Source organism: Hesperophylax consimilis, chromosome 14, assembly GCF_061612785.1.
Source record: "Hesperophylax consimilis isolate HC1 chromosome 14, BYU_Hcon_1.0, whole genome shotgun sequence".
Lineage (NCBI taxonomy): Eukaryota > Metazoa > Arthropoda > Insecta > Trichoptera > Limnephilidae > Hesperophylax > Hesperophylax consimilis.
This window is the reverse complement of record NC_142849.1, coordinates 26,188,020-26,246,431: the sequence shown is the minus strand read 5'-3', so window position 1 is coordinate 26,246,431 and position 58,412 is coordinate 26,188,020. Positions and strand designations below refer to the sequence as shown.

Here is a 58,412-nt window from a genome sequence, read left to right as displayed (position 1 = left end):
TAACGTGTTTAATTCCAGCAGGTATAATTTAAGAATTTCCGTGGCTGTGTTGGCATCGTGTCTGGCTCACGACAAAAGCAACATTTTCCGCTTACAGAAATGGCAGTAAACGTTTTTGTTTAATATCGTCGGGTTATTCGTAACCCGATAATGTTTGTCTTTCTTTTAAAAAAAAATGTAATTCTCTCAAAGTACACGTCTCCGTATGTAACTCTAGCAGGAATTCACGCCGGTGTATTTTCGCCGTGTAACCTTCGATTATTACAAACTAACTACACATGACAATTTTTAAAAGTTCTTTATATTATTTATCTAATTCTAATAATCTACAAGGAGAAAACTTACTGATTTGAAATATTATTAATTTATGAAAAAACTAAATGTCAAATTATTCGTTTTCCTGTTAAAATGGGACTCGATGCCTATGACAAATGATTTAACAAACTATCAGTAAAACACGAATATGTTTTGAGGAAGTCGGAACACGTGTTTTGAGAATAATAATTGTTTCGCATATCGTCCATTATATTTATTCGGACAAGGAACACGTATTCAGATATCTTCTGAATGACTAATATTTTATTGGTATTTAATTGTTGTCACATTTCGTACATTTTCTGATAAAAAATACTACTCTGTGCACTTAACGACTATTACGATAAACACTATAACTTATTAAAATAAAAAATTAAATAATTAATTTTAAATAATAAATACATAGATAATTATTAATGAGTTAAAATCCAGTAAATTTTGAATAATGTAATCAACCAATCAAATTTAAATAACGTTTTAATACGTAATTAAAATAAATACGTTGCATCGAGCAGTTCCATTTTTTATTGTAGTAAGTATTGCAGAACCCTTTTGCTATGAAATGAAACAAAATTAATTCTAAAAATCTTTGTATCTCGGTCTTCCATCTTCGTCTTCATCAACCACTTAATCGATGAAATAGTAAAAGTATGACCGCCACGCGATCGCATTTCCACAATTGATTGTTTGGTACGTACTACATTAAAAAATAATTTTCCAACGGAAGTTTCGCCAAAATAATACGCTTTTAACGACATCGAAAATCGTGAAAGCAGAGTCGGATTTTTCTTTAGAGTAGGTATAACAAAATGATCACAGACTCAACAGAATTCAGAGCCAAACTTAAAACTCATTTTTTTAGACAGTCATACCAAAAAAAAGAATCCTTTCACCTCAGTTCGCGACATTCTAAATAACTAAATGTCAGTTTCTTAAGGTAATTTTATAAAACTTCGGCAGTCCTAAAGAGTCCTTAATTCTCCAGTTGCTTGAAAAAAATATCAACTATTCAGTGGAATTAATCCTCTAATAAACGTATAATCAATAGCAATGAAGGGTAAAATAGCAAATTTAAAAACAATGTCGAGTGTTTTTTACTGTTCTTGCAAAGTCGTAAACTTTTTTAATAAAAAGTGTGTTAATCTGATGTGACTTGCCAGGTAAGTGTGTTTTTCTGTATCTGTTTGTAAATAATAAAATTAGATAGAACCTGCAAATTCATAATAAGTTGTACAGCGCCCTTGAGGTGATCAATTATGCAATTATTATTATTATTTTCAGATATAAATGTCAAAATAGGTACATACCTTTCTACTCGTGGTAGTAAAGCACAATGAAGTTTTCACTCACCCAAAAGTCAAAATTGGACTAGATATAAAAATAATTTTATCTTGGTTAAACCCCGAGGAGTTAACAATAATTTTATCCTGGTTACACCAAGAGGGGTTAAAAATAATTGTATCTTGGTTACACTATAATCCAAATGAAAATTGATCGTATAGGTCATAGGATGATGTTGCACCGCTTGGCTACTAGCTGTACATCATTAGTTGTAAGTCACTGGCTATAAGTACCGTATGTACCTAGTAATTAGTCACTAGTAATTAGTTTTACTTATAAGTTTTAGTTTGTAAGTAACTAGTTATAAGTCTTAAGTATACCTAAGTCACTAGTTTTAAGTCTCAGTAGAACTTTGCTATCTATAAATCTTAGTTGCGAGTAACTAGTTATAAATCTTAGCTGTAAGTAAAAAGTTAACTTGTAATAACCCAAAATTACATACATCTATTTGTCAGAAAAACTATCGATCCGAAGATACAAAATTATATAATGCTTTTCAAAATTACATAAAATTTACCATGGAGATAAACAAGTTTAAGAACAATATCGAAATATGGCTTAGTACTAAATATGAAGAGTAGGAAATCAACAAACATAGTCAACTAAAATGAAAATGAGGAGATCAACAAACATAAACATAAAGATAATGAAATCAACAAACATGAAGATGAGGAAATCATGATGTAAAGGCGGGTCTCCAGCGACAATATTACCAAAAACATTGAACAAAATGTTTGTGCAAACATTGAACCAAATGATTATACAAACATTAAACTACAAGTTTGTGCAAACATTGAACCAAATTTTTGTACAAACATGAAAATCGGGAAATGACCACATTTTTTTCCGTGGCCGTTGGAAAACAAAAACTTTGTGGCCCCTACCCAACGTTTTTGATTTTGTCTGATAATTTGAAAACATTTGATGGCTGGAGACCCGACACAACACCAACACAACAACCTAAATTCCGTCTCGGAACAGGAATCACTAGTGAGGAGGACTGCGAATAAACTACTATATTTGTTATTTAAACAATCAATAATAAAAAAAAATGTATATTGTACATAAACTTATATACACAGATATCGAAAGTTGTAAAATGAAAAAATGCGAGTACAAAGAAAATAACAATAATATTTTTCTTACATTCTCAAAAGGGATGATTGACATCCACGCGATACCAATTACTGCCCAATTATTGCGTATTACAACTCATTAAATCATAAACCAATTATTTGACATTCAAATTAGAAGTGGTTTGAGTGACCTACTCATACTCATGCGTGAGCTGATGGCTATCATAAAAGAAGACGTAAGACAAAAATCATTTCGGGGTTGACCTATCAAATCAAATTCAATCAGTCGATAAAATCAAAGGTTGTAATATAATTTAAGGGTAGGTCTGAATGTTTGAAATGAAAAATACAAACTTAAAAGATGCCTTTAATGGTAGAGAGATGACTTATAATTAGGTTTTTTAGAGTGTTGAATAGCTCGTAAGATAAATAGATATTGATAACCTATTCTTCTATGCTATGGTTTATATGTGCCTGAAAACTTCAGCCGCAGTTGTCACCACGACTTGTCCGAGATACCATGTTGCAAAACAGATTTTTTATAGAATGAAAATTCTAAAACAGTATCGGTCTTACTAATAAAAATCCCTTCGCAACCTTTAAACTGTATTTTTGTTACACATTGTACAAAGACGTGCACTTTTTATCTCGAATTATTACTAATAAAAAATGTCACGAGACATTGCTTTTTTCACGCATGCGCTACGTCAGTTTCCCCGCGAATGACTGTGTTGATTTGTCACGTGTGATTAAAATCATGTTTTTAATAATAATTGATACTATAATGACCAATTAACTATTATATTAGCACAATTCATTATATTTACTATTATTTGTGCTATTTTTCGTCAGTTTTAATACATTAAAAATGTCATATTGTGATTAATATAGTGTCGTCGTATCTGAAAAGGGGAGGTTATTTACTACTAATTTTTATTCAATTCAAAAATGTAATAAAACTTCCACGAAAGTGATGTTTTTAATAACATAAATGCCTTATGCATGTGTAGGTAAATACAAATTAAAAAACAACAACAACAAGATTGATGACAAAATGGATCAAAAATTTCTGATGTTTTTGTTATTCTTTGTGAAATATTATTACATATTTTAATATTTTTTATTGTGTGGGCGAGATATAAAGTAAAGAGAAAGTTATCTTGCCAAATCCTTAAATAAAAGGATTCTTTTCTTTGAATTTTAAATTCTCTGAAAACTTTTGGATGTTTTGATTAAAATGTTTGTGGCAAGCTTTTTCCATGCTAGAAATTAAAATATGGCAATTTTTGAACATTAATGTATAATTTTATCTAATCTCCAAAATATTATTTGTTTTTAAGACATCTTTAAAATGAAAAAAATTATAGAACATTAAAAATACTTTTTAAAAATTCCAAAATTCGATGAGAAATTAATATAATTTCAAGTTTATATGACAGATAAACAACCTCCTTTGATTTAATAAGCAATGTACATATTTTCCATTAGATATTTTACGTTTCAAATGAGTAAGGTTTTAATAAGTCAATGAATACAATTTTCAACTTTTTTTAAAAGTAAAATCGTTTTAATTACTTCTTCCCAATTGTTGATAATGTTTAAATAAGAAATCATCTTCTAAATGTTGTGTAGTAAAATATTTTAAATAAAATAAAAAAATATTAAAACACTTGTCAGTAGAGTAAAAACTACCCTGTATTTCATTAATATTTAATCTGGGAAATGTTTTTCTGGAATGACATCTGTCTGAAAAAGCAGAAAAAAATGATTCTGTGTCACCAAAAATCTACAAAAACGCGACCTTGCTATTTTACTATCTGGCATTTCTAGTTAAATCAAACTATATTTAGTTCACAACCTTATTTATTTCACTAACTACGGAGCTTTGAGAAATCAATGTATTTGTCAGGAAGTAAGACAATACGCTTTATTATTAGTTTAATATTTTTCAATTGTTCCAAAAGGAAATGGTTTCGTAACATTGTGGTGAAATCTACTGAAATATAAAATAAATTCCTGGGATAAAAGAATTGATAAAAACTAGATTTGACTAATATTAGGGCTGGGACTACTAATATTGATTATACCTATTTACTAGTAGTTTAGTTAACAGTTCGTAGACTTCGCGTTCAAAAAAATACGTTTTTGATTATCTTATTTAATTAATCAAAACCAAAATCTCCTCTACCTACTTAATTATGAACCTTATAATTTATTTAAAATGTTTTTTAATTTCAAATAAGGAATTATAGAATTTTTTCAACGAAACGTATTGACAATACTTTTTCAAACTTTCTTTAGGCAGGTAGGTACCAGGTACCATGATATTGAAAAAAGGCTAATAAGAAAGTCCAAATAAACTTTCACGATTTCAAATTTGAAAAAATAATATTTACTGAACCATTAAAATGGCCACCATCTTGAAACGGAAACGGAACGTACCAACATTTTTTTTAGAGAGTCAAAATGCGTAAGAAAAGAACTACGCTACGCTCCTTCAATTAATGCTGCATAAAACACGTAGGAAAATTTTGCATATTTTAATGCCGTTTTCCACAAAACACTGTTGCTCTCCATTTAATTTCTAGTTAAAGTTAAAATGATAAAATTTAATGAATACTGTAATTTTGTTTTAATGAGCCCATATCATTCAACAAAGAAATTTCTGAAGTATTCCATTCGAGACCAAAGAGTACATCTAGCATTTTCTTTACCAATGATCGAGATCTAAAAAATTCCTTAGGCCACTATGCGCTCGATTGGTTCTAGCATTTGCCCGCACAAGTTACCTCAAATAATTGGACTATAAGTTCTTATTCCATTGAGTGAGACCATTTTTGCCAATAGATTGGCCGTATACGTAAAGTGGGGTTTATTGAAGTACGTTTTCGAAGACTATGAATTTGTAATGTCGGTGTAATTATATGTATAAAGACATCATCTCTATTTGGAAACGAAAATAAATTATTTTTTAGCGAAAACGCTATTTTTTTATCAAAGAATCATATGACAAAACCAATTGTACGTATACATATTTATATAATGTAATGAAAAGTTGTAGGTATAAATATTTATTTGATGTTATGAAAAAGTGTAGGTATAGACATTTATATAATGTAATGAATAAGTGGAGGTATACATATTTATATAATGTCATGAAAAAGTGTAGGTATACATATTTATATAATGTCATGAAAAAGTGTAGGTATACATATTTATATAATGTCATGAAAAAGTGTAGGTAAACAAATTTATAAAATATTTTGAATAAATGTAGGTATACATATTTATATAATATACCTACCCGGATTTACCATGGCGAATGTTAATTATATCTTTTTATTATAAAGTAAATAAAACTATGCAAAAAAATTTCATTAAATAAATCATCAACTAATTGAATGAAATTAATTAAATAATTATCTCTGTTTAAAAACTACTATGGTAAAAAAAGTATATTGCAAATTGAGACATGTTTTTTATAAAATTCTTTTCCATATTCAACCGCAAGAAAAAATTCACCAAAAAATCTGCAAACATCAAACCGAAAAAAATTTCAGGAGCCTTTTCACTATGAGGCTTTTGGGGCTATATTCTGTGAGATTGAATGAACGTGAAAATATTAAAAGGTTATTTTTAAAAATAAACACTACTATTTATTTGTTTTAGATATGGGCAAAGTTACATGTAAGTATAAATGAAAAAATATACTATTTAATTTTTAAATTAAACTTTAAGGGCGACTTGCACCAACTATCGCAAATTTTATCTTAAATTGTATTTAACTAAACGTATTTAAGACCCTAAATACATTTAACTTAAATGCGTTTAGTTGCGTCCTGCACCACGCAGTTCGGTGGCAATTTTAGTTAAACGTGTTTAACGCGTCGGTAAAACAGTTACCGCGTGGTTACCGCCATTTACGCGTAAATAAAACAGCTACGATGTTTCATTTTACTTGAAGTGTCAAAATATTTTGTGATTGTGTGTGTGGTTTAATAGTGTGTTCATTTATTTTATGAAGAAAAAGTTAAAGCAAATAGACATAATGATGAAATAATACAAAAAGAGCTTCTGTTGTTGGAATTAAAAATAAAACAATTATCCGAGTAATTTTGTTTTTTTTTATTTCTTTTACATATTATATTATTTTAAAGTATTATAAGAATGCTGTAGGTATGATTAGAAGTTTACAACCTTGCAAAGTACTCCTCGATAAGGAGTGTTAGCTCCAAGTGACGAGCACCTCGCTGATGTTTTATTGGTGTTGAATTTTAACTGAGGTTCAATTTCTTGCACTAATAATGATGTCATTTCTTTACTGAGGCGAAATATTCTTTGAAACTTCTTGGCACTGAGTGTTTCAAATAAATTTGTTCTCTTGTTTACTTTTCTGACTATATTATAATTTATTTAAGTTATTTATAATTTCAATAACATAATTTCTTCATGATCGTCAGAATACAAATCCCAAATGTTCATTGTGAATACAAATTAAAATGAGATAGATTTTAAACACAATCAGAAATCGAAGAGATAACCTAAATATTTTTGACAGTACTGCTTTACGAGTAGGGCTAAACACGTTTAACTCAGTTAAATAGCCGCTTTTGGGTATTTAACTTTGACAGTTCTTTAAACGCATTTAACGAATTAAATTTTGTGGTGCAAGACGCCAAGTCGACTTAAATCAAATAATGTGTTTAAAATTATATTTAAATCAAATTTAACTTATGGTGCAAGCCGCCCTAAGGATATTTAGTAAAAATAAATATAGGGTGTACAAATGACAAAATTTGCATTTTCCCTCAACTAGAATATCTCAATTTATTTTAAATATACGTAAATTGTTTTTAATTCTTATTCCCTAGACATTCAAACTTGCAAATAAACGAGTAATGAATTTAATTCCGAATTATGCAAAATCCTCTTATATATCTGAAAGAGAATTATGAAGACAAAAAAATTCATTATTGTTGTAATAGAAACCGTTGTACAACTGGCATTAAAAATAAGGCATTGTAGAAAGCTTATTAAGGGTAATTTACTAGATTAAGATAGGTAACGCGTACCCTCACCAAATGTTAAGGTATCCTAGCAGATTTTCGTTTCGGAGATTACAGAACTAATGGCATCGAGATAAACGGGTTAAATAAAATGGGGCCACAAGACTTGAATTTGGATGAGCTAATTTTAAAAAGATGTATTATTTTGATATGGGTTCAAATACGCGGACAAACACCTCATAGTAATTTTGGGTCCAGATTTTATTATGTGTCAATTAATAGCTTTAAGAGGAAGCTACAAGCCAAATATTTATATATTCTTGGTATACCTTTTATTGTAGGTAATAGGCATTAAAATCGCTTGACAAACGGAGTCTAGAAACGTTCGATTTCAAGCGCAAAACTGGTTTTTATTTATTTTGTAATTTTAAATAATTATATAATTTTTTATAACTGTAAATAATTTTATATGAAAGCAAAAAAATAATCAAGTGAAACTGTCACAGATAATCTTAGCTATTATACTGTAATTTTTTAAAGTTGTTTCCTTTAGTGTTCGTACATTTTCGCAAATTTTTTTATTAGTTTACATTTATATTTTATATTTAGTTATTTATTTTTTACTGAAGCGAAACGATGGGAAAACCTTTAATTTATCTAAATCATATTTTCGATATTTATAATGTACACCAATTTGCTATAAAGATTAATTAAAATAGTGATTTAGCATTGAGCTTCGCCTTAAAATCTCGACCCCTAAAAATGCAAAAATACATGACGAGCTTTTGAAAAAACATATATATATTTATATATATATACATATATTTTTTTTTTAAATATTGATCGTTTCCCCAAAAAGAAACACGGAGAAGAATTTTTTTAATAAATTATCGCTACACCATGTCCCTATATTTATAAACATAAATATTTATATAAAGAAGACTGTCATGTGGGCGGGCGGCATGGAATTAATTTTATACATGTCTAGAAATTTATTCCGAGATTGATGAAATTTTGCACACTTAACCTTTAAAATAAGACAATGGTCTCTGTCTACATAAGGTTTCGATAAACCACCCCAATCTCCCTTAACTCAACACAGTGACAATTGAACACACCTTTAAAAAGTGATATAAAGTCATTAGAAACGATGAAAAAAAATAATTTAAATCTAACCTAACCTAACCTAACATACTTAACCCAGTTAATAAAGTTTTTGTTTCATCATTTTCTATGACTTTATATAAATTTTTAAAGATGTGATGAATTTTCATCTTGATGATTTATCCGGTCACCATTTTGTCGATAGATCCTCGCTGCTTGTTGACGCAAATATATGCATCTCCAGCTAACATAGGTTCCTGCATTCCTCGACCCAATTACCTATTACCCAATTACCTGTCCGTGTCTGACAGTGTGGAGTACATTTCTCGGTAACATTGCCAAAATTTATTGTACCAACAAGTATATTGAGAAAGCCTGTGACGTGACATGTTACGTGCTAAATCAATGAGTATAATATCAAATCTATTACGGAAATTTGTGCAGCGATTACCACCCGCGTCGTCCCTGATGGCCGTTATATCGATAGGCAACAAGACTTGTATCATAAAACCTGGGGGCCTACTCTCTGTATCTTTCGGGTTCACAAACCATTAAGTTAGTGGTTTTACCTTTCCTTGCCGGTGCTGCCAACTGAGTGAACATCTTCTCTAATTAATAAAATATCTCTCTAAATATACTAAACACAGAGTTCAAATTTTAGGTTTTCCTCTGCAGTACATTTATGTATAACAAAAAGTAATTACAATATATTTAATATTTACCGAGTGTATAGCACAGGAGAATCCCGTAAGGGAGGGGTTAATACGCGTTTGCAGCAGGAAAGTTTCGAAAGATACAGAGAAGGTAAGTTCAGAATCCCTTCCCAATTCTAACTGTTAACCAGCTATACCAAACAGTTGTGACAATTTGTAATGCTGTAATTATTGATTACAGTCCACTTTATGCATTATACAAATTGATTCCCATATAATATTTACGACTCCTACTATTGCTACTATTTTTAGATCAATCCCAGATGAGATAGCTTGGAATTATAATTCCAGCAGAACGAACGCCGATCAAAATTTTACAGGGAATTTCAGACGAAAGACATCCATTTATTTGCGCCAGACACAGCTGAGTATGGCAAATTCGTATTCGAGGGACTGAGCCCGCGTTGGACAAACAAAGGTTCTCCAACGAAACTTGGAAAAGGTTTAAACATTATTTTGAGATATTATTTTGTTCAAGAAATTATAATTTATTTTTTTGGAATAACTTAACCTCAAATTGTAATTTGTCATTTTAAATACATGTAGGATTACAAAAGATTTTTAAAATATTTATGCTGAGGGATCAGTAGGATTAATAGGCCCTTTTAGGAGTCCTACCGAGCCGAACCCTCTGATATGAAAATATCTGGAGTCGGAGAATTATTTTCCCATTTGATCTCTGGTGAGTTGACGTGTTGTTCTTGTATTGTTTTGAATTTATTTTGCTTACATAATGCACTTGCATAATGTGGATTGACTAGATGATCATTTGTGGAAAATTGTGTGGAAGGGATTAGTCCGGGTTAAATCTTCCTATGTGGAAGATTTAACCCGGACATAAAGTCGGAAAATCGAAGACAATATTAGCGATTCTCAAACGAAAATTTGAAACAGAAAAATCAGACGGATTAACGAAGTTGGAAGAGCGGCACCACGGCAATTATTTTATTTTTTCTAATTTTTCTGTTTCAAAATTTCGTTTGTTAATCGCTATAATCTTCTAAAAAATTCAAAAGATGTTGCATATCAAAATAAAAATTTATCTTTATTTGTGTGGGTACATTTATCAAAAACACTATCTAGATTCCATTTAGTTCGAGTTCAATCAAGCAATCATACATAAAGATAGCAGCCAATAAAAATATGGGTTAAATATGACCAAAGGAAATAGGGACGGATTAGCGCAGTTGGTAGTGTGGCACCACGACGAGGTGAAGGTCTTGGGTTCAAGTCCCATATGTGTCTTTCTTTATTCTAATTTTTCGGTTTTAAAATGTCGTTTGCGACTCGCTATAATCTTCTAGAAAATTCAATAGATGTCGCATTTCGAAATAAAAACTAGGGTACATTTATCGAAGACACTATCTAGATAACATTTAGTTCTAGTTCAATCTTGCGATCATACATAAAGATAGCAGCCAATAAAACATATAGGTTAAATATGAACAAAGAAAATAGAGACGGATTGGCGCAGTTGGTAGAGCGGCACCCCGGCAAGATGAAGGTCCTGGGTTCGAGTCCCAGATGATTTCATCAAGAAGTACTTTTTACGGTCGGGGGCCATTTTAAAGTTAGTAATGTCACCCGCGGGCCACAATAAGATTTTCTGAAGAAGGGGGGTGGAATAAGGAGTAGAGGGGTAAAGGAGGGGTCGGAATTCTGGACATACTCTTATAACCTCATTTTACCAAGGGCCGGCTTTTTAACAAATCTGGCAAGAATTCTTGAAATAAAATTAATAATGTTTGACCAAACGCCACAAATGAGACTGTAACTAGAATTTACAAGAATTTACGAGGAATTTCACTCGGAACGCGAGAATTGTTTTCCTTGAATTACGTCAGCAGATAAGTCCGCAACACGAAGAGTTTTACGTTCCGTTCAGAACACAGGCTGGTTTTAACTTAAGAGTGATTCTGCCTAAATAGCAGTTATACGCGGAATAAGCCAATGGTTTTCCTCCGAATTTTGCAGCATATGGTGTGTGACTCAACTTTTAAACTTCACTCAAAAGATGAGAATAATTTCTTCCATAAAGCGTTAAAAGATGAAACCATAACTGAAATTTGATGTTACATTCTGAACATGAGACTGGTTTTAACTTAAGAGAGAATCTGTATGCGAGTCCCCAGTATTAATTAGAATAACACTCAGAATATGTAAATGTCTTTTCTCAAACTTACGAGTGAATCTTTGTCCCCACCTTTAATTCTTAATGTACCCAGAATATGACTTACTTATTGTTTACTTCCGATTTTTGCAGCACATGGTCTGAAACTCGAACTTCATATATTGTACTTGGAAATCCAAATGTGTCAGAAGAATAACCACAACCGGGATTTTATGCTGTACTTATTTTTTTATAATTGCGCATTGGATACAAAGATCATTTAATATTAATTTAAATAATCTTAAAATGTATCTGACATTCCGTGAAAGAAACCCGTCCTCGCGAACGTGAATTTAATGTTTTAGCACGACGAAAAGCCTCGCGGGCCGCAGTTTCCTCACCCAGGGGTGAGGAAACTGCGGCCCGCGAGGTTTTTTAAAGGTTTTTTTGAAACCTGAAAATGTTTTAAATCTTCTGATTTGTGTGTCATTAATCTCGGCATAAATCTGTAAAATTGTTGAAAATTCACCGGGACATACTTAGATTTATAGATGTTCTTATAGAGGGTGTTCTTTTAGCGTACTTTATTTTCCTCTTCCATAATGATTGATAAATGTGAAAAGGAAGGAGCAGTATATAATAACCACCACCAACACCTCAAAACAACCCTGATTCTGATAGTATTTCAATTGACCTAGTTTGGGGTCGGATTTATTCTGATGACCACAAAAATAAGATATCGATTGAGGTGGTTATTACTAAATTGGTGAGTATGGCGTGAAAATGTATTAAAAACATTGTTGTCTTAGATTTGTAGGATGAATTTGGTCTTACTGAAAATAGGGAACTACGGGAAAGATCATTCAAACACATGGTTTACATCATAGCAAAAATCATGATAAATTGGTTTCTTTACATCGTACTTTTGCCATACACCACGTCAAGGGCGCTTTAAAAACTAAAAATCATATTTTATAATTAACAAAATATTAAACAAATAAACAGGAACTTGTAAGCCTATAAAATTTTATAAGAAATATCAAAGGGTTTGAAGGTATTCATGAAAATTTGAAAGGAATATTATAATAGTAGTCGTATTCAGTATTGAGCTGAAGTTCTATACTTTGTATTGAAATGGGAAAATGCAAATCATCATCAACAATTAATCAATCATTAGGCTTTACAATAGCGTATAGATTACAGAATTGGTAATTAAAAGAGATTAATTCTCAAACTAATAATTTTTAAGCGATTAATTAATATTAATTTTGAAGTATCAGTAACTTTAAAATCATTAGGTTTTCGCTTTCGGGCAAGTTTATATCTCTGCCGTCCTCAAATTTAATCCCATAAATATTTAATAACCTTGAATATTGACGAGAATGTAAATCATGGAAGAAGTCAGGGACCCCCAAGGAAGACATGGAAGACACTTTATTTAAATACTAAACAACGGCGAGATGGTTAGTATTTTAATAAAGTGCTATCACCAATAACTATTGTGTACTCGCATTCTGTCAACATACTAATTTTTCAGTTGCACGTTATGCAGAAATGATAGCTAAATGAAATACATAGCTTAAATGAGTTTATTTAACCAAAAATCTTAGCTTTTAATGTTTAAGTTCGATTACACGAGAATATTACGTAACGTCTTGAATAAAATATTTAATTTAGTACTCACATTTGATACATTGATGTCACAGCTCTGTCGCTTTTCTGTTATCGATTAGAAAGATAATATTATTAGTTTTCAAATCGAATACAAGAATATTCACTTTAGATTCATAACTACCCCCAAAAAACGTGGGCTCTGAAGAACCACATTACAAAAAATACATCCCCTACCACATTGGCTTTTGTAAATATAGCGAAAAAACTGTAATTTTTCCTTTTAATAGGGAATTTCGAATCTTAATAGTTAAGGGTAGTTTTAATTGTGATTTTTCACGTTTTTTGGATGATTCAACGTGATTTTTATTGAAGTTTTTCGTGAAAACCGCGACAGTACCAAGGCTGTGTTCTGCCAAACGTTTGGTTCGGAACTCTGAGTGTTGGTGGCGCTATCGATCCTACCCTATGACGTCATGCGCGCCCACTGAAACCCAAAAGCCTTCCTTCAGGGCGCAGGCGTACAACACCAAATTCAGTATCTGCGCATGACTGAACTCTGTCTACAAGAAAACAGAAAAATGAACCACGACATGTAAAATACACTCGCACCCAAAAATACCGAACCATATCCACAGACTTTTTTGTAAAAGTATTTAATTAATGTAACCCTTTTTATTAATTTGGAATCTCTTTGATCAGGCGTCATCTGTAAGGCGGTTGAATTGACATTTACATTTAGCTGAAGCATTAATGAAAATTTCTATTTTTGATAAATCTACACATGATATTTTATTTTTAAAATTATATTTCTGACGGAGCTGTGGGAATTTTTGCGGTAATTCGGTGTTAGGGTGTTTATTGTCTTCTGAATGAATGAAAATTCGTGAAATCTGTGACCTTTCACACCTGTCAAGGTGAAAGGGCTGAAGGAGGATTTATTGTGTCAATTTGATACCGTTGTACCCTAATTTCACTTCTTACAAGCTTTTTTGTCAACAATAATAAGTCGTGACAAAATAATGTCAATACACGTTTCAGCAAATAAATACATTTTTTTTTTACATAAAATAATTTATAGAAATCATTGTAATTATTTCGCATAATGTGTACCACCATAATAAAGCTACGCTAGTGTGTATGGGGGATGTGTCAGTTGTTCGTTAATTTTTATATATATGCCTAAGTATTCAGTTTATATTTTCAGTGTATTTTTAACGTGAAGTTTAATATCTTTGTTGTTATTTATATTTCGGAAACTTTCTGGTAATGATTTTTTTAAATTTACACCAAGATTTTTACAATTAAATTGCTCTATTGTTTTTTTACATTGCAGAGTGGAGTGTCTCCTGAGTTGTGTATTGTTTTCAATGTATTTTAAATATTAAAAAAAAATTATTAATTATTGACGTCTTGATGGGTTTTTACATATCAGTAGTGGATCATACGATGAAGTTTAAATATTTTATTTTATTAATTGATCTGATAACGATAGAACAACAAACTGATCTAAATTACAGTTTTAAACACTTTCACACAGTTTTCTTTCCAATATGGAATTTAAGCGATATTAATTACCCAGGCTAAGGAGTTTAAAATTCATTAAACAAAATATGTTAATAGAAAAATAATTTCGTAGAAATATTAACAATAAAGTTAAAATCGTTAGAAATCTTCCTATTCTTGTGCCCTTTTCTATGGGAAGTTGGCTATCGTCAAGGAAATCTTCTATTATAAAATAAAGCGATCTAAAACAAATATATGTGTTTATATTTTAATTATGGCTAGCCACAGACCCAATTATTTTTACGAATATATAATCTATAGTTATTTTTTAATGATAAACTAATGCTAAGAAAAGGTTTTTTATGCATAGCACAAAGGATAACAAATTATTATTAGCAATAATTAGTCGCTTGAAATATCCATACAAATTCAAAATATTGACTAATTATTGTTCATAATAATTTGTTAGCCATTGTGCTATGCATAAAAAACCTTGTCTAATAAACATTATATTTACATTATTAATCATTAAAAAATAATAATATTTGAGAAGTAAAAATATTTCACCAACAAATGTAGATATAATATGTCTCGACGCCATCTAGTGGGAAATTTAACACTAACAAAGCCTTTCCTATAAAAATAAAGTTGGTTATTTGCAGGTGAAAAAATATAATAAGCAGTAATATTTGATTGAAGTACTAGTACATATTGAATTATTTAGCGGGTTGGGAATAAGCCTACGTAGCTCAGTGGTCCAGAGCATGTGACCGGACATCAAAAGGTGTGGGTTCAATTCCCGTCGGCGGCATTTATTTTTTTTTAACATTTTCAATTTTTATGGATATTTCAGGTGACTAATTATTTATTGCTTACAATAATTTGTTATAACCTATAGTGGCCACTTCTAGACTACGGTAGGTAATGATAAAGGTTACCACTGTTATATGTTTACTTGTTCAATTTTTATTGTTTCATTACCACTGTTAAAAAGCCCTTTTACAAAAATATTACCATCGACAATATAAAACGTCATAAAAATACTACCAACGTCAAAAGTTATCATCGTTCAAGTAATATCACCATAGACAAAAGTCGTACTTAAAAATTATTGTATTGCGACGCAGCGTGGAGGCCTCATATAAGTAGTATTACAAATTTCCTATCACATCGGACCGCATAATTGATCAAAATATTTTATAACGGAGCTTTTCGTTATACCGGTAACAAAGCTTTTGCTTCGGAAGGCAACGCAACGGATATCCGTTAGGTCGTTAGAGTCTAAGTAAGAGATTTTCGTTACACGAATTCACCGCACGCTATGAGCTTTGCCTCCAATTACTTCTAGAGCTTTTTTCACAATGCTTTAACTTTCATAAATAAAAATTCTTTATTGATAAAACGTCCAGATAGTATTCAATTACCTCTGTTTTCTTGTTTTTTATTATTATTTTGAGCACAAGAGTTTAATCGTTTGAAAGATTCTGTAAGAACGAAACATTAAAAAACAGCCTTGTGGTTAAAGATTTTTAGTTATGTTGTAGTGCGTCATTTTCATGTTTTTTTTTTAACAAATTTTAAATGATGGGTTTTTGAAATATACATTTTTTTGCAATATTTATTTATTTATATGCCTAAAAAGATTATTTAATAAAAGTGATACATGTTGCAGTGTACATAGGAGAAATATTATATTGGAATTGTATATAACTGTTTTATATAGGAACAATATTTAAATGTAATCCATTATAAAGTTGGTACAAAATAGATCTATGAATACACACATATAAAACTGTGATTACAAGTATAATATTATGAAAAATAATAAAAATAAAAAAAAACTAAATGTGAACATTATAAGTAAAAGATAACAGTAACATAAACTAATACAATACTACATTTAAGAAAAATCACTAAAACTGCATTACCAACGCTCTATAATTTGTAGGATTCAACAAAGTGCTGATATAGATTAAGATTAGTTCTATAAATGGTGTCATTAAATATATCAATAGTACTCCCAAACTCGTTGCCTAGATCATGCATCCTATTGGTTAGTGAGGGTATGATAATTGGTTGTGTATGTATTACAGAAGAGTGTAAATTTTTTCTTATGTTCGTAGTCGGCACATGGAATTTTACAGTGGCGATTATGGCTGGGCTGTCATATTATATTATTTTGTTCTTCATTTGGTGATTGTGCAAACGAAAAATCATAGTTAAAAGGTTTACAAGACCTCTAAGATGTAAATTGTCACGTTCAATCAATATTCTACGAATTCGATTCGTGGAATTCATGCATTCTGTGATCATCTATAAAAATTTATTAGAGCTGTTTGCAAGTACCAATTTCCTATACCAATAAGTTATCATAAAAATACGTCATGTTATCATTGTATATGCTTACTCTAGAAAAGTGTGAATTTATTTAGGTTATCTTCAAAACTGTTTATTACTGGAAATCTAAAATGCTGTCACGAAAAGCTTCTGTAACTTGCTTTAGGATTACAGGCAGCTTCTTTGAAGAATATCCTGATAAATGAAATAATCAATTCAAAGCGCAATCTTATACTATCTAATTAGATTTATCAAACCATTGAAAAATCTGTTTGCTATGTAAATCGGAGAATAAATATTGGAGAATAATTTTGCAAGAGTTTCTTGTAATTGCGCCACTTGAACTTGAAACATTTTAATACACGAATAAAACGGTTATTTGCTCTAAAATTGTATTTAATAATTTTCTTAAAAAATGGCAGAGGATAACCTCATATTGTTTTAAAAGAAAACAGGTTTTCTTAAAAATGTAATCTGTAATTTCTACAATATTTGAGTTTGAGAAAATCGTGCTCCATGACAAAGTTAATAATATTTTGTTGCACTTTTCCTTCAGCAGTCTAGTGGATAATTTTTAAATCCCCTGACATCAGCTGGCGCAATACGCCAAGTGAAATCCCATTTCAGTGACAATGTTGTGTAAGTAATTTGAGCTACCTTTAACTCTCTTCTAATTTAATTAAGGCAACATTTCTGTATGGGATTCCTAAATGTCCAAAAATGCAAAAACGTAGATTTATTCGACTGCCATTTTTGTCACAGCGTGCTGTTATGAAACAAATCGTTTTAATAGTGTTAAGTCGATTTAATGTTTCAAAAAACCTAATACCAACACCTCTGCTATCTGGTTTGCTTCGTTTGGTGATTTAGCAGGGTTTCCAGGGTTCATCAGGTGAGGTGTGTTGCAGGATGCGTCTGCCCACGAGCTGCGTGGCGTGCCAGATCGGGAGAGGCTGGTTTAGGAAGACCTTTTGACATCTCCAACTGGTCTCTCGACCCATCGCCTTGGGTGATGGGTATGGCATCACTCCTGACACACTGATCCCTAGATTCCTACCCAACTTTCACACGTTTTCTTTTCACACCACTTTCCCTCCTTCCTTTCCAGCATCCTCAAAGATGACATAGGCCATGAGAGAAAATATTTTCCTCGGAGCCGCCCGTGTGAGATTAATGAAAAAAAAATGGTGGTTGTATTTTCCTTGGGGAATGCTGAATCTCCCTTAATGTATTTATTTCTGTAAGCTTTCAAAATATTGATTCTTCACATTGTTTAATTAAATAGTTTAATGGATCCGGAGACACGGTGAAAATATCCCATGTAACGTATTAAATATTTTTAGATTGTCATAGTAACACTCAGCTAATTTTATAAGCGCCATTTTGTAGTCATGACGCTGTATAAAAAAAATGAGGCCTTGAAAATACTTAGAACAAAATCCATAAAGCTTTGCAATTTACAATAATAATAGAAATTGGTGGCTGTAAAAGTTTTGAGATGGATTCATACGTCGCTCCTGGAAATACTGACCCCCTGATTCACCCATACACCCAACCCTCGTACCTTTTTTCCATCCCAGAACTTCCTATCCTTCCTTTCTTTAACAAATTAGTAAGTTACACAAAAATAGTTAGGATTAAAAATAGAGGTTTGATGACAGATCTTAAAATACTGCAGATTTGGGAAAATTAAAAGTTGGAAATCCTTATTTCTTTTTTAGTGTTTTCATAAATAGAATCCCTTTTCAGCAGCTCGAACTTTTTCAAGCGTTGGAAATGTCAAGCACCGCCTCTGGCACTTCTGGAAATCTGGTGAACAACTCTGAATTTATTTCTACCACAGAAAGGTAGAAATAGTTTTTTGGTGGCCGGATCTCCCCTTCAGTTCGGTTGAAGGATAAGAGAAGATTTTTCAGACTTTTTTTCAGGCTGCATAACGTAGCGTGTTAGCCACTTTTTTCGTAGTTATAATTTAACCTTTCTTAATTTCATTTATAAAAATATTTTAAGGAAAAATTTAATCACAATAGTTAGGTTGTTAAAATACAAATAATTAGAGAAAAAGTTAGGACATGACAGTGCAACACAGGTTCACAAATTTGTTTCGAAGCTGGGATAAAAGTGGTAGAAGGCCTAAATATTGTTTGTTATTTTTTGTTTGAAAATTTGGTCGCCTAAAAATGTTTCAGATGCTATAATTAAATAATGCAAGTAGAATACATCTTGGCCTTTGAAATAATTGAGAATTTTTTAGATAAGTCTTTTTATAAGCCCAGAAAAAAATAATGTATATGGCCTATGAAAACTGCTTTAAAGTTCAAAATCTCCTACTTACGAACCCATTTTCGGTTATAATTTTATTTTGTAATGTGGAAAATTAAGTATTTATAAAATTATCGAAAAAAAAAATATTTATGCCTGAACATCCACAAAATAAAATAAAAGGCAGTTTTTGGATATGTTATTTTCTTGCATAAATCAAAACAGGAGGATGGTGTTAAGCGGGAATTTAAACCTTATCGCCACTACGTAAGGGTTATTATTTATAGCGGCTCAATTTAAAATATTACGCGACGTAGTGCGTCCTTAACTAATTATTGTAAGCAATAATTATTCGCCTGAAATATAAATAATATATACTAATTGAAAATATCTCCCAAGTAAGAATAAATGCATCCGACGGGAACTGAACCCGCACATTTTCGGTGCACCTTATTGGTGCATTAATGCTAGAGACACCCATTCATAGCATTAACGATATTTTCGCGAATTAAAGCGATAAATGTTGTTTTTAGCGATTAAAAAAAAAATTAGTCGCTATAATCTTGTATCGACAGATCTTAGAACGAACATGACACACTCTACTGTAGAAACATGTGCCATGTTTAGTTTCAATCAATAATACAATAAAAAAGTTTCAAGTGATGTTTTTAATTTAATTGTTTTTCCCCTCTTGCCGACTCCCATTCCTTGACGTTATCCTATTTAGCTTTAAACGCTATGAAAACGTAAAATTAAAGCCTTAAAAGCAATTTTTTTCAATAATTAATGCTACATTTCTTAAAAATTAAGCTGTGAATGGTCGTCTCTAATTATTGCTTATAATAATTGGTTATCCTTTGTGCCGTGCATAAAAAACTAAATTCTAAAGTGGCGCCATCTCGGCGAAGAGTTTAAAAGGCATCGATGAGCGCCGTTCATGTTTCGGAGAAAATTCAATACTATGGTCAATATCCACTCTCTGCGCGTAATAATAATTAATGTTCCCAGGTGACATTTCTCGATGAGCAATATGAAATTAATTCGCACCACGTGACTCACGATACGTGATCGTTAGAACGAAAATTCGAGCCGATTGAATTTTTTAACTTAATTTTTTTTTTTTTTTTTTAAACTTCCGATTTAGTTGTCCGGGTTAAGTCTTCCCCAAAGGAAAAACTTAACCCTTCCACTCACTTTTCCACAAATGATCATCTAGTCAATCAACATTATGTAAGTGCATTATATAAGCAAAATAAATACAAAACAATACAAGAACAACACGTCAAATCACCAGAGATCAAATGGGAAAATAATTCACCGTCTCCAGATATTTTCATATCAGAGGGTTCGGCTCGGTAGAACTTCTAACAGGGCCTATAAATCCTACTGATCCCTCAACATAAATATTTAAAAAATCTTTTGTTATCCTACATGTATTCAAAATGACCGACTTTTGCATCTTTATATATAATTTTTTTGATAGATCTAATACGCCTAAATTTTTAATTAGAGAGCTAGGTATAATGCCAGTAGCCGAAATAACGAAGTAAATAGTCTTTCATTTATTGTCTTATTACTATTATTTGCTTTGATTTTTGATGGAATTATTTTCGGTTGATAATTATTATTTTTAGATTGATCAAAATTATCGATATCGATAGCGCTAGCCAATTCTGTTTAGAATCCGACTTATTTGCGGTTCGTACATCAATAAGACAACTGACATTATAACTACGCTTTTCCCGGAGATACGTTTTCTGGCTATGTCATCAACTCTCGCAGACTTAAAGTTACTTAAATAAATATTAAATTTCTTAGTTCTTCCAACATTTTACGTGACGCAAGCTGATTATGAATTCATAATTCTTCAGAACTCCGGCTTTTTAAGATTCACAAGTTCTTGGGATTCGATTTGATTGAATTTAAACTTATTAGCTCTCAAGAATCCTTGGAGTTAAAATTTATTGGAAAGTTTATTAAGATTATTGGAAAGCACGTATTTCCAAGAAAAATCTTAATTTGTTTTTTTTTATTACTTTGACATTATAAAATGTGATGTATGGTAATAAGTTGAGTATTTAAGCGATAGATGGCGCTATTCATAAAGCTTACTCCAGAGTCCGTCAGATGTCGCTAGAGTGTAACAGATGCTTGTGAGGTTATAGTGATAGGGAACAAGCTTCTCCTACCAGAGAATTACCAACCCTCGGGTAATGATCAGTGTAGCCAAATCCAGACCAATTATTTGTAACGTAAATAAACACAATTATAAGTAGAACCTTTTACTTTTTAACAAAGAGTTCCCAACCCTAAAGTCTGCTAAGTAAGACAGATATAACATAAAATGTAGGCACTTTGTCAACTACTTCACTGAGATATTATTTTTCTAATTTCAAACCAGTTTGACAGTACTATAAAAACAAGTGTTATGTAAAAAATATTTGACATTTCTTTTCAATAATTTTCTTATAAAATTTTAGTTGTTTTTAATCGTTTTTATACATAAAAATAAATCCACACATTTAACAATGTCAGAAAACCAAGTCAAGGTACAGTATTATTAGATTAAGATTTGCGTCTTACTTTTTACTTTGTGGCAAAATTCAATCTGTTTTGCAATATGGAATTGTTGCCTGGGGTGTTGAATTTAAAACTCATTTCTTGGGTTTAGATGAATTAAAAAGGAAGATAGGTTACTGAGACAACGCGCGTGGTTGCACTGAGCTGGGTACAGTGGACAAGCCGGTGATTTATTGCATGCAGTATCGCACATAAGCCCGTCGGTCAGAAAAGCTGTCACCGGCTGCCACAAACAAGTCGCTCTTGGCTATTTTTTGTGAAAAAAATGCTTAGCTGTGCTTTTGAGTTGTGAGCAAATCATATTCAAGAAAAAAACAAATCTTTGAGCAAATCATATTCAAGAAAAAAACAGAATTTTTTCCACTTCAATAAATACGATTATTGATAATGCTTTTCGAATAAAATAAAGTGAAAGTAATTTATATAAATATTTCACCAACAAATGTAGATATACGAGTAATATGTCTCAACGCCATCTAGTGGGAAATTTAGCACTAACAAAGCCTTTCCTTGTTTACGCTCGCCAGTCAGTGGGCTGCTTTGAGCTCGCGACTGTTGTCGCGAGGAGGTAAGAGAAACGAGGTGCGGTCATAATAATATGGTCGTTTCACCCGTACACATATTCTTTTCATAGCTTTATCTCTTTCTAATGCGTTCCGTTCATTTAGCTATGTATGTTGTTATTTGTAGACATTCATTCATTCGCACAAATTCGTTGCGGCTATTCTTTTCTCGTGCGTTTCGTAATTCGATTTAAATCTAGAAACAGGAACAAGCTATATTTTTGTTCGATTAGTACCAACACAACGCGTCTTTGTATATATATCAATGTTCTTAGGTAAATGTATCAAATTCCTAGCGAAGTTAGTAGTCAACAATGGAGTACTGGTACATATAGATCCACAAAGAAAGCAAGGCTGACATAAGCGTAATTAGTAAGATTAAGAAAGAGACGCTTAGATGGTTTGGGCATGTAGAGCGAATGAGTTAAGAAACGAGTGTAAGGAGAATATATGACGGAAATTTGAATAGTAACAGAAGTCGGGGACGCCCGAGGAAGACATGGCACGATCAAGTGAATCAGATTTTTCAGTTTTTTTCGAACAGCAATAGACTATGGCTATATAACTATAAACATAGTATATTTTTTTCAGATTTCTCAACCAAAAATACATACAACCACAAATTTTAACTACCCTACATAGAAGGCGGTCTTCGGCAGGGATATGTCTTATATCATCTCATAAAATGAATTCCAAATGGTTGAGTTCAATTCTAACTGGTTTAAAATCTTAGTATATAAAAAATTTGCCTGCGTATGTTTGTGCTCGCAAAACTCAAAGTCGAGTGATATCGGCTGAAAATTTTAAAGATTGTTGTTATTAGTGCCAGGAGTGTTTAGAGATGTTTAAATTATAGAAGAAGTCGGGGACGCTCGAGGAATACTTACGCAATATCTCTTTACTTACTTCAATGAAATTTTATGAAAGTGTATGGTTGGTTCCAGCTTGAAATATAGAATAGTTTTGGACCCGGTAGGTGGCGCTGTTGTAGAGATCTATTTTAAAAAAATGCTTTTCCAGCTTTATCGTCCAAAAATACATACAACCACAAATTTTAGCTTCTCTTTTTCTTCTCTTTGAACCCCTCTCAAAAATTTTTAATGCGATTAAGGATTTTTTTTAAAAGGGTCGTAATTAATTTTTAAGTTGTGTAAGCTATTTATATTGGCAAAAAAACGGATTGACAAAAATTTTGTTCACCAGATCGCACGATAATAAATTAAAATTCATTACTATAATTTAAAACAACAATATTGTTTAGACTTCATTTAATTATTACATTTTATTTATTACACTTGAATACGGAAGAATAAAAAATAATTGATAAATTAATAAACTTAACACATTTTGAAAAATATGTCTATGGAAGCAGCCAAAAAGAGAACTAACAAACAAACTGTTTTGACACAAGGAATCACTGCAGCTGCCGGTTTTAATGTATAATATTTTACAGGTAATCCAATTGCCAGACATTTGGCGAACCTGCAACAAAATCCGATCTGCTGTGTACAGGCTCGGATTCGATCTGCGAGAGTTTTTCAAGCCGCTAGATCCAAAACAGAGGAACCTGGTTTCAGGTAATGTCATTTTCAGCTGACTTTCAATAAAAAAACTTTTATCAAGCCATCCAAATTCAAAAACGTACTTTGGTGGTTAAAATGAATCCATCAACTATCGACATTATATTTCAGGTACGTGTGAACTCAACTGCCTGCTCTTTCATAGTACAAGCATCACGTCTCTGATGTAGAGTGGTATATCAAAATCAATCTTGAAGGCTCAAATTTATGTTGTTTTCTATATCCAACAGCACAACACACACTTCATTTCTTTCTTTTTCCTTGCCCATCGCTTCCCCCCTCATTGTCAACTTGTATAAATTTAGTTCATGGTTGTAATTTACGCCGCGAGATGTCAGTTATGTATAAATTTAATGCAAGGTTTTAACTTATTTCTAAAGATGTCACTCATCCGAGGATTCTACTTACTGACAATTCATTAACAAGTCATCGTCTTACAAACCCGTTCTGGAAATTTTTGCTGATACTTTCACAAAAAGTGCTAGTAAATTTAACGTTATATATTATTAATGTTCTTCGCTAAATATCAAAAGAATAATGTTGATATTTAGCATTAAAGGCATTAGCATTCTTTTCATATTCACAGTGTTCCAAAAAGTTTTTCATGACATATACAGATTTCCGAAAAATTTCAGAGCGGATTTTTTGCAAGTCGACGACTCGCATAAATATACCACTCACGCACCCGTTAATTTCTCTCAGAAAATTTGACGAGAGATAAATATCTCTTTAAAATAAATGTTTAAAGGCGTCTAACATAATCTAATGGAACAACGGAGAACTCAAAAATACATTTGTAATAATATTTATTTGCATACTTGTATATACAGTTTACAGGTAAATATATAATACAAGTGCAAGTAATACAAAAATGTTCCTAATGTAAAACGTGGTAGTAGAGTGTAAAATAATCAGTAACTGTATATAAATGTTTGTAGTAAAGTTTTGTGAACATTTCACCAGGAGAACCTGTTCTGAGGTGTTCGTATGTTTTAAATAAAGTTATTGTGTATTAAGTTAAAGTACATCATAATAGTATACATAGTAAAAATTTAGCAACAATGTGACAAATGTAACAATGAAGCAATTACGACAAAAATGTAATTCATATTTTGTTTAGACTACTGTTTTTAAGTTTGCAACATGTTAAATACCTCAATCCCATCCTACTGATCGCAAACTACAGCATCAAGCGGTGCCAAAATCATTGCATCAAAGATCTAGTTCGTGCCAATCATTATTATGGTTGACTTGATATTATTTGCTATTTCAATGATCATTGCTTTCTCATAGCTAACTGCGCACGTACATATCAATTAAAATGCTAATGCTTATTTTGAACCATTTACTACAAATTCATAAACTATATTTAAATATATACATATACCCGCAATAAAGAATTAAAGCATAATTGATTAAAATTTCAACTTCTTAATTTAATTTAAAGTCTTTTGTTGCTCAAACGAGTTGGAGATTCATAAAAAGTGAAACTTTTGATAAAGGATATTTAATTTTCTTCTTTCCTTACCAACTATTCACTGCTTTTATACTCCTCAACCCTTTCATGTTTTCCTGTTGCCCCCATTTCGTACTTATGGTACTTTACTTACTTGTAATATGCTTTGCTCTTCGGTCTTATATATTTAACATACCTATTAATAAATATTATATAATAAAATTTCAATTTCCACTTTCAGAATCTCGTTTCCTCACAATCTTTGGTGGTCCATTAAAGGAACTGATCGGTCTCTCAGATCAAGAGGTCACAGAACTAACTGACTACTTCCGGACTCAAGATGGTCGCATTCTTTACGGCCAGTTGTGCGGCGTTGTCCATGGAGAAGGTTAGATATTTGATGTATTAAAACGAGACCAAGTCTTAAGTTACGTACATATACGATAGTCGCACACCTATTTGCAAACAACATCCAAACATTTGTCGTTTAAACAGATTTAACCAAGGAATTTGATCGATAGCAAAAGGCTGCGATTCATTGAGCTCTTTTTCTCTTCATACTTAAAATCGATGTATTGGTCTTATGATTTCAATCATTTTCCAACATTGTCGGGTATTCTCCAGGGGTCATATCTTGAACCCCTGTTGTTTATCAACAATAAACGAAACTCAGGTCCGTGTTAGGTACAGCCAGGCCCAACCCCATACGGGCGCTTTGGGGAAGTTTGCTCCGGGCGCCGATAATATCTAACACCTAACAGTCGAACACACCTCCCTTGAGATTATTTTTCATAAAAATTAAAATCATCCGATCAAATCATTAATTAGAGTGATCACCTACCTCATACTCGCTCTAAGTGCCGTTTGGCTCAAGGCCGGCCCTGGGTACAGCATAAGAAAAAAATCCTCAAATATTAGATTTTAATTGAAAAAGGCTAACTTTACCCTATGTGACCAGTAGGGGAAAATAATACAGTTTTCTTGCTCAATCACTTTACAGTCTTGCTCGTTTTCAGCGCTAATTGCAGATTATATTCTAGATACCAGAGGGCCCCCGGTGACAGACATCTCTAAGGCCTCGCGCTCCATTTGCCCCTCGGAGCGCCAGCCCCCGCCAAGGGGGCGCCTCACGGAGGATGAACTAAGGAGACTGTGCAACCTAATGACCACAATTGCGGGCAGGAAGCTAGTGCTGAGGCCTTACTTCCAGGACTATGAGCTGGTCAGATAAAACAACTTGTTTATAATATAATTTTATTATTAGTAGTAGAGTCGGTCTGCACAGCTAATCACACATACCATTCACCAATTTAACCTTATGCAGGTTTCCATATTAATTTTAAATTCCAATTTGGTAGTCCAGTCTTTTTAATAAATTTCACCAAGAACTAGGGTTATTGGTGGTATGCTTTATCTCCTGGATCTATAATCCCAGGTGTTTTAAGCCTTCATCCCATCAAAGCGACGAGTTGACAACATAGACTAATAGGTGTTTCTTCATCCTGTTCACATTTTCTATATAATATGCGCTTCTGTGCTTGTTCTTGGTACTTTTCACTTTCAATCTACTAACTAGCTATGTACCTATTATATTGTGTATAGTTTTCTCTAAATTCTATGTTATGAATATCTCCACTTCGATTGAAGTAAAGTGATGAGGTCGGCTGTCAGATTCCTTGCATTAATTTCAAACTATTTTTAATGTCCAGATTTCTAAAAATGACGGCCGCGTGACCTTCAGCCACTTTGCGCGAATCCTCAGCTTTGTGGGGCTTCTGTTAGCCTCGGAAGACCTGAACCTTCTTATCAAGCGGTACATCGCTGACGCCTACACAGTGGACTACGAGGAGTTCCTCAAGGAGATTGAGCTCATAGCACTCAGGGGAAAAGAGGATACGGTAGGTTGTGGACTACGTATACAGGCATATTTAAGTGTGACGGTGTTAACTAAATCCGATAGTAATAGATTCTTCGGATTTTGAATTCTCGAAATTTATGTTCAAAGCCAAGGACCTTACCTCTCTGCCACTGATGTCATATTTGGCTATGTAAGTCTTCGACTACTTTTTTACATCTTTCTTATTTTTTAGTGTCCATTATTTATTTAAAAAAAAATTTCATTTTGTATGTAGTGTACATCTATTCTTAAACTACTATAAAAATATTCTATTATCTACGTACTAATATTTGGACTTCACAACCGTGAGACATAAACCCACGAAAAACTTAAATACTTTTGGTTTCATGCCAGCACACAATTTTAGCAAATCAATTGCAGGTAAATTTCAACCCCCAACGCATCATCCAGACGAAGGGCGCCATCTACTCCAGCGGAGTTCCAGAAAAGTTAACCGTGGACAACTGCTTTACCAACGAGGGTATCTTCCACCCCTCCCTCACCCCCGCCAAGATACCCTGCGACAACTACAACCTCCTGATGGCTCATATCAAACACCACATCTGCATCAACCGCATCCGAGTCTGCGAGTTCTTCAGGGTAAGGAATTCAGATATGTTTAAAGGTTTTTATTTAACATTTCCAGCTAAATGTTAAATAGGAACCTTGAAATCTGCGTGTCGTGCAGAGTCGTAAATATTATATCGTTTGTTGAATGTTGAATTTAGCAGTTATCTCGGATCTGAAACACCTCAATACTTAAAAAAAAACTTTTGTATAAAAACCAGCAATCTTTAGTTCTTACCTATATGTGGAATGCTATTTTCTTTTGTTGGCACCGGTATACGATCAGAAAATGCGCAGAAACGCATTTCAAACATTTGTATGTGGTTGGCATTTTCCGCTTGCAACAGCTCCGTTGTCAAATGATTTACATGCTTTTAAGTCTCCTATTGCCTCCTACATTTCAGCCGATGTAAAACCTCAGGGTCTCTTGAATGATTTCATTTTTTTTAATAGACTCAGCTTGTGTTCGTCTCCTATTCTAGAAACATTTTTTTCTGATCATTCATCAACTATCAACATTTTTCCCCTAGCCATTCGACATCCTAAATTCCGGGCGCATCCCTCGCAGTCAGTTCGAGAAGGCTCTGGACATCATGGGTATGGGCAGCCTGGGGCTCCTACCCTTAACAGAAGAGGAAAGGCACTTGATCAGTCAGCAGTATCTTGACCCCTGTGATGAGTTTCAGGTCTCCTGGAGGGCGTTTGAATCCGATGTAAACCAAGGTTCGTGCGAAGCCAAATCATTTTTCCTGTACATAATCTCTTTTCATTTACGCTTATTAATTTAGATTGTTTGATTCTCAGTTGATATCACACATGCTAGTACTAAGTTTTTTTTATTTATTTGATTATTTGACTATAGTCTTTGAATTTTACAAATTTTACTTCTTTATTGCAAACAGTATTCACTATCCAAAAGCTGGACCAGTATCCTCAGCTTCCTGTAGAAGAATACATTGCATCACAGAAAGGATTTAAAGCGGAGGTAGGAACAGTTCCCGAGAGGCTGAAGCAGGTGGTGGAGGGGAGATATTTCACCCTGCGGGATCTTTTCCAGGACTTTGATATGTAAGTGAAAAATAATAAAATTCATCCTTCAATCCTTTATTAAATAAAGAATTTCAATGAAACAAAACAACATTTAAAACAATAAACACTGATACTAAATACCATATATTATAAGTTCGTTCATTAAAAATAAAACTAATCTAAACGTTCCGGCTCGACTCTGGTGTCATAGATAACCACCAGACACCAGGAACGGCATTGCAGATAATATTGAAAATTGTGTGACGTCATCTGAGTCAAAACCTCTTGGCGCCACTTTGCGCTTCAAATTGAGCAGTTTTTAATTGAATTTAAAAACGTGTCCTTCAAAAAAAAAATTTAAGAACATTTAAAGTTCTCAAAATGATTATATATTGACAAATCGATTCTGCTGTAGATATAGTTTATCAACATTTAATTATTTAATATGAACTCCGATTAAAATCGCTTTCGTTTCGTATCATTCTTGGTCAATAGGAAATTATCCAACTAAATTATTTATGTTTGGTCATAGCGCATGCAAAATAATTTTACTTTATCTATGAAATGTACAAAGTCTTGCTGGAATACAATTTGAGCATATCAAAAAATCATTGATGGTTATCTAAGATGACCGTATTATTGATCAACTTGTTGACGTGTACCCGGCTTTACTGGGGGTTATCATATACCATCGCGGACTTTTCTGTAGGCGTTTTTAAGATAGACAATTACGTTTTACATTATTTTGATGTATCTCATAAGGTTTAGCCAGCGTTATCAATGTAAACGCATGAAAATATTTTTTTTATGACTTGATTACAAAACATCGATTATTCTCTACTTTCTATAAACATAATATGCATGTTTTTTTAGATACAAACCTTCTGAAAGAAATTTAAACTCTAAGCGATAGTGAAACCCCTATTAAAATCCATCACGTAGTTAAGAAGAACTAAGCGCACAGACAGACGCGGATAGCGACTTTATTTTATACTATTCAGAAATAATTGAAAGTTTGTTTTTTGGAATAACTTAATGAAAAATGAGTAAAACCTCAAATTAAAGAAATGAGTAAAACCTCAAATTGAAATCTGATAATATTATTACTCCAGCGTCTGGACGGTGTAGGCCCTGTGATTGGTCAAATTCAAATTGTGTTTATATAAGACTTTAAAGATTAAGACACGATTTCATACTGAAATAGAATCGCCACATGTAATACGATATTTCTTAAAAAATATCGTTTCTGCTCATACAATTTTTGGATAATATCGAAGAAAATATGTCTTAGAAAGTTCATAATCCACTGGATTAATTACATTACAGTGAAAATTATCCACAATTACGTGATTACGTTTGACGTTTGACGAAAAAAGCACGCGTTAATTCAATATGGCCGATACCCGATACGCATCGTGGCTACAGGTGGCCGACAGAGCGCCCCTCTGGCGGTGAAGAAACGAATCAAATGACTGGCGCGTATATTTAAATATGCAAAATTACTTGAACATCAAGCCTTTAATAATAAGATTTCTTCTGGAAGTTTAGTTCAACTTTGCAATGGCATTTTTCATTATTATTTATAATTTTTTTTTGCTTATTAATTACATCTGATTTTATATTGACATGTTTTCTAATTTCTAAAATTTCTAAATTATTTATTTGCGATGCTTTAATCCTGAGTGAAGTATTTTAAGACCTGAATTTTTATCGAAAGTGTGATTCAAAAGATGATTTGCAAACTCATATTCACTATTTCCATTTAGAACCCTGAGATGTTTTTTAGTTCTGACTTCAAAGTTTCTATTGGTTCTACCTTTGTAAAATAAATTACAATCCAGCCCAATTGAGTTTATAAACTCCTGATTTTTTTGTTTGATTTTCGCAATCTTTATTATTAAGAATATATTTATTCATTCTGTTATTAGTGTAAAACGCCGGTTGAATAGTACCAGGAATGTTTATATATATAATTTTAGAAGTGTCGTTATCCACAAACAGAATTCTACGCCATTGTTTATTTACATCTTAAGGACTAGGGTAAAAATACCGTTTGAAGATAATATGTTTAATTATTTTATTTAGTATTTCAACTATCAATTTATTAGAATAACCGTTATTAAATGTTATTTGTCTTATGAATGTATTGTTTTATGGTTATATGCAAAAAAAAATTTCAGGTCTTAAAATACTTCACACAGGATATAAAGCATCACAAATAAATAATTTCGAAATTTTAGAAATAAGAGAACATGTTTATAAAAGTAGATGTAATTAACAAGAATTTTTTTTTTATAAACTCTCTTTTAAATATTTTCCCACTTAACTGGTCTTTCATATTGTAATTCCTAATTCTTATAAACCCAGCCTACTCTTACCCCTCCCCCCTCCTTCCACTTCTTTTTTCCAATTGTAATCTATATTTAATTTTTGACTTCGGTGTATACTTCGTTCATGAAACATGTATTGGTTGTATATAATAAAGTGAAGTTAAAAAAGTTATTTGTTTTTTAATAAAATAAAGTTTAATCGGATAACATTATTTTATCTATTTCCATTGTATATCAATGCATACGTACATAATAAAATGTAAACATTATATTTATTTATTAATTGGACAATTTGCATGGCGCCGCTTTTGTGAGATATCACCTCAGGGGCGCTATATTGTAATAATCTACCTTTATATATAGATTTTTACTCTCCTGATGAAAGTGTATATATAATCTAACTTTAAACTTTATTAGATACAGTAACAGTTTTAGGTAAAGAATTACCACCAGTTGGAGTAAAATTCACACCTTTTAATTAAACCGACTGCTAATCACATTGCACAATTACCCTCCTTTTATCCATAAACACGGGTACAATTAATCAATATGTAATAATGTATTATTTCAGTCAACTTTGTTGTAACTATCTTTAATTTTTGTGACAAACTATACGATATTGATTCAACTTATAGACATTGACGGTTGTAACACATATTTAAGCACTGCAAGTCTCCTATGAGCAAATTATATTAGGTACCATAACAGTTAATATCAGTTGTAGACATGTAGTCAATAATAGTGTTTCATTTGAAATAATCCATCACAAATACGTAAAATTTAATTTATTCAAACAACTGTCATTCTTATTATGCCTAAATTGAGCATGTTATTATTCATTAACTCCTTCCTGTTCCGTGTTTTAACAATATATACTCACCCTCTCTCTGTGAATGACCTAATATCTATCTATTAAATGTAACTGTTGTTAGTATCACTTAAACTGGGCGCAGCCCAACCAAGTGCCGCCCGCAGGGCCTGGCAGCAAAAACCCGCGGAGCGGGTTTTTAACTGCTAGTATTTGATTATTGAAGACAATATTAGCAATTCTTAAACGAATATTTGAAACAGAAAACCAGAAAAAGATACGGTCCCATCTAGGACTCGAACCAGGACCCTTGCCTTGCCGGGGCCTGGGTTACATCTCCCGTATCCAGAGGGCCATCAGAGGGGACTCCATCCAGGCAACCATGGCAGTGATGATTTTGTTACTTGATTGGCGTAGTCTGCACCATAAGCTTCCCATGTGGTGGCGGAGAAGCGCTCTGGAAGAGTGTATTCGTCCTTCCAGGAACATTTCCGTGGCGCTGCAGTATCTCGGTAGGCGGAATAGTTGGCGATAAGCATTATTGTAAGCGACTTTTAGTTTATGCCATTGGGATGTAGTGTAATCCACCCACAGTTCTGACGTGTACAGCGAAGTACAAAATGCATTGAAAAGTATCTTTTTCACGTTTGTACTGCAAAAGTGAAAACGCCTTGACAGCAAACCTGCTCTAACGGATATCTTTCCATATCCTCGATGTCTTTCAGGTCGTCTGTGATAATATGTCCCAGGTATTTGACGCTACGACTAACATACATTTTCCTTCCATCTAGCCATACTGAAGGAATTGCTAATATTGTCATCAATAATTAAATAATTGAAATTGTTTATTTACTATCAACGTAATCAATTAACACTTTTACCATGAAAGTTCTGAGGGAATACTGATCTTTGAGCTCTGATTCTTTAGGCACAGGAGTGGACTGGTAACCAAAGGTCAATTCCGGCAGGTGATGAAGGCAGCTGGTCTTCGACTATCCTTTAAAGAACTCAGAAATCTGGAGGATGGATTCACGGATGGAACGGATTTCACTTATAGGCCGTTCTTGAAACCGGTAAACACTATTCAAAGATAATAATTTCAGCTGTCTGTATATGAAATGTTATTCCCGCGTCTAACTTTAAATTAACTCAAGACAAATAGGCTTTGAATTAAAGTGTCGTTTTTAGAGTAGGTATCTACATATTATTAGAAAATTATTTTATTTAAATCAAGAAATTAGTAATTGTGCATTTAACATGTGTATTTCTTTTGATTAATTTTTTGACAGATTTCAGTGAACTTTCAAATTACCAACTGTGTTCATCTGAAATTTGAATTTCTCGTATCTCTCTGAAATAAAACTAACCAGATTAAAAGGCATCCTAAAGCAAAGATTTTATAAATACTTTCAGCTTCACAAATCCTACAATTATTATAACATCGCTAATCTTAATATATTAAAATCAAGTGACATTGTGTTCGTACACGCTAATTTCCGAAACCGCCCAACCGATTTCAATTAAATTTTGTGAATGGATTTTTTTTCAGTATATTATTTATTATATTTTCACCATTTTTGAATAAATATTATCGTTTTTTTTTAATATTTTCAAACCATCTTTTTTTTGTTAAGACACACATTCCCGGGTTACGAATAGCCTGACAATATTTGAAAATCACCTACTTCCACAACAGCAGGCGGAAAATTTTGCTTGTGTTGCGATGGAGAACTTAGCCAGCCGAGGAATTAAACACACTACGCCTGGGTGGGACCCAAACGCGATGTCAACTCAGCCACCGACCGGTATTTGAACGCTTACTACGTGGCCTTAAAGCGCAAATGCTCTGATAATACCTAATGCTTAACAGTCCTAATACATCGCGCTTGACATTATTTTTCACAAAAACGGCGCTACTCAGAAAAAAACAAATCATTTGAATATTATTGATTACAGTGATGGTTCCATGATAATTCAACACAGTGACAATTCAACACACCTTTAAAAAGTGATATAAAGTCATAAGAAACGATGAAAATAAAATAAACCTAACCTAACCTAACCTACTTAACCCAGTTAATAAAGTTTTTGTTTCATCACTTTCCATGACTTTATATAACTTTTTAAAGATGTGATGAATTATCATTTTGGTGATTTATCCGGTCACCGTTTAGATATATTCTGAAGGACTAATATTTGATCAGGAAATGGTCATGCAGTCACATTTTGAAAACTATCTTGATTTAAAAAAAACATACTCTTTTTTCTCCGTGTGGAATGGTTGGAACCTAGTCAACCTTGTGTTTTAGAAGACAGGATAATTTCAATACTAACATTACCTAAAACAAATTGGTTACTACATCATCTGCTTCTTTTTAAAAGTTTTACCCAATTAAAAATGTTTGTTAAAGACATATTTAACCAACTGTCTGTTGAAAAAATACATTTTTCGTATTATTAACTGTAATATTATATTATACGTTCAACTATTCGTTTTTCGTTCGTTTCATGTTGGATATCCGGGCATGCCTTAGGCCAGTATTTAATTGAGGCCATGTTAAAAAATACCGTCTAATTAACATCACCAAAAACTACACCGAAGAAAAAAATTACTCTGAAAAACTGGAAAACTAATAACGGTGTCTATTAATGAATTTCACCCACCTAATAACGAAAAATAAAACAAATTTTGCCAAGAAATGAAGGCTATTATAAGGCAGTCCCTCGACTTCTCATTACCCGGATGTTTAATCTTCTTTGAAATTGTAATTTCTAATGTTCTAACTTTTACGTAGCTTTTTGCTGCCGCGTTGAATAATTAACCCCTTATCCTTATAATAAACCACTGTAGAAATTAGACTTATTTTTCTTTCAAAGTAACGTAATATCGTAGCATGAACTTTGTACCTCTGTAGCAGCAAAAACTCTTGATTGGTGAATCTTGAACACTTCTCCAGTGAACCAATTTTCAGTACACAGATTAGGAAATTTTTTGTAATTTTTTAAAGATCAAATTTTGATATTGATTTGTTATTTCCACTTTAATCACTAATTTTCATCGTAAATTTCACCGGTTCAGGCCTTAGTCAAAATATATTCATTCAAATGTTTTTGACTTCGAGATTTTTGAAATTATATTTGATTAAATCGAAATGGTATTTTTCCGCACATATGTCAATATTTTGATAATACGCATGTTATGTTGGATATATTAATTTATTTTAAGCCCAAGTTATCAGTTATCTCAATCATATAGTAGAAAAACATGTTTTCAAAAATAGATTTTATTAGATTACATCATTTAGTTGGCTAATTTTGAACACATTTTCAAAAAACGAGATTATCAACGCTCTTGAAGTTAAATAACAAATATCTGCGCTATTCAAGGGATATTATTATCATTATCGATATTACGACTGTCCTTGAAAAATAGCCACGTTTACTTTACTTAAGATATTTTTGTAGCTGTAAAGATTTTTGTTTTCGAAAATTCCGTTTTTTTGTATGATGATTCTCGGGATATTTCAGTTTGGCCGTGCGTCGCGCGTATTTCCTTAAAATTTTCAAACAAAAAATGTAATTTTCAAAAAAGAAAAATCGTTTTCAGCTACAACAACATCAATAATGCCATTTTTTGTAATATTAGCACTTTAGTACACCCAAAAGTCACGAGCCGCCACTCCATGTATTACGTTATTTCTGCGTGTACGTTCCCTGGTATATTTACACTATAACAAATAACGCAATGCAATGCGGCCTTAAAACGGGATATCCCAGTGAGGACCCTTTTTTTCTTTTCTCTAATTTTTGTAATTTTCTTTAAACAAATAATTAAACTACCTAGAAAATATCATCCTTCATCACTATCTATATTATATAAAATTTTGTTCTTCTTTATTCTATGACCATCTGCAACGTTTATGCTTGAACTATCTTCAACTGCCGCAACAAATGGGTGTTGGACTTTGGTTTTGATTGTAACTTCCTCTGTTATTTTCTTGTATTATATTCTGCCTGCATGTTTTGTATTCTCTTCTAATATATTATCATATTGTTTATTTTCTGTTGTGTATATTTTAACTCAGTTTTAATTATTGGTTTTGTCACATGTAATCGATTTATAAAAACCCTAAATAAAAAGTAAATACATTTGTGATAATGACCCTTTGGAGCACAAAGGTACTAAGTCACTGAAGTTGAATTGTTCAGGAGAGCAATTTTAATGTTTGAGTAGCCATAGCGGGCGCGGACATGGTGTTGTTTTCTCTGATCACTGTAGTTGGTAATTGGTATAAAGATGGACTTGTACCCTTTTTGCCTTAAAGAATCAACGAAAATGCACCGATCTCCAACAAAAAGTCACGTTTGCATGTTGGTGGACCTAGAACCTCTTAGTATGTATTTTCACACTACATGTAGCGGCCTAACTCGCGCCGAATTACAGTCATTCACGGCGAAGTCGGCACATACTCTTTCGTTCATATGCGACTTCTGTGTCACGCCAAAAGCTGCCTCTCCTCAGGATGAAAAATTAATAGAGAAGCTGAGCGCCGAAGTGAAAAAACTACTTAAGTGTGAATTGACTGATATAAGCAAAGCAATCGATTTTTTCTCTAAAAAAATGATGATTATGAGGAAGAAAAGAAAAAAAATTATCAAAAAATAAAAAGTACAAAATGAAAACAAAACTTTCAAACAAATGGTCAACAAAATTCTCTTGAGACGTCTTTAGAAATCCAAGGACTGGAATTAAAAGAAAATGAAAATCCTAACATACCGGTGGAACTCATACTGAAGAAACTAGAGTACGATGATCTACTTCTGCACAACAACATTGAAAACTGCTACTCAACAAAAAAATCAATCACATTGAAATTAAGAACAACAGAAGCTAAAAACAGAATACTTTCCCAAAAAAAGAAAGTTGGGTATTTTACTGCAAAGGATATGAAATACTCTTCTTCTGAAACAAAGATTTACATAAACGAGAAGCTTACGCCCGCCAACAACCAACTTCTTTGGCTAGCAAGATCTACAAAATCTATGGGTTACAAATTTGCTTGGACAAAAAACGGAAATGTCTTACTACGAAAAAACCAGGATTCACCAATAATCTACGTGAAGGACGCAAATGATTTTCCACTACAATAATTCGGACCCCATATAAAAAAAGAAAAAATTAAATAAAAACTTCACACAAAAGGGCTTACGCAGACAATATTATCTAAATACTCTCATAAAAAATGCAAACACCGGTATTACTCTGAACAACTACAAAAAGTACATAATGACTCACGAAAAACATGGAACATCATAAATGAGATCTCAAACAGGAATCAAAAAGAACACAAAATTCCTCAAAAAATTATAACTGAAAATAATATAATCTTTGATAATCCTAAAGATATTGCAACCAATTTCAACCACTTTTTTACAAACATCGCCTCTACCCTTATTGACAATAATCCTTCTCTTAGCTTGCACTCTCAGCATGTACCCCCAGACTTTCTGAAGACTAAAAATTCTATCTTCGAACTATCCGAATTTCCCGAAATAACTGAACTTGAAATCGCAAACCACATTGACAATCTAAACGCTATATCTTCAAATTGCCCAGACAACTTAAGTAACACTACAATTGAATCTATAAAAAAACATATAATCAAACCATTACACCATATATTTAACGCATTCATCGGAGATAGTATTTTTCCGAATAAATTCAAACTAGCCAACATCATCCCGATACACAAATCAGGACCTAGATGTAAAACAGACAACTACATTGACACCAATGACATACCAATGACATTAACTTCTCAATTGTCTAAGATATTAGAAAAATGCATTAAAAAACGTATCGTCGATTTTCTGGAATCAAATTCACTCCTTTCACCTAACCAATATGACTTTAGAACTAAACTAGGTACTGATGATGCTTTATTTAATTTAACCAAAAACATTTATTCTAACCTGGACTCAAACATTAAAACTTTAACCATTTTTTTAGATTTAAAGAAAGCCTTTGACACAGTCAACCATAGAACTCTCTTAAAGAAAATATCCAACATTGGAATTAAACATAAATGTCTCATGCTGCTACAAAATTATATATTGAATCGCCAGCAATGCACAAAAATTTGAACATATTTGAGAAATTTTGATTTAGTAAAACATGGTGTACCACAAGGAACTGTATTGGGCCGCTACTCTTTCTAATATAATATATTATATAAATGACTTATGTAATATTAAAATACCTGGTAAGATTTTTCTCATTTGCTGACGATACTGCAATAACAGTCCAAGGAAAATCATGGGAAGATACTACTTATAAAGCTAACAAATGTATTACTACTGTCAAAGAGTGGCTAGATAGAAACCTGCTTACCCTAAATTATGATAAAACTATTTGTATTCCTTTCTATAACACACAAAAGTCGGCTCTTTTTTTTATTTTTTTTATTTTTGGGAAATCAACAGTTTATATTTTTACAGATTGTACATAAGTAAAATAGCCAAAATAAAACCAATTACGGATTTCCTCCTTGTGATTTTACGTAAGACAGCATTAGAAGAAATAATTAAATTTATGAGAAATGTGAAGTTATAATTATATAAAATAAAAGAATTGTATAAAATAATAGAACAAATAATACAACAAAAATAAAGGGAAAAAAAACTAAAATTTATATAAAATAAAAGATTATCGATACATTGGTAACCATAAGAATACAAACAATATTGTGCATATAAATCATATCATAACCATAACCATAAGAAGACAATGTTGTGCATATAAATCATACCATAACAGGATTTTAAATATATAAATACTAGAAACATAAACATCAGAAACATCAATTCAAGAAACATCAGTGAAATACTCTTTTAAGGTCATTTTATATTTAGTAAATTCGTTCGTTCAGATTATTAAATGATAAAAATTCTATAAAGTTAAAATGGGCGGGATTTAATGAATTGATGGGTTCAGTGTACATATAATCACAGTTGTCATTTATTGGTAACCAAAGTAAGTGAGGTAGGTTGTAGTCTCCCACTATAATGAAACTGTCATTATTGTTATCCGTCATAATCTGTGATACTTTGTTTATGTGAGAAGTAATATTTATAAGATGTTTATTGTCAGGTGGGATGTATGAAGTACATATGTGAATTTTTTTACCAGGAAGTAATATAGTTACCCATATGTCTTCCGCTTCAGAATCCCATTCTAGTTTTTGATCAGAAATTAATTTACTTTTGACTGCAATTAAAACTCCACCACCGCGATTTTGATTGAGGTTATGATAATCTCTATCTCGTCTGTAAATATGGTACCGTGGATCGAAAAGTTCCTCATTAAAGATTGAATTGTTAAGCCATGTTTCACTGAGACATATAATGTCATAGTTGTTTAATAATACATTTTGAAGAAAAATATGTGTCTTGGTTCTGAGACCTCTTAAGTTTTGATAGTATAATTCTAAAGATTCCATTGTATTAAGTATATAGTGCAGTTAATATAAAGTTGCTGGAAAGTTAGTTGATGGAAATATTGTATGTTTTTAGTTTTTCTAGATCATTATAATTATTTATGCAATGGTGATTTGTGTTTTCATTAAGTCTTACATAAATTTTACAATTTTTGATCCAACAGAATTTGAATTTATTAATTTTGGTAAACTCTCTGACCTTTTTGTAGAGTACTTTGTTTTTATGAGTTAAATGTTCATTTATATAGATCCGTTGTTTTCCATTAAAGTTAATATCCTCTGCTGTTAGGCCCCTTCTTGTCCGGATTGCTGCTATGATTTCGTCTTTCTGTTTCCTGCCCTTTAGTTTTACTATAATATTCCGCGGTCTTCCTTCAATCTTCTCCTTGGGGGTGACTCGGGTGGCGTATTCAATGTCGTCGCTTACTATATTTAATTCTGAATAGATCCTTTTGATAATCTCCGTCAGGTTCTCTTGTTTTTTTTCTGGTATCCCAATGATCTCTATGTTATTAATGCGTGCGTGTTGTTCGTTAGCATCCAATTGTTTTTGTAATTCTTTAAATTCACTTTGTATTACGGCGTTTTGTTCCAGAGTTTTTTCAAGGTTGTTGTTTTTTTTCGTATCAATTTTTTTTTTCTAGAGTTAATATTTTATTTTTTAATTCCTCGATTTCTTCTTTATACTCGTTTCTGATGATTTCCAGAAATTGTACCTTAAATTCTTCAAACTTTTTGTCAAGAAGTTGGAGGAGTTGGGTGTCCGTAGTATTTAGTGTTTTTGCAGTTGCTCGTGTAGTCATTTTGGCACGAAATATTAATTAGTATAACTTCACTTCACTATTAAAGCTATTAAAATATAGATATTTAGATTTTAGCTAGAATTTTTTATTTTATTTTGAGATATTTCAAGAGTGAAATAAAAACACGACAGCTGTCATTGAATGTTATTGTTGTATTATAAAAAATACTACTAAATAATATAAAAAATATATACTCTTAAAACCAATCTTAATTTTCTAAAGTTTCAAAACGTAAATTGTAACCCAAACACATTCTGTAACTGCGAGGAGATGAAATCTGAAAAACTTATTAAGTATTTAGGTGTAACTATAGATTGCCAACTTAAATGGACCAGCCATATTATAAAAACTGTTAGCAAATTGGGATACCTAAAATATATTTTTAAAAGAATGAGTAATGTAGTAAATATAAAAACCATGAAACTAGTTTATGACTCACTAGTTCATTCATCTCTTTCCTATGGAATAATTGGCTGGGGCGGAACTTTTAACAATCATGTAAAACCACTAGAAATTGCCCAAAAATCAATTATTAAGATAATGTACCAAAAAAATAAATCCTATCCCTCTAGGCAATTGTTCCAAGAAACTGAAATTTTGGACCTTAAGCAGACCTATAGTGCTCAATGTCTTAAATTTATTTATACGCGACCAAACAACTTTATTAAGAATTCAAATCATGCCAGCCAACGACATGGCGGGCGCTTGTGAATATGCTGTGCCTCACTGCAAAACCAGGTTGGCCCAAAGGCATATTAGTTTTATTGCTCCAAAAATGTATAATTCTTTATGTACAACCTTTAAAAGGGACACGTGTGTAAAGTTTCAATCTTTCAAAAGGTACATCAAATCTTGGCTAAAAAACACTGAACTAGATATTTTTTTCTTATAAGTTTTAGCAAAGCTATCTGTAACATTTATATTCATGTAGAGATTATTTTTTATTATTTCACATACATACAAAACAGCGGATTTATTTTATTGTTTGTGATGCTTTGTCTGCTAATTCACTTTTTAAGATGTCTTCTTTAAAAACTAGTATTTACCTTATTTTTTGTGTTATTTTAAAACTTTTACATATTTCATGATTTAGTTTCTTGTAATGCATCTCTACAGTAACTCTTTTAATAACTTAAATTTGTATTTGATATTGTATCTCCACTTAAACTATAGAAATAAGATAAAAATACTTATAATACCCACACTCAGGCTTCGCCTTCGTGGGATTTTTTTTTTTAATTGTGTACATTTATTTCAATATTTTTTATAAATTATTCAATATTTTATGAAACCATGTATGTATAAAAAAAATTCAATAATGAATTTAAAAAAAGAACCTTTGCGTTCCAAAAGGTCGATATCTTCATAAATCTGTTTGTATGCCTCAATAAACGATTAATTTAAGCGTGATTACATTACACAGCTTTTTCTGTCTTGAATAATTTCATGATTCTAACGATATTTCCTATTTTTTAAAGGAAAATTCTTGTGTATTTTCAGTTTGAACAGACTGCAGTTCATGAAGACGATGCGAGTGACTTTAACAAGAAACTCATCCTGGCTAGCAAGAAGGAACCACTACCCAAACCGCATGAGACGGATATCGTCCAAATTTTGGCGAAAATCAAGAACAAGGTGAGTTATTCGTTTGTTTTAATGTGAATATCATACAATGAATCGTACTGCTTAGAATATCGGGAACTATGGCAAATCCTATGAGAATATAAAGTCACGTCTTTGACTAACTGTGGAGAGTGACAACAATAGTTAAGCCTAATCATGTAGTAGCGTTGTTCTCACTCATCCTCACTCTATAATGCGATTCTTACAATTCGCGTTTATCACCTATTAATATACTAAGTAATACTTAAAGAGTTATCTTTATTCAAAACAACCACCACCACATAATCTACCGCTTAAATATTCTATACCAATAAATAGTATAACATTGGCGCAGCCGGTAGAGTCCACCAAGACTAGAGTAGTAGTAGAGCTGAATTAATTCTACCGGTTAGTGTAACTGCAACGACAAATGGTCAGATTCCAACAACGACCAACTACAGTATGATAGTTCATATATTGATGATTCACACCCACTCGTCATTCTTCTGCTAGCTAAAGTCCTCAATGATTCGTAATCATTATTAATTTGTCTTTTTTTAAAAAGAATAATAACAACATTTTTTCCACGGTATTCACATCATTATAAAACATTTATTAGATTATTATTAAAGTAGGTAACAGATTAGAAAGGTAGATTTTATAACTATTTTAAATATAATAAAAAGATTTTTTTTAATTAGTTTTTTTATCAGTTGTGATATTTTTAAAACAAATAATTAAGCCTACACAGTAAGTAGGTAGTAACGTAAGTGCACCAGATTTTTCTCCGAATTATGCTATTCAGTTACAAGTTGCACTTAACGAAACATGTTTTATTTACTTATGCCACCTTCATTCCTTACTTATCTCATTCCGTGAATCACGCTGAAAACATAATTAATATAATTAATCTGTTTACAGGGTAATTACAGTGTTAAGCTCTTAATATCTGGATTACTTTTATAATCAGAGGCTTCTTATTAATAAACGTTGTAAAATGATTATGAAGCCTATTATGCTCGAATTACTCTATTAAAATATGTCCATACTAATTTACACGTCATAGTACCGTTGGAATGTTTTTTTTTCTGTGGCTTTAACATTTTAACATTATATCTACCGTATATCTATTATGTTTGTTTTTTATGTTTTTTGAAGTGAAACTTCTTTAGGCGCGTAATGAATTTTCGGGGACGGAGTAAAACCGAGTCACGATCGAAACGAAAATGCGGGTACCCCCACCACCGATTAAAGTTCATTTGATCTAGTCAAAGTTTTGAAGTAACATATAAATGCTTCTTAGCTCATCCCGACAACTGGCGTTGGTGGTGTAATGGTCAGCATAGTTGCCTTCCAAGCAGTTGATCCGAGTTCGATTCTCGGCCATCGCACATTATTTTTTTGTTTTTAACGCCTTTTTCATTCAATATCTTATTTTTTAGTAGGTCAGAACATTTTTTAAAAGAAAATAATATTGCAAAATAATAAAAACACTTATCTCACTGTGATAAAACATTACTCCGCTAGAGCGCGCTTTGCGTTATTGTGTTGGATTAAAATTATTATCTAATCCGTATATTATGATAATTGTATTACATTTATTTAATTAATTTATTTATTTTGATAATATGTAATAATTTTCAAAGTTTTGAAGTAACATATAAATGCTTCTTAGCTCATCCCGACAACTGGCGTTGGTGGTGTAATGGTCAGCATAGTTGCCTTCCAAGCAGTTGATCCGAGTTCGATTCTCGGCCATCGCACATTATTTTTTTGTTTTTAACGCCTTTTTCATTCAATATCTTATTTTTTAGTAGGTCAGAACATTTTTTAAAAGAAAATAATATTGCAAAATAATAAAAACACTTATCTCACTGTGATAAAACATTACTCCGCTAGAGCGCGCTTTGCGTTATTGTGTTGGATTAAAATTATTATCTAATCCGTATATTATGATAATTGTATTACATTTATTTAATTAATTTATTTATTTTGATAATATGTAATAATTTACAGAAAAAAAAATTAAAACTATCTCCCTCTGATAAAATATCCGTTCGCTAGAGCGCACTACGCGATATTGTGTGGGATTCTATTTCTGTACATTGTACATTATTTTTAAAAATATATTATATTGAAGTGAAACTTCTTTAGGCGCGTAATTCGGGGACGGAGTAAAACCGAGTCAGGATCGACACGAAAATGCGGGTACCCCCACCACCGCTCACCGTTCACTGTCCCTCTCTCACCATATGCGCTTGTTGAGGTGGGGGAGCCGCTCACGAACGTTCTCTCTCTTCTCTTCTTTCCTCTCTCTCAGACACCAGCGAACTGCGCCACGCCAAGCATCAGCTGCTTGGTTAGTATACTGCGTCGTGAGTGTAATACGAGTGAAATACGTAATTGATTGTGGTTCATACGGTTTAACAAAAGAAGTTTCACTTCTGTCTTGCGTAGGCTTGACACACCCACTTTTTTTTTTTTTTAAGAAAGATAAACATCCCGGGTTACGAATAACCTGACAATATTTAAAAATCTCCTACTATCACTACAGTAAGCGGAAAATGTTTCTTGTGTTGTGATGAAGGACTTAGCCAGCCGAGGAATTGAACACACGACGTCTGGGTGGAACCAAACGCGATGATCACTCAGCCACCAACAATAATACTTATATTATTATAACTATAATAATATTCTATTACCCACGTACTAAAATTTCAAACTTCACAACATTGAAACCAATGTATATTGTTACTCTGCACAATACACGAAAAACTGTAAAATTTTAAAAACCTTAATAAAAATATTATTTTGAGTTCCTGATGAATATGTCTTAGGAAACCTTAAATTGTTGCAGCTTCTTGTACACGGAGAAAAATGAGCATTGCTAACTTATTAAGAACCTCGTCAAATTTTTGGTAATCCGGTTAAACACGGATCGCAGGCTTTTAACGAATGAATTTGTAATTCGAACACGTGTTCCGAAATCGTGATAACTGTTAATGCAAATTCATGCAATCCTGTTTTTAACTGTATTAGTAATAATCTCTATAATTGTTGTTCTACTGCAATTTAAATTCTGTTTATTTACCTTTTTGTATTTCAATGTATCATGTTTATTTAAATAGGTTGTTACATGTGACATGTTGTGCTAATTGGCGGAATGATAATGACGCAACCCACACAGTACGCACGTGCTGGGAAAGGTTATTCAAGACTGGCGTCATTGTGAAATTACTCCATTTTAATAAACTCGTGCGTATAAACTAATTGTTGCTTCACGTGTTTTATAGTGACTGAATGGGTAAAATGGAATAACCCTCTCTTTTGCAATGACCACTTTCCAAATAAACATTTTATTTACAAATTGGAATCCTTATTCATTTTTTTTTTCTTGGTACAATTCTGGTCTTATTCATATTATTGTATAAGTTGGGACAAAAGTAATGTCATAATTTGACTCTGCCATAATTTTTAACGCAAATAACGTCAATTGTCATTGTGCTTTGACATTTATGTTGTATACAAGTAGAGAATTAGTTGACAACAAGCAATAGAGCGATATATACTTGAAGAACGCGCAATTATTGTTACTGCTTATTTGACCAATTTCCAGTGAAAATACCCTATTATGAGATAACAGTTTGTATTTCTAATAAAGGACACAGTGCTTTATTATGAAGAAACGTTTTTATTTACAGGAATCATTCACAATAGTTAGTATTCCCGTTCTCTATTCGAAAGAAAGATACAATCCGATGACGATTAGTACCTATTATTGATATTATGACGCTAATGTCAATCAAGGACCGCAATGGTAGAAAGAATAAATAACAAACAATGTTTATCATGCTGAATTATTTAAAAAAATTTCTCATTCTCACAAATCTTGCATAAAAACGAAAAAGACAGGAAATACCAGCATGTCGAATGTTTCAAACAAAACTCCCTTCATACATTAATGTAAGACGAATCAACAAAAATCTCATGATTTCCACTATCTGCTGTACGTTTTCCTTGCCTCATCATTATTATTAAAAAATAAACATGTGGATAAAGTTATTTTATTTTTATTTTTATTTTTGTTTATTGCAGAAACAAACAGTACATAATTACATGGATGACAATAGTTACAAAGTTATAAAAGTTAGTATAATAATTGGTACCAATGACATGTCGCTGACATATATACATAGGAGGTATTTTATACATTTACGGTTAAGTTACATTTTTAAGTTAAGTTAATTAGTGTGCTGGGGAAGGAGAGAGGTGTGTGTGAGTGTTTGTGTGTGTGTACGTGTGCGTGTGTGTCTGTGTGTGGTTGTATGTGTTATGTTGGCGAATTTAGTGTGCTAAAAAAGTTTTTCTTAAATAGAGGGAGAGAATCAAAAAATATATCGGTACTTGTGCTTGTTTGAATTGAGTTGAATGTTTGAAGGATGCGAGAAATAGGGGAATTGGCTGCAGCGTTTGTATTATTACTAGTTGTGTAAAAAAGGTTGGTGTGTCGAGTTCTTTTAGATGGGGTGTTAAAATTTATTTGGGATAGAAGTTCTGAGCAGTCTATTTCGTTGTGTATTATTTTATGGAGAAATGTCATGTCAGCTACCGTTCGCCTGGATTTCAGGGATTGGAGAGTGCAGATATAATTATTGTTGTATTTATAACCTAGGTACTTAATAAATTTATTTTGTATGCGCTCTATATTATTGACATAGTAAGTGTATTTGGGATTCCAGACAGGCGATGCATATTCCAGTGTACTTCTGACTAGTGAGGAATAAAGCATTACTAGCGTACGTGGATTTTTAAATAATTTACTCAGACGCAGTATGAAACCTAACATTTTGTAAGATCTAGCAGTGATTGAAGAAATGTGCGTATTAAATATAAGTTTACTATCTACGTAGACTCCAAGTGTTTTTAATCATAGTAATAACACATTGGATTATCTTTGCATTATTTTTTTTTCAAGTATGGGTTTTTCCCCTTTTAACCATTCACAGCTGATATAATGATGATTTACTTAATTTTATTACAATTTCCATTTCACTTTCATTCGGTTCTACGTAGGAACAAAAAACGGTTACTGAACCCAATGACTGAACCATCCATAATTCAGATTTATCATGATGTACCTAACTGCATTGTTCATAATGTGACGCATTTAGGAGGATTTCACAGATAGGAATCGATATAACGTGGGACAGGGTCATAAATGTGTCGTTTATCTACGTTCTAAGGGATCAGCTGATTTTTAAGTGGCTGTAATAGAAGAACTGTACTATTCAAATTTGGGAATGAAACGAATGAGTGCAAGAAACATTTGAAAAAATCCAAAAACTTTCCATTATTGGAGAAAATTGATGTGTGAAAATACTACCGAATTTTACTGTGAAATTTTGTAAGACAACGGAATAGGGGGGGCAGCGGAATCTAGTTACAATATAACCAAAGGAACATGATATTTTGAGTACTTACCAACTTTCGTAAGGGTGCTCATAATATTTGTTTGGCTAAAGTTAGAATTCTGATGGCAATGTCATAATATTTCATACTAAACACCAAAACATGTTTACATAGAATATAATAATAATGTAATGTGTTTGTATTTTATAATAACATTCAATTTCAATAGATTCGCTGTTTTTGAATTTATGCCAAAATCGACTACTATTTTTAAAATCAGATGAAAGACTTTCAAATTTTAATATAACAATCGCACATATACCGTTTTACGAATTAAATTATTACACGCCCGTTCAACGTTGGTGTGGTAAAGCCGGCCTTGAGCCTGGTTTAACACCGTTTTAACCAAAAAAAATGCCAGGGTAATAAGTCTTTTCACTATTCCGAAATACGCCGCGTAATATTTACACCACTTTTTGTAGTAAGGCTCTTAATATGAATTTTTTTTTTTAATTCATACATGGGTGGAGTTTTTAAAATCGCTTACCGATGATTTTTATTTTGTTAACTTTATTATGAAGCTAAAAAAACACGTTTAGTTCAATAATCAAGTACTTTATCGCTCAATGTAAAAATAAAAATAAATTAAAAATCAGCAAACCTAGACTGGGTGAACTGTTTGGAAGTTTTCTGTTTCATAAAATTATACGGGAGCGTCTCTTGTAGACTTTTAAATGCTAAGAGAAAACTTGGTATTCTTTCGAGTTTTTTGAGGACGTGTCATTTGGTGACAGATTTAGCACAATGTGACCCAAGTAGTTAAATGATATTTTTGGGGGCAACTAATAAATCTCTCGGCATAATTCGGTGTTCCAATAAATATATTTTATTTTCAATGTTTTTAGGTGGTCCGGGAAAGAATACGTGTAATCTACTTCCTGGAGAGATTCGATGATCTGCGACAACAGATTATACCAAGAGCGGACTTCTGCAGAGGTCTGACTTCTGCTGGTATACAACTTACTTCTTACGAAATGGAGACTCTCATGGACGTGTAAGTACACAGGAATTAATTCAATTAAAATTGTTTAATTGTCCAATTCGTAAAAACTGCTTGGTAACTAAAAATCAACCCTAAAAAAATGATACATCTACTTTAACTAAAATAGTTTGACTGGAGATTGAAACTTCCTCCCGAGGCTCTTAACTGCTGTGAACTTTTAAAATTATTTTAAAATTATTTATTTTTATAGACCTGGGACTTAATTTTTTTCTAAGCTTACAAAAAAATATCAACAAAGTGCTCGATTGTAGCAAAGAACAAGATGTGTTCGTGTTCTACTCGATTGTAGCAAAGGCCAAGGTATGTTCCTGTTCTACCTGATTGTAGCAAAGGCCAAGGAGTGTTCCTGTTCCACTTGATTGTAGCAGAGGCCAAGGTATGTTCCTGTTCTACTTGACTGTAGCAAAGGCCAAGGTATGTTCCTGTTCTACTTGATTGTAGCAAAAGACAAGGTATGTTCTACTAAGAGTTTTAATTAAAGTATCTATAATACTTCTAAATGAATACATTTTAAAACCAACATTATTTCGCATCGCATCGCCTTAACTTAAGGAGCTACACGCTGTGGAAGTCAACATCCCACCCTTAAGCAAAAGTAATGGAAGTGAGTCGCCTGAAGACGGAAGTGATACTCAAGGGGTTACAGCACCGATGTTGATGATAAAGAGATCTGTTTAATATAGCATTTTTGTTGTACAGTTTTGCGGCTCCAATGCGACGCGAATACGTGGACTACTGTCGATTCTCTTCCACCATCGAGGAGAACTTCACACAGAAGGGTCTACAGCACTCTCCGCTTCTGGTGCCCGTGCCTCACCTCGCCAGCCCCGACTCCTGGGGAAACTTCCTCAACTTCCAGGAGAGGACCCTCCTCAGTAAGGCCATGGAGAAACTGGGCAAGTCGCCTGACGTGTTGTCGAACATCACCGAAGTGTTTGTGGTAAGTATTAAGCTAATCTATTACCTATTCTTCGTCATGCTGTGCTCCTGGGATCTCATGAAAATTTTCAAATCAACCAGAAGCTACTTTTGCAACTTCTAGAAAGGGGCCATGTTCATTAAAAACTAGCAAATTGTCTGATATGCTATCAAACATTTGAATATGATTTAAACATTTTCTATGCTGCTGGTACCTTCTTACCTACGAAAGATTGGCTAAAACCTGGATAAATCTAATTTTTTTAAATGAGACGGAGACTTTAGGCAGGGGTTATGGCATATATAGAAGAAAGTCAGATAGTCCAGATAGGCTTCTACATATTAGGCAAGCTTGAGATGAGTACTGGGTTACTTTTAAAATTAGGATTATTGAAGCTTTACACTTCGATCGATGCACCTCGGTGTGTAACTTGTCATCTATCAAGTAATGATCCTCCGCATCTCCCTACTTTTACAGTCAACGTTTCGCACAGTCTTGCTGTGTCCAATATCAGGGCAGATTTTTACTACGGCAACTGACTTACATACACATAAAGTCTTTTTTAAGCCAGTTTCCAGTACTAATATAAAAGGGTTTTACTACAATTTAGCATTTTTTACATTTTGAGGTTTTTTAATTACATTATTTCTTCACCAGGACTTTGATAAAGAAAACTGTGGAACTATACCGAAGACCAGGTTTATCAAGTCACTCAAGGTCCGCGATATGATGGACCTTTCGACCAGAGAACTTGACGTCATCTGCAAGTGTTTCGGCGCCCATAGGGGGTCGGAAGATGAGGTTTGTTACGATATTACTACCTTACGTACCATCGACAAAATGAAACCAACCTAACCCGAGAAAGCTTCATTCATTATTATTCCATCGGCCTAACTTTTCCTAACCAAAGCAAACCTAACCTTTGTGAATCATCTAACAAAATCTCAAATGCATTAAAAAATATGCATGTCGAAAAACGAAACATTACCAAAGGTAAAAGATTCACGAAGCTTACCTATCTTAGTAAAGCATTTTTAAAACATTGCCCTCCCTAAAGAACGCTTTCTCAACTACCTTAAATATCACTTCTAGTTGTTTATTCTGACAGCGGAGACATTCTAGAACTTCTGATTTGAACGAATCGATAATACTTTCTTCAAAACCTCTTGAACCGAATCAATAGAATGAGTTTGTTACAAATAAATCGCAAGCATTTTCATTAAATCAATATAAAAAATGAGATCAATCATTTCCATCTAACGTAATGTGATTTCTGGTCTTCTGGTTTCACAAATACTAGAAAAGCAAATCTGATTTTGAAATTCAAATATCGAGGAGATCATTTTTCTTCCTTAAGGCCCCCTCTGGAGAGAGCTTCTTATGTATTCCATTGTGTCAATACCCTTGAGTCAACTTCATACATACAAAAGCTTTTAAACCTTTTTCATTTTCCAGTGAGAATATTTGATGAGATTATATATCAATAATTATTGCGCTTCGGAAAAATCATTTGCCCAAACCCTTTGGAATATCCTCTAGCCTTCGGCGTTAAACCTTTGTTTTGTTTTGTTGAGTCCCAGGGATAGAATGAATAAAATAAATATTCTACTTTTTGGAATCGCGATAAAAAAAAACAAGATTGGATTATTTCTAGCAGATACAATAATCCCTCGTTTTCCGTGGGGGTTGGCATCACCTAAAAAGCGAAGCTTATTCAAAAACCGCGTATAAAGAGAATGTAAAATTATTAGTTTGTTGCAATTTTCAGTCAAAATAAAACACTATGTACATGTACAGTAAAACAATTATAAAAAATCCTCGCAGGAAGCAAATTGTGATGAAAGTGTCGAAAAACATATTTAGCCAAATAAAGTCATTGATTAGGAACATCATCATCTATCCATACGGAAAATTGAACAAATTATTATAACCAATAATTATTCGCCTGAATTTGTATGGATAACAAATTGAAAATATCTCCCGTCGGCGGCATTTATTTTTTCTTGGGGAAATATTCTCAATTTGTATGGATATTTCAGGCGAATAATTATTGTTTATAATAATTTGTTATCCGTTGTACCATGCATAAAAAAACTTGTCTAATAAATATTAGTTGATCATTAAAAAATTATGGAAAATTATTTTTTGGGATGTTGCAATGATTTTACAAGATTTATACGACGGCCACCGAGGTCAAGGGGTTAGACTCTCAACTAGCAAGCTGGAGGTCGCAGGTTCAAATCCCGGCGTGCGCAAGTAAATTATATTTGATTAATTTGTGTTGTTTCACAAATAATATGTAGTATATATCAGAGTGGAAGATACTATTAGTATCGCCCTGATGAAATAGAAATGTTGCTTGAAATGGCTTTGGCCGTGTTTAGTGACCAGATCTGAATAGCCAGCTACTTTTCCTCCTTCCTCTTTCTCATATCCTTCCCCTCCCCAGTACCTTCAACATCACAACATACCTCAATTGGGGATGCCATAGGCTCCAGACGATTAAGAGCAGTTGGGACTCTTGTGCGGTTTCGGTTTGTGTCGGTGAGGTATAGTAGTAAAGAATGTCTCTGTAGGGCTTTGTCCACTCTTTCTTCAAATTATTTTGATACTCCAATCCTCTCATTAGATATCTTTTAATCCTCTAATAGATAGTCCAACTTTAAGGACGGGTTGCTTCATAGAATTTTAACAATTCATCAAATTTCAACTTGAATTTTCAAGCTATGTGAAGGTTTCAATCAAGTTATTTTATTATATCATTATTGCACAGTTGTATCGAATAACTGAAATGAAAACAGAACTTGAATAGAACCTTCACAGAACTTGAATTTTGGGTTTGAAACAACCCATCCTAAGAAGTAGGTTAGTTAGTGCTAGCTTTTACTGTGTAAATTATATTATAATTTCGTGCCTGTTTTTTTTCTGATCGCGAGTAATAAAACGTGGATTACGAGGGTTAGTAATGTACTTGAATATCGACAATTCCAACCAATAATATTACGTTTTAAATAATAAATTATTCAAGAGATTGATTTTTAGGGGTAGACTTGTAATAGTATTATATTGGAATAGTCTCAGACAAACCAGATAATAATTAAATTTTCCTTTCCATTGTAAAGTTTCAAAGCGATCCCATTTACGATATATAAAGCCTTTGTTCAATTTATGGGTTAGTTAATTTTATCGCAAGACAATTGAATATTGATAACATTGACTACTTAGTTTTCATAACCGAATAATTGATACATTGAAGAGAAATCTGTTGAATTAGATCATTTATTTATTCACTTTTACATGTAGACTTTTTGATAGGTAAGTTATTCAGGAGTACAATAATAAGTCTATCGTACATAACATTATAAACTGAGTACTGAGAACGATATAAGCAGGTACAAAACATATTTTTTTAATGATAAACTAATGTTTATAAGACAAGGTTTTTTATGCATAGCACAAAGGATAACAGATTATTATAAGCAATAATTAGTCGCCTGAAATATCCATACATATTAAAAATATCTCCCGAATAAAAATAAATGCCGCCGACGGGAATTGAACCCGCACCTTCTGATGTCCGGTCAGGTGCTCTAATCAGGAGTTCTGTTGTACAAAGGAGTTCAATAATTGTACATATTAAGAGGAAGCTAAAACGTGTATATTCTTGATATACCTTATTTTGTAGGTAATAGGCTTAAAAATCGCTTGACACGGAGTCTATAAACGTTATATTTCAAGCAAAAAAGTGCTTTTTATTTATTTTGTAAATAAATTTATAAGAAAGCAAAAAAGTTAATCAAATGAAACTGTCACAAATAAGCTTAGCTATAATACTGTATTTTTTTAAAGTTGTTTCATTTATGCGTTCACACATTTCTATTGAAAAAAAATATTTTTAGTAGTTTACATATTTATTCTTTACTGAGTAATTTATATTTTTATTTGTATTCTACTCAAGCGAAACGATAGGAAAACTTTCAATATTTCTAAAGCATATTTTTTGGTATTCATAATGTACACCAATTCGTTATGAAGATTAATCAAAATAGTGATTTGGCATTAAACTTCGCCCTTGGGTCAATAACTGGAATATGAGTTGAGTGATTGGCGTACGAGTTTGAAATGTCTTGCCCTCATTTACCAAAAAATCATAACTCCGAATTTTAATTCGAAAACACATAAGCTGATTCTAGCGCTATACAGCCAATGAATATTCCTAAATTTTACCGTTCATCATATATTTTCAGGGTTTATAAAAGAAACATTAAAAAATCGTCAAATCGAGTTAAAAATGGCATATAATGGCGTGCGATCACTCAAGACGTTTTTCAAACTCGGCATAATATGCCGAAAATCACTCGGGTGGTTGTAGTATTATGAACGTAGTTACAGAGCAATGTGCAGTAACTTTGTTGATGTTTATAAAGGCAGTTTCTTTCAATATTTCCGGCTTTCTCTCTACAAGTCATTGGACACCGTTTCAATGTATGTTTTGAGAAAGAGAATGCGAAATTATTTGTAAATATTATTTATATTGACAAATGTCAAAATAATTTTGAATGTTGGAGTCTAGTTCAGACTTACAAAAGATGAAATATTCAATGAAAAATCATAGAAAATAAGCTATTTATTTATAGAGGTACAACCAAAAATATATCATCTAATGTTCCCATTCCTAGTTTACAGAAAGTATAGATCAAAAATCAGTCAATAGATGTTGTTTACTTTGAAGAAAACATTCCAGAAACTTCAGGCCTTAAACTTTTTCCAATTAGCTTGCTCGACGTTAAACATCATACCTTTTTGCGTTTTCTGGGAACTAATAAAATTTAAAAAAATTATAATTCGAAGGCTTCTCTAACTGCCTTTGAAAAATGTAAATTAGCTCAGGGAAATATTGAACCGTTTGCTAGTTATTATGAGAAACTTACTTTATGAGAAACGAAATATATTCCTGGAAAATTCCTTTCGTAATTAAATGTTAATTATATTCTTTCCTGTCTTCCAAGATTTGATTTTAAGCATTCGGGCTGTAGCCCGAAGGTAATTTGTAAGCTACCTTGTTTTAAAATTACTATTAATATTATAAATTCTACAAAAATTTAGAATGAACGCGGCTGATATCCCTTGAAATTATGAAGTTTTCTTGCTTATTATGCTGAAAATTAAAATTCTGGCTCTGTCACTAACGTAGTATTTTCGTCGCGAGAGAATTTATATAGATATTGATTCATCGCTAAAGCTGATACTAAAGTTGTGAAAGTGTAGAAAATTATAGAAGCGTCAAAGATAGCTTACAATTTATTCCGAAATATAAACTGATATGTGAAAAATCTTTTTTTTTCTTTTTTGTCGCCACAAAGTATATAGTTTTTTTTTCTTGCTAGAGCAATCCCGAGCAGTTAAAATTCATTTTAGGACGGGAGGAACTTACAATACTAATGTATAATGCAGAAGGTACAATTTGACATGGGTATTTTGATATCAAAATCATAATTTTATTTTTCAACGCTGCACGGAGATAAACGATCATGTAAAAAAAAATGACAGCTCGCGAACTTCCTGATTAATTTAAATTAGTCATTCAGAATATATCCTGAACACGTGTTCTTTTCCTAATATATATCATGACGGAATGCTACAACATAAGTACATAATATCAGTATTTGTATGAACACGTGTTCCGCAGTCCTCACAAAACATTTGCTGATGACTGATACTTTGTTAGGAACTCTTTCAATTCATTATTTATTGCTCCACAGTCCCATTTTTAACAGGAAAACGAATAAATTAACAATGTATACCAAAAAATGTAATCCATTTGATCCTAAACGCACATTGCACGTTATTAAAAATATAATATTGGCAAATCACAGTTTGTGATCCCACAACACCAATTCTGCTGTTATAAGCAAAAAGGCAGCTTCAAAGTTCAATGGTCGCATTCTGATATACTTTTATTATAATAGGTTGATAAACATAAAAGGTCTCGTACGTACGTTACATCAGAATGTAACCATTGAAATTTTCTAGCTCCTTTTCACTTACGACGGCAGAATTACTGTCATTTTTTATTGAAGAATGATGCTTTCTACGCATTGCTAGCTTATATTTGATGGGTTTATTGTATAATGTGGTATCCATTAAATTGAATTTTAAATAACACTACATTCATCAGTCTTTATGAAGGCTTCAAATATACGTATGGTTAATTGATCAATCTTTGACGGTTTCTTTCATGTCCGAAGCGGTAAGAATCCCACACACAATAAAAAAATAAAACTAATGGAGCGTGTAAGTGTTTTCTATTCAACGAAACATTCATTACAAGCTAAAATGTATTGAAAATGCTGTGAAATAAACAACACGTTGAGGATCATTATTTTTTAAATTATTAATTAATAATTCGAATCCCATTATGATAAGTGTTGGCAGAGCTTCAACAAAATGTTTGTGTAATAGTGATTCAATCTACTCGTATAACGTATATTTTTGTCGTTCGTTTTATTTTTGTGACCTATAAAAGCGTTGATGAACAACAAGGTGCAACAAAACAGACAGTTAGGTTTTGAAGGGTCAGTACAACCCGTTTGGTGAGTGTAGGAACCATTGCGTCGGAAGGGTCGTGCTGTTTTCAGTCGTTACCATGGTTAGGTCTTTACAACACCGAGGCTTCGCCATACGCACGTTTCTTGAAAATGGCCGTTCTTTCGTCGCCACCCAGGGGGCATTCCGGCTGCATTTTACGACTTCTTCCTGTGAGGTTACCTGAAGGAAAATGTTTTTAAACATCGACCTTACACCTTGAAAGAACTCAAGGGACAACTTCAGGACGAAATCGCCGCTATGCCCGTTGAGGTTTGCTAAAATGCGGCCGATAACTTCAGTAATCGCCTTCATCAATGTATCGATGCTGGGGTCATCATTTTTGTGATGTTATCTTCAAGACTTGATGCATAAAACGGCATGATGCACAGAATTAATTTAAATAAAACCCCATTTTTTCAAAACTCCACAGTCAGTTTTTGCTCTCTCTGTTTTGTGCAACCTGTATTAAAATATACTGCAATTTGTCAAGCCCACTTTTACATAAATTCTTTGACGGTTAGAAATAATGGTTTCACTAGACTTATTATTATGATGCAAGATTCCGTATTTAAGTACGTGGCCAATACACAGTTTCACAATACGCAATCAAATACAAATGTATTTGTTTTTAAATTCAGATATTACCTATTACAAAATAAACCATTACACAAATCGTGCAGGATAATAGTTTCTACGAAAACTGTATTTTTTTATAAATATTGTTAATATAAACAACTTAATTTAATTTATTTATTTTTTATTGATAAATGCAAAAATTTCCGACTGGTTTCGTCACTACTATTTCACCTTAACGTACCTTTTACACTTCATTGTACATGTGTTGTATTTTGATACAGGTGGACTATTGAACCTTCAATTTTATATTGTGTTGTATTTTGATACAGGTGGACTATTGAACCTTCAATTTTATATTGTGTTGTATTTTGATACAGGTGGACTATTGAACCTTCAATTTTATATTGTGTTTTATTTTGATACAGGTGGACTATTGAACCTTCTATTTTATATTGTGTTGTATTTTGATACAGGTGGACTATTGAACCTTCTATTTTATATTGTGTTGTATTTTGATACAGGTGGACTATTGAACCTTCTATTTTATATTGTGTTGTTTTTTGATACAGGTGGACTATTGAACCTTCAATTTTATATTGTGTTGTATTTTGATACAGGTGGACTATTGAACCTTCAATTTTATATTGTGTTGTATTTTGATACAGGTGGACTATTGAACCTTCTATTTTATATTGTGTTGTATTTTGATACAGGTGGACTATTGAACCTTCTATTTTATATTGTGTTGTATTTTGATACAGGTGGACTATTGAACCTTCTATTTTATATTGTGTTGTATTTTGATACAGGTGGACTATTGAACCTTCAATTTTATATTGTGTTGTATTTTGTTACATGTAGTCTATCGAGCCTTCAATTTTATATTGTGTTGTATTTTGTTACGTGTGGTCTATCGAGCCTTCAATTTTATATAGTGTTGTATTTTGTTACATGTGGTCTATTGAGCCTTCAATTTTATATTGTGTTGTATTTTGTTACATGTGGTCTATCGAGCCTTTAATTTTATATTGTGTTGTATTTTGTTACATGTGGTCCATCAAGCCTTCAATTTTATATTGTGTTGTATTTTGATACAGGTGGACTATTGAACATTCAATTTTTTATATTGTGTTGTATTTTGATACAGGTGGACTATCGAGCCTTCAATTTTATATTGTGTTGTATTTTGTTACGTGTGGTCTATCGAACCTTTAATTTTATATTGTGCTGTATTTTGTTACAGGTGGACTATTGAGCCTTCAATTTTATATTGTGTTGTATTTTGTTACATGTGGTCTATCGAGCCCTCAATTTTATATTGTGTTGTATTTTGTTACAGGTGGACTATCGAGCCTTCAATCTTGCAGTGGATCGACTGAATTATGCCTCCAAAGACACAAGATGCACATAGAAAAAATGCATCTAAAACACCATCCACCACCTTAAAATTACTAAGGTAAGAAACAATTATAACAAAGGGAATATTCATAATTCCGGAAATAACTATCGGGAGAAGATATGTTTTATTTCGATTTTCACTTTTTTCGTGAGCCATTTTAGTTTGATGTTAACAATACAAACGAAAAGATATTTCGATTATTTGATGTAAACTTTTACACCTGTCTAAACAAATTATTTGATGGTAATGAACACTAGGTAATTATCAAAGATAAAGGAATAAAAAATAATTAATCTGTTAGTCTTTGCACTAGGTGTCGAAGCAGATTCGCAGAAAACAACACTTCAATAAAAAAATCATTGTTAT

The 58,412-nt window shown here is 32.3% G+C and overlaps 1 protein-coding gene across 1 annotated transcript; it reads left to right on the top strand.

The window, feature by feature from the left end:
* The first annotated feature begins 21,909 nt into the window (after positions 1 to 21,909).
* On the top strand, positions 21,910 to 58,058 carry LOC149418116 (uncharacterized). The gene is made up of 14 exons (XM_089639893.1): positions 21,910 to 21,930; positions 23,978 to 24,101; positions 25,802 to 25,948; positions 26,601 to 26,782; positions 27,270 to 27,458; positions 27,839 to 28,057; positions 28,555 to 28,747; positions 28,927 to 29,092; positions 33,120 to 33,264; positions 41,991 to 42,125; positions 48,407 to 48,555; positions 49,264 to 49,504; positions 50,141 to 50,284; positions 57,987 to 58,058. The coding sequence occupies exons 1-14, from the start codon at positions 21,910 to 21,912 to the stop codon at positions 58,056 to 58,058; spliced, it is 2,127 nt and encodes a 708-aa protein (XP_089496019.1).
* Positions 58,059 to 58,412: the final 354 nt, after the last annotated feature.

What these genes read in the sequence shown, in the direction of transcription:
- LOC149418116 (XM_089639893.1), top strand. Translation starts at nt 21,910, where the DNA reads ATGTCAGAAAACCAAGTCAAG. An exon ending in ATAGGCCGTTCTTGAAACCG is followed by an intron (nt 33,265 to 41,990) that starts GTAAACACTATT and finishes GTGTATTTTCAG; the next exon opens with TTTGAACAGACTGCAGTTCA. An exon ending in ACATCACCGAAGTGTTTGTG is followed by an intron (nt 49,505 to 50,140) that starts GTAAGTATTAAG and finishes TTTCTTCACCAG; the next exon opens with GACTTTGATAAAGAAAACTG.